General features: G+C 38.2%; 2 protein-coding genes across 2 annotated transcripts; both read left to right on the top strand.

Moving 5' to 3' along the window:
- The first annotated feature begins 46800 nt into the window (after positions 1-46800).
- On the top strand, positions 46801-48878 carry LOC104112207 (uncharacterized). The gene is made up of 2 exons (XM_070188153.1): positions 46801-47401; positions 47666-48878. The coding sequence occupies exon 2, from the start codon at positions 47799-47801 to the stop codon at positions 48693-48695; it is 897 nt and encodes a 298-aa protein (XP_070044254.1). The 5' UTR covers positions 46801-47401; positions 47666-47798; the 3' UTR covers positions 48696-48878.
- A 6196-nt stretch (positions 48879-55074) lies between these two features.
- Positions 55075-55620, top strand: LOC138902068 (uncharacterized). Its single transcript, XM_070189878.1, has one exon. It carries the CDS (start codon positions 55075-55077, stop codon positions 55618-55620), a length of 546 nt encoding a protein of 181 aa, XP_070045979.1.
- The last annotated feature ends 16469 nt before the right edge of the window (positions 55621-72089 follow it).

The following is a 72089-nucleotide window of genomic DNA, read 5'->3' as shown; positions in this document are numbered from 1 at the left end:
AACCCTACAAGGCATTGCCCGACATGCTGCTTACCACACTGAGCACATCGTGGCAAAGGTGGCCTCATCTGACTTGAATCACCCCTATATTGAGAACTAGAGGCCCTGGAACTTTGGCTGGGCCCTGAATATATGGAACGATCAAATCTCCTACCATCAAACTGAAGGGGTGCACTAGCCGATGGCTGGGTCGGATACTTCGGGTACTGCTATCGCTGACTACCTTGAAACTTACTAGAAGAACCTGAAGATCTAGATCTCTTACTCTGGCCCCTATCATGCTCACGATCATCCCTCTGCTTCTGCTTACGCTCCTCTACACCCTGAGCGTATGCCTGAATAGGAGAAATATTTATGCTTGGCTGAAGTGAGACCGACATACGAGAAATATCTATTCCTGGTTGAAGTTCGGTTCCAACCCTATCACGAACCGGTGAACCCGATCCTCCATCTAAGCTACAATAGTTGGAGCATACCTAACCAAAGAATCAAACTAAAGGTCGTACTCCCGAACACTCATATTACCCTGCCATAGGGTCAAGAACCTATCAACTCTGGCTCGTCTAAGCTCTGGTGGCAAATAATGATGTAAACTCTTGCCATACTGCTGGAGTGGCATCCTCACCCCTGGACAACTCCCAAGACTCGTACTAATTAACTGCAACATCCCGAAGTCTATAGGAAGCTAGCTCAAATGATTCAGTAGCAGTGGCCTTCATTACCCTTAAATTTCTCTACATCCTATCAATAAATACCGGAGGGTCCTCGTCTGGATCTGCTCCAATGAATACGGGAGGGTCCAAATTAATGAAATCGCGAACCCTCGCACTGATGGACCTATCTGTATGACCGATACCTACCTCCTTGCGTCGATCCAGTGCGGCTACTAATCGAGTCAATAGCTGAATAGCATCTCTTATCTTCAAACCCTGTGCACCTGGCTGAGGAACTGGGGGTACTGGGGCTGGCGCTGGCGCTGGAGCTGGCACCCCTCGGATCTCCTTTAGAGAGGGTAGGATATGTGAAATCGGAGATGGAATCTCACTATCTGACTCTCCCTAAGCCCTGGTAACTCGTGGCACTCGACTTGTAGTCTCATCATCCACAAATTTGCCATTCTGGGTGGCTGTAGCCTTCTTGAGCATCGCTGAAAACATAACATATCATTAGGAAAATGAATTCTTATATCACACGATCTAAGATAAGAAGGGAGAGTAATATCATATATGTCCTGCAGCCTCCTATTTATAAGTGTGGTGCAAAACACACTCATAAACAAGACTTTCTAGACACGGTCTATAGACAACCCTAGGATCGAATTTCTCTGATACCACTTTTGTCACGACTCAAACCGATGGGCTGTGACGAGTGCCCGAGTTCTACCTACCGAATACCCCTAAGCATACGTCTAAGATATAAACATGAAATAAGTGTAGGTCATGCATAACATCTGCCCCTAAACTGCTGAATCGTGTGAATAACATACGTGAAGAGACATACTCAAAAGAGATATATACATATACATGAAGAATACAGAAGGGCGAGCCGACAATGCCACATACTATCCAATTATACATGACTATCTATAGACCTCTAATAGAGTGTAAAACTATATAAAGGATGGGACTGGGCCCCGTCATACCCTTATATGTATACAAAAGTATCGTACCAAAACCCAATAGCAGCTCCGGATCAAATGAAGCACACCAAATCTTGCTGAGCTAGGATCCTAAGGAGGGGGGCCGTCAGCCTGTCTACCTGCACCTGCGGGTATGAAACACAGGCTCCCAGGCAATAGTGGCATCAGTACGAATAATATACCGAGCATGTAAGGCATAAAAATCAATATATAAAAGGCATGAAAGAAACATGGAGTAAAGAACTCAACCTGTAAGTCTGAATAGCTCTGTGAATCATGAAAATATTTATAATGTCACGCGTATGCGCATAAATGTCATATCATGCATAGTTATATGAGTACATAACATCATCAAGCCTCTGAGGTCTTCCCATCATATCATATCAACCTCTGTGGGCGAAATAATAATCGTATACCAGCTAATCAGGTGGTGGTGCGTATATAATGTCATAAGCTTTCCCCCATACCCTATATACATATACATATACGCCATCTGGTCATGAGTCAATATACATGTATAAATAAATGTAATGCATAATGAAATAAGTCAATAAGATCTATCGGAATGTCATGAGACTCATGAACAGGCGATATGATAGTAGGACATATGGGGAATCAAGAACATAGGTAACACTAGTATTTCTAGGAATAGAATCATTCGTGAAAGTGGTGTGCTTGCTCGTTTTATTGTATCATATGGATAATGCCAAAAGGAAAGAAGGGATAGCCTTAACATACCTATATGATCTCTTCCTTATTACTCAACCAAGCTCAACACAACTTCTTGCATCTACAACAAGTGAAATGATATTACCGTTAACATATAATGTCGTACCATCGTATTTGGCTAGTCGTAAGGCTTAAGGAAAATTGGGCAGCAACACCCCTATTTTTAATACCTACCAAAGACTACTAAGGGTCATCAAAAGTCAAACAACAACAACTATAACCAATAATAGCAACAACAACAATATAATCCAATATGAGTTTCTCCGATTATCTTAACAATTATATTGAGGGGAAAGCTTATTTTTTCTCATAACAAGATATAAATTGAATCCAACTTTTATGCCATAAATTAGTTTACAACCTTTAGAATATCATACTTACATGTACTATATTATTTCTAGTTCAAAACATCCACAAAATGCCTTCCAAAACAGCCTCATACGTCTAGCACCTTAATGTTTATCGCCAATCACTTTTCTTTTTTTTTATCTTTCTTCTTAAATCAACTTAATTAACACCTAGAAAATCTTAAAAACAGCAGCCAAAATATTATCAAATTATTTATCACAATTTTCATCCACCACAAACCATATATTTAGCCACAAAACAGTCCAACCAAAAAGACAACCATATCTCATGTTCTTTCAAGTGCTATCTTATGGTTTTTCACTCAAACAATACAACCAACACAAGATTAATATTAGGCACAATCAAGAAGATGTTATACATACCTTGAGCATCATCTACAACTCGAAACCCTATCTCAGCTTAGCTCATAATAGCCCTCAATCACACCATAACATCATAGAAGTATTCTCTTATAGGCTTTAACACCTTTGATGATGATTTGAGTTGATTTCCCTTGAGTTTGGTTCTTAGGATCTTGGGATATGTTAGGGAGGGTTTTGGAGAGCTTTTGGATGAAAATTGGGTGATAAATGACCCGAAATGAGGCTGAAACATCTTTTAAAAGACGTAAGGTCGGTGGCCATCTCAAGTGGGTCCCAATCGAGCTGCTTGCGCAGTCTCACAAAAATACAGATATCTCTCTACTCCGATATCGTATTGATGACTGGTTTAATGATTTAAAAACGAGACTCATAGATGTTCAATTTGGTATATAATATGTACCAAAAAGACCCCATATAGAACACAAAATTTATTGCTAAATACGATCTGTTACAAGGCAAATCCTTAGTCAGTTTTTCCGCAACTTTAATCCGATTTTTTTCCAAACTTTATATTTTCATCCAAACATCATATATAGCCATATTATGACTTTAAAATTATTTAAATAATAATTAACAAGTCTCATATACATTATGTCACCTTGGAACGCACAAGGTATAACGTGTGGCTTGGGTGTTGTAATTTCCTCCCAGCTCAAAAGGTGCAATTCCTCTTATGGGTTGTGGTACCTGGTCCACGTCCAATCCAAACTCAATAGTGAGTGGAAGCAGTCGTTGAAAGAATAGTACCCAACAAGAGTCGGGGTCAATTTTCATAGGGAATTTAATATGGGTGTTAGGGTGTACACTTGATGAAAGTAAATGAAATAAATAAATTGTTCTTCCAAATAAGGGATTTTGTTTTCTACTTCTAAATTAATACTAATGAGAAGAAACTAGAAAGCGAGTGATTATTTTTGTTGTTTTTATCAAATAGAAAAAGCTCTAGGGATGTGACCTTTACCTAGGTGTTCGCCTAATGGGTTAAGTACGTTAACACTTGTTTCATTGATCGGGGTGTATTATAGCTCTCAACTCTAAGTTATCCACTCAATGTCACTCTATCATAGAGTGATTTTGCCCAATTTGGCTTTCTCAAGCCCAAATGGGTATCATGCTAGATAGGCTAGTCAAATCCTCAATTAGTCCAATTTCTTGTTAGCCAAGTTTTCCTAGACTAGGTCTCTTTTTCTCAACTAAAGACCAAGTCAAAAAAGTATGAATCAATGTTTGCAACCATTAATTATAAAATTAAAGCATAAATAAGAATAAATAATCAATACTCAATCATAAACAAGCATTAAATTAAATACCCATAAGGTTGGGTCACAACCCTAGTAACTGTCTACCTACTCATAGTAAAAAATGAAGAAAGTAAAGAAGAAATACTAATTAAATCCATAATATAAAATTAAAATGATAAACTATGATGTTTTTATCCCAAAATGATCACAAATTTCCTAAAGAGAAAACTTACAATGGTTACAGCTGCTAGAACTTCCAAACTTGACCTAAAATGGGATTCTCGTCTATTTATAATGGCCCAAAATTCACTGACAAAAATACCACTTGGGAGATTCTGCGGCCGCACAATTCCATGTGTGGTCCGCACATTGCTTGAGTCTGCAAAAAACTGGATTCTGCAGCCGCACAATTTGGTATGCGACTGTAATTCAGCTTCTGCGGCCGCACAATTCTTGTATGGTCCGCACTTCAATCAAGGCTTCAGTCTTGATCATTTGCACATACTCTAAACTTTTTGAATTCTTGTCAGTGCGGACTATGTTATGCGGCCGCACAATTCATGTGCGATCCGCACTTCTGCTTAAAGTACTGTTGGGCTTCTTCATCAGTTCTGCGGTCGCAAAGGGAATTCTGCGGTCCGCACTTGCTTCTGCGGACCACATTTTTTGTGTGTTGCGCCCCTTCTTGCCTTGTAAGTCAGAACACTCCCTTTTTAGCCGAATATCTTCATAAGAGCCCAAATTTCCAACATTTCTGTAATTTGCACACTTCAATTAGTTTTGAGAACATAAATCAATACTTTCAGACTAAAATAAAAGTTAAAAGGTACTAATAAGTGGTCAAAATCCACACTTATCAGTATCCCAAATGAAGCCCCTTTGTATTTTATTGATCCTTTTACAAGTGATCATAGGTAACTTAATATATTGCTTCACGTGGCTAGTAATGGTAGCTAAGCTGGCTTTTGTTAGAGTGGTGCGCCATGCCATGTTCAAAAACCTGGTTTTTCTGCCTGCTAGTTTGGAGTGCATGTTATCAATGATGAACTAGAAGTTAGCATTAGTGGGTCCCTTATGAAAGATGGGAAATCCCAGGTATTTGCCAAAGGGGGGAAATGGTTTGATGCCAAGAATACTGGTATATAGATCAATGTGTTTAGTGGATGTGTTTTTGGAATAGATTACCTTGGATTTGGTCAAATTAACTTTCTGGCCAGAGTTCAAGTTGAAGGAATCAAGAAATCTAATAATTATATGGTAGTTCTTTAGATTAGCTTTTGTAAATAGTGTGAGATCATCATCAAAGAAGAGGTGAGAGATCCTAGGGCTAGTTCTACTGATAGATATGGGGTCACAATTCAGGGTGTCTACTTCATGATCAATATGTCTAGATATCATCCTGTCTGATACCTCTAGAAGGTAGGAAAAGGTCAGTCTTGTTACCATTTATGAGGATGGAGATTGAAGCTGATATGATGCAGGACATAATGAGGTTGACAAGGCTTCCTGGAAGATTGTAAAAGAGGAGGGTGCTTCTAATGAAGGACCATTCAAGCTTGTCAAAGGCTTTCTCCGGGTCCACTTTGAGGATCATATTGCTGACCTTCCCTTTTATTTTCTTGGAATGGGAGATGTATTCTTGTACAATGATTTCATTATCAGAGGCTCTCCTGTTTGAGAGGAAGCTAGCCTGGGTGGGGCCAATAGTGGAGTTTAGATGGGGATTTAGCCTGTTGACAATGATTTTGGTGACCAGCTTATACATGGTGTTACATAGGCTAATAGGTCTAAAGTTCCTAAGCATGGCAGCATTGGCACATTTGGGTATAAGGCATAAGTAGGTTGAATTGACTTCAGGAGGAATTTCATTAGTAGAGAATACTTTAAAGCAGAAGCTGGTGACATGGTAGGAAACAATGTGCCAGTAATTCTGGTAGAAGATAGGATGGAGCCCATCAGGACCATGAGCTTTTGTTGCTTTGAAGGAATAGAGAGCATTGGTGATCTCACTTGGTCTCAGTTGCTGGCTGAGACTTAGTGATGCTTCCTTAGTGAGGGATTTGAAGCCAAGAGGTGTTTGAGTACTAATGATGGTGGTGTGAGTGTGGTCAGTGGTGTCGATATTTTAAAAATACACTTGCATCATGTCCTTAATACCCTATTGGTTATGGGTCCAATTGTCTACCTCATCCTTAAGGGATACGATCTTATTCTTTCTTTTTCTGTTAATGATGGATGTGTGAAAGAACCTAGTGTTTACATTACCATCACAAAGCCACTTAATTTTGGCTTTCAGCCTCCAGAAGTCCTCCTCATATCTGAGAATGTGTGAGTATTCTTTCTGGCCAGGATATGTTTTTTCCTATGAAAGATATTGCCAAAGGTCTCCTTGTTCTAAATCAAGGCCTTCAGTTGAAAGTCTATGGTTGCGTGGGTCAGAATCTCATTATTGGAGAAAATCTGGTGGATTATTTGTGGTAGGTCAGGTTGCCCACACCCCATTGTTTCAAACCTAGAAGGTCTAATATGATTAGGGTGCGCAATATACAGAGAGAGAAGAAAAGGGCAATGATCTGAGTGGGTCCTGGGTAGGTGGGTGATACTAGCATTTGGGTATAGGTCAATCCAGTCACTAGTGACTATGCACATGTCTAACCTTTCTAAGATAAGGCTCTGTCTGTTGGAGTACCTCTTATTACTCCAAGTGTATTTGCTGCTTTTAAATCCTAGGTCAATAAGGTTACATTTGTTAATGCAGTTCCAAAAGTGGTTAGTCCTAGTAGTGTTAATGCAATTACCTCCAAACTTGTCCCTGTCGTTTAGGACTTCATTGAAGTCCCCCCTACTAACCAACTGCCCTTAAAAACAGATGATGTATCCACCAAATGGTCCCATAGTTTAATCATATCAAAAAGAGTATTACTAGTATAAATAGCACTAAAGAGGAAGAAGTTTGGGGGGGGGGGGGAGTGCCTTGGCCATGACATGGATACCCTGAGGGGTCATGGAAACCTCTTCAAGTTTGATAAGTTCATCTTTCCACATGACCACAATGCAACTAGATTGGCCATTGGCCGGGAACTAGAACCGGGCACTAAACTGTAGCTCAAAGGTTAAGTGATTGTGATCATCCATGCGGGTTTCAAGTTGGACAAGCACTGCAGGGTTGTGGAGTTTAACCATAGAGGAGCAGTGCCTCCTAAACTCCGCGCTATTGGCCCCCCTGACATTCCATATGATGAAGTTCATCGGGAGTATCTGTTGGTATGATATCTTCCTCTTGACACCCTTTCCCTTCCCATTGGTCAATGCACCCTGACCCTCACTCCCTAGAGATGGTCAGAGTAGACCTATGGAGTGTCCTAAGTTTGGTAATGAGAGAACTTGGAGATCGAGACTGCAACTTGACATTTTTCTTGGACATAGCGCAATAAGTATTTCGCTGAGCCGCTCTTTGAACTCTATCACCTGGCTCTTTTCTAACAGTATTATTGTTGCTTTTGACACTCCTAGGTTTGCTAGGGTTTCCTCCAGCTCTAGATTGGACTCCTTGAGGAAGTCCAATGTCTGGTGGAGCACACAACTTTGGTCCTTTGTTGATGCTTTTGGAACTGGAGCAACTGAGGGTGAGGTCACCGGTCCTATATTTGGGATCGATGTGGGTGGCCAAAGTAGAAAGGATGGAGCTTCCGAGGGGTATTGAGCATTAATTTTGGGAAAGAAGGGCATCGTCTAACACACTTGGCTCATCAGGAGGTTGAACTCCTACGTTGATAAGGTCCTTGCCCCCATGAGAGTACTGAGATTGGAGAAGGGTGGTTAACCACAGTTGGTGACCAAAGCTTGTCATGCCATGTTTGAGCCCTATTGTTATTGATTGGTCTAGGAAGAGAGGGTCTTGCACATGAATCGACACTGGGACCGATTCGATATTCATGTTGAAGACTTGGCTTTGGCCCTGCATGGCCATCTCTAGCTACGATCTTGGGGTGTGATTCGGCGGAAGGGGAGCAGAGACTAGTGTTAATGGAGGAAATTGTTCTTCCTCCATCGTTGCTTGAGTGGTTGACTGGTGTTAGGACATTTCTATGGTCGATATGTTTTTGGGGGGAGGAGGGTATTACAGTGGGAATTTGATTACCCAAAGTGGTAAAAACTGGTACAAAATCCTTGCTTCTATTAGTGTTAATAGTAGAATTGGGGAGTGAGGGTTTGCTTGGCGAGACAACGAGTTTCACTTCGCCCTCTGCATGGTGATGATTATTTGTTGCATATAATGGATTTGGTAAATATTTGGGGTTAATCTCGCAACTGGATTTGGGAGAGAAAAGGTTGTGAGGTGTGTGGGCGTGTGCGAGGAGGGAGTAGAACGCGTGTGTGTGCGTGTGTTAGATTGGGCATAATTTCGGGGTCTATTTTTGGGCCACATGCCAGAAGTGGGCTCCATTTTTGAATTTTGTGTTTGGGGAGTAGGGGAATCTTCTTTTAGTTGGGTAATAAAAGTTTGGGGCTGTGTTTGTTTTAAAGGCATGTTGGGTTGGGTCTGTGTCAGTAGGTCTGGGGAAAGGTTAGAGGGGGGTGGGTGGACGCTGATTGTAAATCTCACTAGTTCTGGGGTGAGACAACTTGCTATCTGAAAAATTTGAGGGGGCGGGGGTTGTTCAAAATGTCAACTTTTAGATTACCTGGTTAATGGTTTATCCCCTTGTCCGTTGTGTTTATCGATTTCCCTTGGTCATGAAAAGTTTGAGTATTTAGGAACTTACATGTAGCAACATCAAATATTTTTACCTGGATCCTTTTTTCCCCTAGATTTGATTCCTGTCATGTGGGGTTTTTGAGCTTTTGATTCCCTTTTCTGTTCTTGTTGAATCTAACAGTTTGCCACTCCTCTTCATCTCCTGTAGGTTTATTCAGTGATGGCTCAGCCGTTTGGTGGTGGTTGGTTGGAATTGTTTGGTAATTGCATCTGTTGTTAGTATGAACAATTCTCACACATCCAATATACATAATACCTTCGCCCTCATAGATAATTGGTTGGGTGTGCGATCCGATTGTAATGGATTTTGTGACTGTGGATTCTAGGGGGACTTATATGCATAACCTAGCATATCTACCTCTTAAGGTTGATGATGTGAAAGAGTCTACTTTCAGAAGCCTACCGGCTCTTGATCCTATTCGTTCTAGGATATCACGGTCATAAAACTTGTTGGCAACTGAGGAAGACGGATCCAAATAGTTGTATAAGTGAGGAGGGTTTCACCAAGGACGAAGTTGGGTTCCCATTTTCGCATTGTTAGGAAGTGTCCAAAGATGAACCATGGCCCACCATGGGGAGCTTTGATCATGCTCTCCTCTATATTGAATTTGACAGTGAATAAATCACATCCTAGGTCAATTAGGATGAGATTTTTCTCCGGCTTCCACAACTCATTTAGTTTAGTTTTGAGCGTTAGATGTAGGATTCTTCTTGCGAACAGTTTCACAGTGACAAAGAAGCGCCAGGGGTGGTACAATCTTACCTTGTCCTCTTGAGAGAGAGGGATGTGTTCATTCACCATTGGAGACGTTGGTCGTGTGTCTTCTGTGAAGAATTCTGTGTTGTAACTGTTTGTGCTCGATAATCTCTTGTCCTCTAGTGCCTCTTTGAAGGTTTGTTTGGGGGGGCGGGGGGCTTGGTCTTCCATCATTGGATCTTCCGTGGTGGGAGGGTCTGGTGGTTCCGGTGGATTGAGGTGCAAAGGTTCCATTGCATTGGGTGGTGATGAGGTCATACTATTGCGTATGTGTTGGTTAGATCTAATTGTAGAGAGTGGTCAGAGTTTCTCTCTCTACACGAATTCATGAATTCTCTGATTCTTCTTTCCAATAGTAAATAAAAGAGTCTTCGAGCTTAATCTTGAATTTTATTTTATTTTATCCAAGTGATTGAGGTCTGATCTTAATCTTGACGTATTTTTAATTCAAGGGCTTGCAACTTAATCCTTAGAACACTTAAATGCTTGTAACTTTTAGAGAAATCTGCAGCGTTTGATCCACGTGCTCTCTCTTGATTCTTGTTATAACTTTCGGTGTCTTTTATGGGTTATGAAGACCCCTATTTATAGTTGTGGGAAGGAAGAGTTATGATAAGAATAAATTATTTCCGACCAATCAAATTGAAGTGTGACAATGCCGCATTTGATTGGCTAGAACATGTCACCGACACACGTGGTGCTTTTTTATTAGTCTTTTAATTTGACTTGGCATGCCTTGTCATTTGACACGTGTCACGATCCTATTGGCTCTTCCGTTTGATTTGGCGTGCCACGTCATTTGACACATGTCACCAAACTGAGCCTTTAGGAATATGACGCATTGGGCCTAATGAAATGGACTCATCATTTACAGCCCAACAAAATGGGTTATCCTAGTCAATATTTATTGGACTTAAGTAATTAATCCAATTATATTAGCCCTTAATATTTATTTGGACCAAAATATAATTGATTGAGATCAAATCCAAATTTCTTATGGATTTAAATTCAATAAAATTTTAATTTCCTAAAAATGCCCCTACTTCAAGAGTTATCTAATTTTAAAGATGATCCTTGAAGTACAATTGATGCAACAATTTTGTTTTTTGACATCGCATGACAAAGCCCGAAAAGATTTAATCCTTCATAGCCTAAAAATTCCCAAAAGCCTTAAACATTGAACTTTTCAAAACTTTAATCACGTAAAATGTCCAATTGCTTTCTTTTGTTCCTTCGACATTCACTTTTTTTTTTTTTGCATTTCATGGCATATGTTTTGGCAAACTTCCACAAGTAAGCCCAATATTAAATTTTATTATCAACTAAAATGATGGCCCATTCGGTGATGATAAATCATATTATATCCCTTCTAGACCTCTAGCCCATATTAGATATCTATATCAGCTAAGCTCATCACATACATAAGTTTGAATCCTTCGAGGAAACAAAGCAAACAAACTGACTTCACGTGGAAGTCTAATATGATCACCGCCTCACGGTGATCCTTTTCCGATTAGAAGAATAATTCTTACAATATGAATTCTTTTTGGAGTTCGATTACAACCATCCTACATTGGTATTTATTTTCCCACAGCCACCTTGTGACATCTATAAATACCATACACCCTTCATTTCATTAGTACCAATTTCAGTATCAACTTCAGCGTTTACAAAATCCTTTGAGTCTACTTTTGATGACTTGAAGGCATTCACGCGAAGGTAATTTATTTTTATTTTCTTGTGTTTTTTTCCCTTTTTACTCTGTTTTTTTTAGAAGTAACTTTTTCAAACTACGAAGTACTTTAAAAGTTTGAGACGGAGATCTTTAAAAGTTCGCGATGAAGATCTTTAAAATTTGTGGCGAAGACCCATAAAAGTTTGCACAAAGATCCTTAAAAGCTCGTGTTCAAGATTTTTAAAAGTTCACAGTGAAGACCTTTAAAAGTTCGCGGTGAAAACCTTTAAAAGCACGCGATGAAGACCTTTAGAAATTCGTAGAGAAGACCCTTAAAAACTCGTGGTAGAAATCTTTAAAAGTCGGAAGTGAGCACCTTTTAAAGTTTGCCACGAGCACCTTTAAAAGTTCGAAACATTTAACTTTTAAAAGTTCGAAACGAAAACCTTAAAAATTCGAGACGAACATCTTCAAAAGTTAGCGACGAAAACCTTTAAAAAAAGGTATGACCCGAACATACTTTTTTTTTAGCATCTAAGGCAAAATTTTTACTTATCCATGCTCTCTTCCAAGATCATGATTGTTACTATGCCCTTTTGACTTAGGTACTAACAAATATATATATTTTTTCATGCAGCTTGAACATGGTTTACTTCAGAGACTTAGCTTCCTCTTCCTCCACATCCAAGTATCTTGTAATTTCAGAGTACAAGAATAATAAAACGGAAGCTAGATTTCTAGTTGATAACTACGGCCAAAGTAATTCAACTACGGTAATTCCGTAGTTTGCTAGCAGTACTTCGTTCATATTCTCATTTGCTGCCTTGGATTTAATTTTTTTAATATATTATCGTGATGTTACTTGTTATCGGTACCTCTTTCATATTCTCTGTTGCTATCTTCGATTTAGTTTTCTAATTATTTATCTTGCTATTACTTGCTATCGGGGCTTCTTTCACCTTTTTTAGCTGAGGGTCTATCGGAAACAGTCTCTCTGCCCTTCTAGGGTAGGGGTAAGTGTCACGACCCAAACTCACCTATAGGTCGTGATGACGCCCAACATCCCAGCTAGGCAAGCCAACTAATGATTTAAACATATATTCATTTTTTAAAAAATTATCCGAGTAATAAAACTCGGAGTAGTTGTAAAAATTAAGACAATGTGAGAAATAAGATAAATTAAAACTCAAGTAAAATAATTAAATCCAAAAATTCTACTAGTGTGTGCCAAGACCCGGTGTCACAAGCGTATGATCATCTAGTAGATTATATAAAATTATAATATTTTCTGAAATAAAATAGACAGTATACAAATACAAGATGAGACACTAGTTGTTGCAGAACGACAACTCACCACTAAGCCTCTGGATAATGTGGGTACGTGCAGATAGGTCCTCCGATAGTACCTGTCTGAGGTTCAGCACAAAAAAGTGCAGCAAGCATAGCATGAGTACGTAAACAACATGTATCCTGTAAGTATCAACCTAATCTCGAAGAAGTAGTGACGAGAGATCGACTTTGACACTCACTATAGGTCAATAATATTACAATAGAAATATTTAATTAAACATGATTTTTAGGTGAACAACAACAATTTTCTAAACAAGCAGAAATAATTAATTCCTTACATTCCATTAATTTTTAATTTATCAATTAACTTTACAAGCAACAATTAAAATATCAGAGTATCGTGTAATTATTATTATTAGACACGATTTCTGCCGAGGTCGTACAGCCTGATCCAGAGTGTCGTGTACACTATCGAGGGACGTGCGGCGTGATCCATAGATGCATCTATACTACCGAGGCGCTCGGCCCGCTCCACAAGAAAGGAGGGCATTTTCTTATGAACATGCGGAATGAGACGTTATTAATATTAACATATAGGATGTTTAATTTTGGTTAACAATTAAATAATTTACACAAAAATTCAAGTATATGAGGTTTCGATCTTTTACTATTTCTTCAAATAATTTACAATATAATTCCAGTAATTTAGTTAAATAAAAGGAGCAATTATCACAAGTAATTCATGATTTAAGTCCTAAAACTACCGGGACATAGCATAATTAGTAGCTACGCACGGACTCTCGTCACCTCATATGTACGTAGCCCCCACAATTAGCAACAATTATTAATGTAAATTACATATAGGGTAAATTCCCTCTTACAAGGTTAGACAAGAGACTTACCTTGTCTCAAAATCCACTTCCCGATCATAATATCGTATAAAAATCCTAATTCGGTGCCGAAAAATCCGAAACTATCCAAATGTTATATAAAATAATTAATACATGCTCAATAATTCGAAATTAGGCTATTAAATTAATTACCCAACCTGTAATGACCCAACCGGTCATTCTGACTTTTAAAAACCCGTTCCCCTAAATAAAACTTCCAGTATGTGCTTTTATTAATTTATAACTTGCGGGGATGGTTGGTTCGGGATATGAAAGTGTTCGGGTTCAAAGCGGAACACTTGGTTCTTTAAGTTGGCTTTAAAAGGTCAAGTTTGACTTCGGTCAACATTTTGAGACGACGACCCCGGAATCGGGATTTGACGGTTCCAATAGGGTCGTATGATGATTTTGGATATGGGTGTATGTACGAATCGGGTTTTGGACAACTCGGGAGCGTTTCGGCGCTTAATAGTGAAAATCAACTATTTGAAGGTTTAATGTTCTTTAAATTTGGTTTGGACTAGGTTTTGGAGTAATTGAAGTCCGTTTGGAACTCTAAGCCTGAAAATAGTTCTGTATGGTGATTTAAGACTTGCACATATGGTGTCATTACGATAGTATAAGTATATTTCGGCACGTTCGGAGTAAGTTTGAAGAATTCGAAAATTTATAAGTTGAATCAATTTGGTTTGAGGTATGATTCATAGTTTTGATGTTGTTTTACATGTTCTGAGGGTTCGAGCGAGTCCGTTTTATGATTTTCAACTTATTGGTGTGTTCGGGCGGGGCCCCGGGGGCCTCGGAGGTTAACCGGACGAGGCTCGGATCAATTTTAGAAGTTGGAGCAACAGTTAAAGCTTCTAGCTTCTGTAGCAACCGCACCTGCGCTTGGCCAGCCATAGGTGCGAGCCGCAGGTGCGTGAAAAGCACCGTAGAAGCGGACTAGACGCAGATGCGCAGGTACAACCACAGAAGCACATCGCAGATGCGATGTACAAGCCGCAGAAGCGGTCGGGGCCGGCTTAGGGGGAAGCCGCATCTGCGACGCATTTTCTGCAGATACGACTTGCGAGTCGCAGAAGCAAAAGGCATGTTTGGCAGAACGCTTTAAGAACGGGAAAACAGCCCTTTTTGCCCATTTCTCTCCATTCTTGGGCGATTTTGGAGCTTTTTGAGAGGAGATTTTAACTAGCAACTTGAAGGTAAGTTAATTCTACACACTTTGAGTTAAATACATAAATTATGGGTAGATTATAACTTGTAAGTTTAGGAAATCAAGGGTTTAGATGAAAAACTTAGATTTTTATAAAAATGAGATTTTAACCACGAAAATGGTTATGAAATTGGATGGAAATTGTATATTTGAGTTCTTGAGATTATGGGTAACGATTTTCTTCGAAAGTTTCCAGAATCCGGATACGTAGGCCCGGGGTAAATTTTAGGAATTTACCATTTTGGATAGGGTAATTTATTTAATAATCTAATTTTGAATTATTGAGCATGTATTAATTATTTTATATAATTTTTGGATAGTTTCAGATTTTTTGGCACCAAATTGGGATTTTTACACGACATTGTGATCGGGAAGTGGACTTTGAGACGAGGTAAGTCTCTTGTCTAACATTGTAAGAGAGAATTTACCCCATAGGTGATCTAAATAAATAATTGTTGCTAATTATGGGGGCTACGTACGCACGAGGTGACGAGAGTCCGTGTGTAGCTACTATTTATGTTATGTACGAGTAGTTTAGGACTCAAATCATGAATTACTTGTGATAATTGCATCTTTTATTTAATTAAATTATAAAATTATATTGTAAATGGTTAGTGGAAATAGTAAAAGATCAAAACTTCATATACTTGAATTTTGTGTAAATTATTTAATTGTTAATAGAAATTGAACATCCTATGCGTTAATATTATAATAACTTCTTATTCGGAGGTTCATAAGAAAATGTCATCATTTCTTGTGGAGCGGGCCGAACGCCTCGACAGTATAGATGCATCTATGGATCGCGCCGCACGTCCCTCGGCAGTGTACACAATACTCTGGATCGGGTCATACGACCTCGGCAGAAATTGTGCCTAATAATAATAATTACACGATACTTTGATATTTTAAATTGCAGCTTGTGAAACTAATTGATAAATTATAAATTATTGAATTTAATGAATTAATTATTTCTGCTTGTTAAGAAAATTATTGTTGTTCGCCTAAAAATCATGTTTAATTAAATAATTCTATTGTAATATTATTGACCCTTTGTGAGTGTCAAAGTCGACCTCTCGCCACTACTTCTTCGAGATTAGGCTTGATACTTACTGGGTACACGTTGTTTACGTACTAATGCTACGCTTGCTGCACTTTTTGTGCAGGACCTGAGACAGGTGCTATCAGAGGACCTATCGGCGCGCACCCACGATATCCAGAAGCTTAGTGGTGAGCTGCATTTCTGTGCCGTTTTGCAGCAACTAGTGCCACTTCTTGTATTTATATTTTGTCTATTTTATTTCAGTCAGCAATTAAAATTTTGTATAATCTACTAGATGCTCATACACTTGTGACACCAGGTCTTGGCACACACTAGTAGAATTTTTGGATTTAATTATTTTACTTGGGTTTTAATTTATCTTATTTCTCACATTGTCTTAAATTTTGCAAGTACGACGAGTTTATTATTACTCGGATAATATTTAAAGAAATGAATATATGTTTAAATCATTAGTTGGATTGCCTATCTAGGATGTTGGGCGTCATCATGACCTATAAGTAAATTTGGGTCATGACAATATGGTATCAGAGCACTAGGTTCACGTAGATCTCACAAGTTATGAGCAGGCCTAATAGAGCCTTGCTGATCGGTACAGAGACGTTTGTACTTATCTTCGAGAGGCTATAAGGTGTTAGGAAAACTACCTTTCTTCATCTCCTATCGTGCAAATAATGTAGTACTAAATATCTTTCTCTTATTCTCTCACAGATGGTGAGAACGCGCTCTAAAGAGGTTCCGGACAAGGGAAGAGCTACTCCCCGTGTTGTTAGAGGCCGAGGCAGAGGCCGAGGGAGAGCTCCAGCCCATGGTAGGGGAAGAGGACATCCTAGAATTGTTCTAGTTATGCCACTAGTGGGTCCAGCAGAGGATCCTATTATTGAGGAACAAGGTGAGGTGCCCGTAGCCGAGCCAGCTCCGGTGGATTTCACGTCTGCACCGGGATTCCAGGAGATCATGGGCCGTATGCTGCGGTTCATGGACACTATGTGTAACACCCCGGAAAATTTTTAAGTGTTTTAAGACCATTAAGAAGATTGACGGGTTCTAATTATATCAATTCGGGTATGAACAAGACTGATAATTTGAATGATATAAATTGATCATGATAATATATGTATGAGGTTCATTAAGAATGGTTTATGGTCTAAGAAGAGCCCTAAGGCTAATTCAAGTTGAAAATTATATGATGGGATAAAGTTTCAAGTGAGTTTGTACAAGATCTAACTTCAAACAAGCATAACTCTCAAGATATAAAGAATTATATGGTGTATAACCTATCAAATTAAAGCCCTTTGAGTGTAGTTTCCAACGCATTAAACTGTTTATAATTTGAATATGTATACAGAAAGTTATGGCCATTTTACATGACATGTGTCATATATGCGCCCAGATGCGCAGCCGCGCATATTTGAGACTTTCTGCCTCAGGTGCGTGGACGGATGCATGGCCACTTGCCCAGGTGTGCGGCCACGCACGTAGGAACCCATTAAATACCCCCCAACGCCTGGTACAGAGAGAGATAAGTCATTTCTTTGAGCTTGGGCTTGCATATCAAGGGAAATCCATCCAACACCTCCCTCCCATGAACCAAGGTAATGTTTTTGGATTTGAGTTGATTACTACTCCTATACACTTGTATTAACAAGGATTAATCTTGAAGATCCATAGATTTCCATTTAAATTCCCAAATTGGTCAACAACACTACAAGTTGGGATTCTCAAGAGTTTCACTATAAGAGGTATGTCTACCATCTCTAACTAATTTATGGTGATTATTTATGTATGAAATATGTGTTAAAACTTATGATATGGTGATTGGAAGCCATAAGTTCCCGATTTAAATACATAACCATTGTAGAGATTGAAAGGTAATTATTTGATGGAATTTTATTGGTTGGGTGAGAATGGTAGGTCACACATGTGATGTTAGGATTATAAGTTGTTAAAGAATGATGGTGAGATGAATTGTTGGTAAATGATGGTAATTGGAAGAACTAATTCTATGGTTAAGAAATGTATAAATGTATGCCCACTAGGTGTTTGGTAAATTGTCTAAATGGCCTAAACTATGGAATTGGTTACTAATGTTGGTCCCATTGGATGTTGATATTGTAGATTGAAGTTGCTTAGTATAGTAGATCGTTGTAGTATCATTAAGGGGTGAATTTCAATTTTGGATCGTTGGCATTGAATTGAGGAGACAAGAAAGCATTCAGAGGTGGATACGCGCGGAAGGGGATTTCCTGAGTATTGATTAGCTTGCTCAACGCTGGGTTCGTCTTGTTGAAGTAAGTAACTCTTATAATCTTGGAGCTGAGGGTGTGAACCTTGAATTATACGTGTTATGTATTTGGTGTTGAGGTGACGCACATGCTAGGTGGCGGGCGTGTGGGCGTGCACCGTGCGAACTGTGACTCCGTTATTCTTGTGGTACTATGTAGTTACCTGAACTTATCTGAAATCATGAAAATCTCTACGTACTAGAGCTATTGAGTTGAGAATCATATTAAAAATTATGTTGAGGCTATGTGCCAGTATTATTGGGACCCACAGAGGTCATATTGCTGTGAATTATTTGTTTTAAATTAAAAATTCATGCTCAGTCATATTCATGTCATTACATATCATATCTCAGTCTCTGTTGTTATTTATTGATACATAATATCATCATTTTTGGGCTATTTTCATGACATTGTGAGCCCATGAGGGAGAGACTGGAAAGATTGATGACTGAATGAGGCTGAGGGCCTAATTATGAGGATAATTATGGGATCGGACTGCACGCCGCAGCAGGCCATATTGGCTTTATATACTTTATTATTATGGGATCGAGATGCACGTCGTAGCAGACCATATTGGCTTATTATAGCACGTGAGTTGTCCGTGCGGATACAGATATTAATACTATAGCACGTGAGTTATCCGTGCAGATTATAGCGCTTGGGCTGAAGGAGCCCCTCCGGAGTCTGTACACACCCCCAGTAAGCGCAGGTATCTACTGAGTGCGAGTGCTGAGTGCCGAGCGATTGGGAGGATTGAGTGAATGTGAGGATTGAGTGAATGTAAGGACTGAGTGATGGGGAGGATTGAGTGAATTGATACTCTGAGAGTATGCATATGAGTTCATCTCTGAGATACATTGCATTGACATGCACACATGACATACATGCATAGGGATGTATTTTTCCTCATGTTGTACGATATTACATCATTCATGATTTCTCACACATATCGGCAGATGGGCATAGTGGTGCATTTGTTTTACACAGGTTATCTGGAAAGAAAAATTAAACATCTTATTATTATTTAAATGATTTTGGAAAAATTATTGTTTTCAAACTTATTCATATTTTTGGCAACTCCGGCAAACAATTTGGGGTTTTATTGATGTACTTGAAAGGCAGAACTATTTTCAGAAATCATGTTTTTACTGAGCATTTTATTATTGAGTTACTTCTGGTATTACTTGTTTAAGTTGTTATGAATTATTGTTGGTTATTGAAGTTGGGACCCGACCTTGGTACAAGCTCGTCACTACTTTCAACTTAAGGTTAGGTTTGTTACGTATTGAGTACATGGGGTCGGTTGTACTCATACTACGCTTCTGCACCTTGCGTGCAGATGTTGGCTGCTGATGTTGCTACGTTCGTTAGGAGTTGGATCTGAAGATGTACTTGCGTTCCGATTGTAGCTGCCTCTTGTTCATGATAGCCTTAGATTCATGAAACTCTATTTATGTAATTTTCAAACAGATGATGTATTATTTCATACTAGCTTTGTAAACTCTATTCTTAGAAGCTCATGATTTGTACTACTAGTTCTTGGGGAAAAGTATTGGTTTTAGATATTTTCTTTTAATTAATTGCCTTATTAATTTCATTGGAATTGGATAGTTGGTAACTGGCTTACCTAGCGGGTTGGGTTAGGTGCCCTCATGACTAGTTGGATTTTGGGTTGTGACACTATGACTCAGGCCGATTTATTTCTAGCACTACCCGTGGGTGGAGTCCATCCAGTGGCAGCAGCTACACCTGAGCCCAGACCAGCTGCGACCACCGAACCGTAGAAGCTATTAGATAGATGGACTAGACTACATCCTCCTATCTTTGGGGGAGAGCGACATGGGGATCCTCAGGATTTCATTGATCGGTGCAGGGACAGACTGCACAATATGAGGATATTGGAGTCTCGTGGGGTAGATTTTGCCACTTTTCAGTTGGAAGGAAGAGCCCGTAGATGGTGGAAGTCTTATCTTCTTGGCAGACCTGCAGATTCTCCTCCCATGACTTGGGACAGGTTCACCTGTATTTTACTGGACAAGTACATTCCACCCTCCCAGAGGGAAGAGTTGTGGTTCAAGTTTGAGTAGCTCCAGCAAGGTCAGATGCCAGTGACCGATTATGAGGCGAGGTTCTCGGAGTTATCTCGCCATGCAATTATGATACTCCCTACTGAGGCGGAGAGAGTACTGAGGTTTATTGCGGGTTTACATACTAGCATTCAGGTCACTATGGCCCTAGAGGTTGAGATGAGGACTTCTTATGAGTTGGTTGTGGAGATAGCCCGAAACACTGAGGGTGTGCACCAGCGTAGTCGAGAGCAGGTTATGAGGGATAAGCGGTTTAGATATTTTGGAGAGTTCAGAGGTGTTCCGTCTGGGGGTAGAGGTTAGTTCGTGAGAGGGCAGTCCAGCAGGCCCCTATATCCAGCACCACCGCCTCCTCGGGGTGCCCCAGTGCGACCTTATTTCAGTGATATGACAGAGAATTCTTATCGCCCACCAGCTATTCAGGGTTCTTCCAGCGGATATTCAGGTCCCTAGGGTCAAACTTCTAGTTAGCAGCCTATCGTACCTAAAATTGTTACGAGTGCGGGGATCCCAGTCACATGCGGAGATTCTTCCCCAGGCTTCGGGGTAGACCAGTGCAGCAGGGTCAGCAGTCTATGATTACCGCACTAGTTGCTCTACTAGCTATCCGACTACCTAGAGGTGGAGGGCAGGTGGGTAGGGGTTGTCCTAGAGGTGGAGGCCAGCCAGTTGGCACTCCAGCTCGGTTCTATGCTTTTCCGATCAGACTAGATGCAGAGGCCTCAGATGCAGTGATTACATATATTATTTCTATTTGCGGCAAAGATGCCTCCGTACTATTTGATCCAGGATTTACATATTCATATGTGCCATCTCTATTTGCTTGTTTCCTGGGTGTTTCTCGTGAGTCTTTGAGTACTCATGTTTATGCGTCCACTCCTGTGGGCGATTTTGTAGTTGTGGATCAGATCTATCGGTCCTGTGTTGTTACATTTGGTGGTTATGAGACTAGAGCAAATCTTCTCCTGCTTGATATGACCGACTTTGAGATTATCCTAGGCATGGACTGGCTATCCCCATATCATGCTGTCCCAAATTGCCATGCTAAGATTGTTACTTTGGCAATGCCGGAATTTTCTAGGTTAGAATGGAAGGGTTCGTCTGTCAGCGCATCTAATCATGTTATTTCCTTTCAAAAAGCTCGACACATGGCCGAGAAGGATTATTTGGCCTATCTAGACTATGTTCGGGATACTACTACAGAGACTTTGACTATTGATTCAGTGCTTGTAGTTCGGGAGTTCTCCGATGTATTTCCTTCAGATCTTCCAGGCTTGCCACCAAATCATGATATTGATTTTTGTATTGACTTGGCTCCAGATACCCAGCCTATATTTATCCCACCGTATTGCATGGCTCTGAAAGAATTGAAGGAATTAAAAGAACAGCTTGAGGAATTTCTAGCCAAAGGGTTTATCAGACCGAGTGTATCGCCTTGGGGTACACCGGTATTATTCGTAAAGAAGAAGGATGGAACAATGCGAATGTGTATTGATTATCGCTAATTGAACAAAGTTACTATTAAGAACAAGAACCCGTTACCACGTATTGATGATCTATTTGACCAGTTGCAGGGTGCTAGGGTGTTCTCTAAGATCGACTTGAGGCCGGGGTACCATCAGTTGAAGATTCGGATGTTTCGAAGACTGCTTTCCGGACTAGATATGGTCATTATGAATTTCTGGTGATGTCTTTCAGTTTGACTAACGCTCCGACGACATTTATGGATTTGATGAACAGGGTATTCACGCCATATATTGATTCGTTTGTCATTGTCTTCATTGATGATATTTTGATTTACTCGGCGCAGTAAGGAAGAGCACGAGTAACATATGAGAGTGGTGCTTCATATGTTGCGGGAACAAAGGCTATATGCTAAGTTCTCCAAATGTGAGTTTTGGCTAAATTCCATAGCATTGTTGGGGCATATTGTATCGGGCGAAGGCATTAAAGTTGATCCTAAAAAGATCGAGGCAGTTCAGAATTGGCATCGTTCCACTTCGGCGACTGAGATCAGGAGTTACCTAGGTTTAGCAGGTTATTATCATCGGTTCGTGGATGGATTTTCATCTATTACAGCACCTTTGACCAAATTAACCCAGAAGGGTGCTACGTTCTGATGGTCTAATGATTGTGAGGTGAGCTTTCAGAAGCTCAAGACAGCACTGACTACAACACTAGTGTTAGTGTTGCCTTCCGATTCGGGGATGTATACAGTGTATTGTGTTGCTTCACGCGTTTGTTTGTATTGTGTATTAATGCAGGAGGGGCGAGTTATTGCATATGCCTCATGTCAGTTGAAACCCCATGAGAAGAATTACCCGGTACATGATTTGGAGTTAGCTGTAATTGTTCACGTTCTCAAGATTTGGAGGCATTATCTTTATGGGGTGTCTTGTGAAGTTTACACTGATCATCGAAGTTTGAAGCAATTGTTCAAGCAGAGTGACCTAAATTTGAGGCAGAGCAGATGGCTTGAGTTACTAAAAGATTATGATATTACTATCCTGTATTATCCGGGCAAAGCGAATGTGGTTGCCGACGCCTTGAGTAGAAAGGCGGAGAGTATGGGTAGTCTGGCTTTCATTTCAGCAGAGGAGAGACCATTAGCTTTGGATATTTAATCCTTGGCTAACAGACTTGTGAGGCTGGACATTTCAGAGCCTAGCCGAGTCCACTATTTGAGTAGATCAAGGCTAGCCAGTTTGATGACCCACACTTAATGGTCCTTCGAGAAACGGTACTACGGGGTAGTACCAAGGAAGTTACTATTGGCACGGATGGTGTTCTGCGACTCCAGGATCGTCTATGTGTTCCTAATGTGGATGGACCGAGGAGAAAAATTCTAGATGAGGCACACAGTTCTCGGAATTCTATTCACCCAGGTGCTACGATGTATCGTGACCTAAGGCAACATTATTGGTGGCGGAGGATGAAGAAGGACATAGTTGAGTATGTAGCTAGGTGTCTAAATTACCAGCAAGTTAAATATAAGCACCAGAGGCCAGGTGGCCTACTTCAGCAGATGACTATACCAGAGTAGAAATGGGAACGCATTATTATGGACTTTGTAGTTGGGTTGCCGTGAACCTTGCGGAAGTTTGATGCAATTTGGGTCATTATCTACAGGTTGACCAAGTCGGCACACTTTATTCCGGTTATGACTACGTATACTTCAGAGAGGTTGGCCCAGATTTATATGCAGGAGATAGTTCGGTTGCACGGTGTGCCAATTTCCATCATATCAGATAGAGGCCCTCAGTTTACTTCAAATTTCTGGAGAGTAGTACAGAGTGAATTGGGGACCCCTGTAGAGCTTAGCAAAACCTTTCATCTGCAGACTGACGGGCAGTCAGCGCAGACAATTCATATTTTGGAGGATATGCTCAGGGCATGTGTGATTGACTTTGGAGGTCAGTGGGATCGTTTCTTGCCTTTGGCCGAGTTTGCTTATAACAACAGTTACCAATCCAGTATCGAGATGACTCAATTTGAGGCTTTATATGATCGGCGATGTCGTTTGCCTATCGGATGGTTTGAGCCTAGTGAGACTAATTTATATGGTACTGATTGGTGAAGGATGCCTTGGAAAAGGTAAAATTAATTCAGGAGCGACTTCGTACAACACAGTCCAGACAGAAAAGTTACGCGGATCAGAAAACGCATGATTTATTGTTTATGGTGGGTGAAAAAGTTCTCTTGAAGGTTCCCTCGATGAAGGGAATCATGAGATTTAGGAAGTTGAGCCCAAGGTTTATAGGCACATTTGAGGTGTTGAGACGAGTTGGAGAGGTTGCTTACGAGCTTGCTTTGCCTCCCAGTCTATCAGGAGTTCATCCGGTTTTCCATGTATCTATGCTCCGGAAGTATCATGCCGACCTATCACATGTGCTAGACTTCAGCACGGATCAGCTAGATAAGAGTTTGGGTTATGAAGAGGAGCCAGTTGTCATTGTTGATAAACATGTTCGCCAGTTGAGGTCCAAGAAGATTACTACAGTAAAAGTCCAGTGGAGGGGCCAACCAGTCACGGAAGCGACTTGGGAGGCCGATGAGGACATGCAGAGCAGATATCCACACATATTAAGCACTCCACGTATAATTCTAAACCCGTTCGAGGACAAACGTTTGTTTAAGAGGTGGAGAATGTAATGACCCAACCGATCATTTTGACTTTTAGAACACCGTTCCCCTAAATAAAACTCCCCGTATGTGATTTTATTAATTTATGACTTGCGGGGATGGTTGATTCGGGATTTGGAAGTGTTCGGATTAAAATCGGAACACTTGGTTCTTTAAGTTGGCTTTAAAAGGTCAAGTTTGACTTTGGTTAACATTTTGAGAAAACGACCCTGGAATCAGGATTTGACGGTTCCAATAGGTTTGTATGATGATTATGGACTTAGGAGTATGTTCGAATCGGCTTTTGGACAAACCGGGAGCGTTTTGGCGCTTAACAGTGAAAATTAACTATTTGAATGTTTAATGTTCTTTAAATTTGGTTTGGAGTCGTTTTGGAGTAATTGAAGTTCGTTTGGAATTCTGAGCCTGAGAATAGTTCTAGATGGTGATTTAAGACTTGTACGCAAAATTTGGTATCATTCCGAGTAGTATAAGTATATTTCAGCACGTTCGGAGTAAGTTTGAAGAATTTGAAAATTTTTAAGTTGAATCAATTTGGTTTGAGGTATGATTCATAGTTTTGATGTTGTTTTACATGTTCTGAGGGTTCGAGCGAGTCCGTTTTATGATTTCCAACTTGTTGGTATGATCGGGTGGGGCCCAGGGGGCCTCGGGGGTTAACCGAACGAGGCTCAGATCAATTTTGGAAGTTGGAGCAATAGCTGAAGCTTCCAACTTCTGCTGCAACCGCACCTGCGCTTGGCGAGCCGCATGTGCGTGAAAAGCACCGCAGAAGCGGACTGGGCGCATATGCGCAGGTACAACCGCAGAAGCGCATCACAGATGCGATGTACAAGCAGCAAAAGCGATCGTGGGCGGCTTAGGGGGAAGCCGGATTTGCGCCGCATTTTCTGCAGATGCAGCTTGCGAGCCGCAGAAGCAAAAGGCCTGTTTGGCAGAACGCTTTAAGAACGGGAAAACAGCCTTTTTGCCCATTTCTCTCCATTCTTGGGCAATTTTGGAGCTTTTTGAGAGGGGATTTCAATTAGCAACTTGAAGGTAAGTTAATTCTACATTCTTTGAGTTAAATACATAGATTATGGGTAGATTATAACCTGTAAATTTAGGAAATCAAGGATTTAGATGAAAAATCTAGATTTTTATAAAAATGAGATTTTAACCACGAAAATGGTTATGGTATTGGATGGAAATTGTATATTTGAGTTCTTGATATTATGGGTAACGATTTCCTCCGAAAATTTTCGGAATCCCGGCACGTGGGCCCGGGGTGAATTTTAGAAATTTACCATTTTGGATAGAGTAACTTATTTAATAGTCTAATTTCGAATTATTGAGCATGTATTAATTATTTTATATAACTTTTGGATAGTTTCGGATTTTTCGGTACCGAATTGGGATTTTTACACGACATTGTGATCGGGAAGTGGACTTTGAGACAAGGTAAGTCTTTTGTCTCACCTTGTAAGAGGGAATTTACCTCATAGGTGATCTAAATAAATAATTATTGCTCATTATGGGGGCTACGTACGTACGAGGTGACGAGAATCCGTGCGTAGCTACTATTTATGCTATGTCCGGGTAGTTTAGGACTCAAATTATGAATTACTTATGATAATTGCATCTTTTATTTAATTAAATTACAAAAATTATATTGTAAATGGTTAGAGAAAATAGTAAAAGATCTAAACTTCATATACTTGAATTTTGTGTAAATTATTTAATTGTTAATAGAAATTGAACATCCTATGCGTTAATATTATAATAACTTCATCGGATGTTCATGAGAAAATGTCCTCCTTTCTTGTGGAGCGGGACGAGTGCCTCGGCAGTATAGATGCATCTATGGATCGTGTCGCACGTCCCTCGGCAGTGTACACAACAATCTGGATCGGGCCGTATTATTTCTAGTTCTCATTATCTTGTCATTCTGTTCCGGTATCGATAAAAGCATTTCTGACTCGAGCGTGACTAATCTTCAAGGCTAAGATTGTTTAACTTGTGTGGTTTGTATTTATTTTTTCATTGCTTATTTCAATATTAATCTGATTTCCCATTTTGTATCAATTCTACTTTTGATCCTCCTTATGCATATTATAGAGGAAGCCGCCCATTGCAAAATTATCAAAATATTCTCCGAGAGCGAGTTATGTGCACCAACTCAATCTTATGTGTGGAATGTGTGTGATATGTGTGGTAGTCAAGATGGTCACTTTCATGGTTGTGCTTATACTTCTCATCTTCCCCCAACCCCTTACTATGATGGTTCTTCTTTTTCTTGTGAAGTTAATAGGAACAAAGAACCTAGAGATGATGACCTGAAAGAGATTAAGGATATGCTAAAGTACCTTGTGGAGCAAAATAATGAGAAACAACTTCACATAAAAGGCAAGATGCTGCTATTCGCAACCTGGAGGCATAAGTGCGTCAATTAATTGAAGCATTTAATGCTCAACCAACTGATATTGTGGATAGTAGCCAAAAGGAGCTTGTATTAGATGCAAAAATTGAGGTGCTAAGGGAGGAGAACACCAACAATAGATTGAACTAGATTTTGAGGATGTCGATATTGTAGAAGAGATACTAGAGTCAACCAAGGTAGTTGAGGATATAAATTTAGTTGACTCTAGCGTGATTGGTGTTGAGGATGTCGAAAATCTTGAAGTCCATGTATTTGAGCGCGTTGGACCTCATTCCAAACACTTCTCTACATTATGTTCAGACGGTGAAATGGTAATGGATCTTTACGAGCATAACAAGCAGTCCACGGAAGAGGTAGATGAGCCTTATATTTTGAAAATTTTAAGTCCGTCTAGGCAAGGTGACACTCCTCGGTGGAGAGCCAAAAATTGGATGAGAATTCATTTAATTTTTGGCTCGCAACAATTTGTATCGCCCCAAGAGCATGAACATAGAATCAAAACTTAGGGTCCAATTCATAAGTTCAAGGTGGAGACAAAAAGTAGTTTTCGTCGTGCCGCGACGTTAAATCAAGCTCTTGTTGGGAGGCAACCCAGCTTTATTTTTTTATTTTTTTTTTATTTTTGTAGTGTCGATTTTTGATTTTTTAGGAGCATGGAACGCAAAGCCATTGGAAGAATGCAACAACAAACCAGATGATTGGAACTAAGTGTGTGGTACCCGCACGAAGGACCAGGCCTGGGAGAAGTCTGAGTACCCCATGAGATGCTAGTGCGTCGGCCTTTGGCCTTCCAGGGAGTTTCTTTTACCCTATTATATGTATGGGTGTGCATTGGGGACAATGCACAATTTTAAGTGTGGGGTGAGGAGATTGTTTGGGTGACTTTCCATGCTATTTTAGTTGTGCTAGTTTAATTGAATAATTTTTTTTTTACAAAAATAGAAAAGATTGGACTTTTCCCGACGATGGATCTATTAGATATTTTTCTTGAGGGATTTAATTCGAAAGGAAAAAGACAAAAATATTTTTTTTGTAGGTAGTGTAGTAATTCCTCCTTAGTTTTTTTTTGTGTCGCGGTTCTTTACCAAGGGTTTTGTTTGAATCGGGTGTAGCTAGTTTTATATTTTTAGGAATAGGAGCTATTGTGTTGTGTTTTGAATTGAAGTAATATCTCTTGCCTTTGTTATGCCTTGAGAATAGTGAGTACTTTGGTTGTGACGCTTAGGCTTAGTTCTTGACTTTTGTATAAGTCCCTTAAATTGTATGATTTTAAATTTGCTTAACTGCTTTAACTAGAGTGTCTTGATGAATCCAATCCTGAGTGAGTTATGTGCCATGTGTGTGTGAGGTTTGGATGTTATTCTGTGCATTACATTTGATGCCTAGAACTTGCCCTGTGTGTTTGCAAAGCGAAATAGTAGTTTTGTTCAGTCTTGGAAGTGATATAGGCGTTTCTTTGTTGAGCTATATATATATATTACCCGCCTAATTGTTATGTATCGTAGTTAACCCCTTTGAGCCTGTAATCTTGTTTCTTTAGCAACCACATTACAAGCCTTACACATTTGTTTGAATTAACCATATATTTGAACCTTCTGACCTCTCATGAGCACTTGAATTATTATGAACTGTGTAAAAGTTAAAGTGTGGGGTGGATGGTTTGGCTTTTGGATGGAACTAATGAAATAAGGAGAAAGATGCACTGTTGTAAAAAAGTAAGAGTCACTTGAATTGGAAAAAAGAAAGAAAAGGAAAAAATAGTTGTATTGATGTGAAAAAAAATATTCCTTGATAAGTGGTGACTCTTGATGTAATTGTGCTTAAAGAAGTATGGGGTAATATACATTGATGTGAAGGTGGAGTTTGGTTTGACATAAGTATGGGGTTTGAATGTTAAAGTATATGTATTAAAATGCTTAGGGAGGTGTAGTCACTCTTATATCTAAATGTATCCTACCCATCCCACAGCCTATATTACAACCAAATAAAGTCCTACTTGATCCTAGACTGAATGAGCTCGATTAGTAGAGTAGTACATTATGGGCAAGCCTATGGTACATCTTTTGTGGCATATGAATGTTATTTCTGAGAGTGAGCAAATTCTTTCTATCTTGAGTTCCTAAGTGTTCTTAAATTTTATTGTGTGGAACTACTCTCTTTTGTTACGTGAGGGCACTTGATTCATGAAGGAAGGGTAATGTCAATGACCCCTATGTTAGAGTAAGTGGGTGAGTTGTGAATAATGCGTGGTACTTGTAAGTCAAATCTTGAGGTGAAGATGTTACGCTTTTATGCTTTATCTATTTTAAGTATTCTTGGTGTGATGAGTTAGGAGAATTGTTTAAAAGGGTCGTGTCTATATAAAGTGTAATTTGATTGTTCGAGGACGAACAATGGTTTAAGTGTGGGGTGTTGATGATAGGTTATAATTACGTATTTTAGTCGCTTATTACACTCTAATTTACTGCACTTTAATTGAGTTTGAGCTTTAATTGCTAGTATTTTGCACTAATTGTGTGTTTTATGCCTTGTAGGAGTGATTTCGAGCTATGTAGATGTTATGGAATGAATTAAAGTGATTTGGAGCTTTGAAGTCTGAGTAAAAGCCCAAAAAATTAAGCCGGGATCGTGTTCGGGGATCAACGGATGATAGTTAAGAACGAATGAAGAATCGAGTAGGCATATTGCGTACTGTCTAGTAAAATGCACATAACGTTTCGCTCAGAACTCCATTTGAGTTTCACAATATATGGTTGGAAATCTAATTCAAAGGACTACAATTTTCATGTTTTAAGTTTTTCCAAATTCCAAACATAACAGGGTGAAAACTGTGGTCGAATCCGCAGCCGCGGATCTGGCCGCGGATGTGAGGCAGAATACTGGGTAAAATCCGCGGCCAAATCCGCGGCCGCGGACGTCCTGACCTGGAAAAGTGTCCTTTTTCGCGTATGAGAAGGTATAATTGTTTGGACCCGACTCTACTTGGTATATATACATAGAAAAACGGTATTTTGAGTACCTTGGACATACTTTTGACATAATTTAGACCTAAGGAGGCTAAGAAGACTGGGGATTCGACCTAAGGAGGCAAGAATACGCGAGAAGCAAGGAGGAAGATTCAACCTCGAGTTTTTCCCTTCTTCTTCCTACTTTTCATTATTGGTTATGACTTTTAGTATTGTAGTTTTTACATACTATTATGAGTAACTAATTTGTTATCTAGGGTTTTGATGGAACCTCTTGGAGGATGAATTCTTGTTATGTTTTAATATAATTTAACCTTTGAATTTGTCTATTTGTTCAACTACGTACTTATTTCAGTTGATTGAATGACCATCGATTGACTGTGCCTATTTATTATGTGTTTCTTGAGAAAGGATACATATTTAGGTGGTTGTTGAATAACGTCACTCCTAACGTATGTGAGAAATCAATACAGCAGGTTTAAAGGTAGGTTTAGAAATAACAAAGCCTTGACGTGATCATAATGAGCGGTTAGATATAGCCAACTAGCGTAGTTCGAGAGAATATGTCTAGTAAATTGTTGTAGTTGCTCGAGAGAGAATTACGGCACCTAAAGTGCTCACGATCAATAGAGAATACATAGGCGAAATTGTAGGGAACATAGCGGGAAAGATTCCAACATTTGGGAAAATCATAACTCTAGACCTCCTAAATTTAATCTCCAACCCTTAGTATCTTTAATTGTTAATTTATTGCTTTAGTTTCTTAGTTAATTAGTTAGATATAAGAATCTTAATCTTTATAACTTAGAAATTTATTCGAGCTTGTCTTCTTAGCGATATTGAACAATTATGGCGAAATCTTAGTTCTCTGTGGGATTCGACTCCGAACTTTTAGACCGGATTATATTTGCAGCGACCGCTTATCCTTTTTAGGACTAGAGTTGGGCGTGATCACCACTAAACAATAATGGTTTCTGAAAATTCCTATCTGATTTATTTAGTATCTACGAGTGTGAATGCATTTCAACGATAACGCACTCAGTTTTGTACATATATAAAGTTTAACGAGATTATGAAGAAATGAGAAAATAGTGATTAGTTGTCACAATTACTGACAAAAAAATTAATAAATCCAGTAAAATACCAAATAATAAAATCATATTATGGGAAAGCAAGCTGGAAGATTTAACCTTACTTGTCATACGATTGACTCAATCAATCATTTGCTACAAGTCTGCAACATTTAGGGGTCTTCTGATTAACATTAAAATTATGCACATATTATAATAAGTACATAAATAATTTATGCAGTGATGAATATAATAACGAGATAATTATTATAAGGTGAATAATAATATCTTACTATTAAAATTAATCAAGGGAAAGTCAGTTATTGTTATGGCTAGGGGTATACATAGGTCGGGTTGGTTCAGATTTTTCAATTATCAAACCAAACTAATGGTGTCGGGTTTTTAAATTTATAAATCAAACCAAACCAAACTAACAAAGTCGGATTTTTCAATCTCGGTTTTTTCGGATTTTTTTGGGTTTTTTGGTTTTTTCCGGTAAAGTTTTCATAGCATAAAATATGTAACTTGTGCTCCAAATATTTCTTAAGTCCTAATAAAATACAACTATATAATGTGTTTTCCAAGAAACTAACACAATAATATAAGATAAGTCATAGTATTATACTAAAATATTCAATAACAAAGATAAAATAATAAAATTACATAAAATAAATATTGCTAATTAATAAGCCATAATAAAAATTAACATAATCTAAAAATACTATATAGGTCATGCTAAAATAAGTATAGCTAATAAGTATTAATATTAATTACATAACTAAGCACTTAAGAAAAAGATAAACTAAGTTATGCATTTTCATTATAAACCAATGTAAAACTAAAATAATTATCCAACACTTTCGTCATTCCTAGTATTGAATTAAATTTTTTTTGTTAGCATTAGTATTGATTTGAACTTTGTTTGAGTTACTACATTTATGGGCTATAAAATTTACTTACCATTCAAGAATGTTAAGTCTAAACTTGAAATAATACGTTAAAAGATAAAACTGAGAAAAAGTTTAAGAAATATTTATAAATTATATTACAATAAATATTTATATGTATACAATATTTTTAAAAATTATATAAATATATTATCGGGTTGGTTTGGTTTCGTTTTGATTTTTTTTAAGTTAAAACCAAACCAAACCAATTATGGTCGAGTTTTATTTTTCAATACCAAACCAAATCACATCGGATTTTTTCTTCCGGTTTGACTCGTATTATCGATTTGGTGCGGTTTATCGGTTGTTTTTGTACGGCCCTAGTTATGGCATCCTTCTCTATTGAGTGAGAGCACGTCAATAATTAAGTTACGTTATATAGGCTAATAATAACACATAAGTATAAGCAATATAATCTAAGGACTGATAATGATCTTGGGTCTTGGCGAAAAAGAAATATAATGACAAAAATAATGCACGAGATTGTATTTTCAAATAAATAAATAAAACATACGCGGTCCAGCTAGATTTTCGCCGTAGAATGGTGTCGTTTCATAATCAGTGCAAAACATAACGTGGATGCTTAAACATGGCTGATGCAAACACTCTATTTTTCTTAAATATTATAAGTAATTGAAACTAGGTTATTTTCACTGACGTACAAAACCTTTTTACAGAATAAATATAATTTAATCTTTTATAACATATAGTTAGTATTATTTTATTATATTACTAGTTGATGCTATTATAAAAACTTACAGTTACTAACTTTGTACGTAATTTGATTTTTTTATAGTACCGTTAGTGCATATAATTTAAATTTTATCCTAACATCCTCTTTGGCTAGAGCTACAGACGTACTAGTATTTTTTACTTACTGATTTCCCTTTATTTTATTTTAAATTTTCAAGAGAACACACAAGACAGCTGTGGGCATATACGATGTATGTGTGTTTTGTTGTCATTTGACAAATCACAACCAAAGTTTAAAAATTGAGAGGTCCCATTTTGCATGTTCTAATGTGGATAAATGTAGTCTCTCTGTACTTTGTTTGTTATTAATATTCCCTTCGAATTGCCCCACGGACACCCTCGAGCAGAACATTAAGACACAGTTATATGTATATATAATTCTAGTTTATGATAAATGTTAGTACTATATTTATTACTTATTAGTATGAATACTGATTTTCATCACTAAGTTCATAGAGAGATCTTTCACGAGAGAATAATTCAAATGTTTTTCTTCCTACTTTTAATTATCCGGAGTCCCAAAACCACTAGCTCGATTAACTCGGGTTCATGCCTAATAAAGTCCATTATGAGAGATTTTAGCACTCCCCTAAAAGGGTTGGACTCTATTTTCAAGATTCAAACCTCAAATCTATCGTTACTGATGTTTAGGAGACAAAGAACTTTCACTAAAAATATTTGATAAAGAAAACTTTAAAATTTCACCATACCCCTTGATGGTTCAATCGTTCAAACGTATATTCTCTGGGTGTATAAGAGACGAAGAAATCAAAGAAATATCGAGGTGTCCATAGATTTATGTCCTTTTCTCCGAAAGATTTTTCAAAAGCGTATTTGTCCATGAAAACTAATAAATTTTTGATGATTTTCTGTACTCACAAAACTTCAATATTTTTTCAAGTGAAATACACGTGCAAACATAATTTTAAATTTCGAATACTATTTTTAAACTTAACTTCAAATGCTGATTATTTTTAAAAATTATAATTTTTATGTCAGAAACGCCTACCTATAGCCTTGAGGCACTAAGAAAAGTATCACAAAATAGGTGTAGGTTCAACACTCACCTTCTCATTCTTCTTCTATCCCAATCCTCATTGTTTACGTGCTCAAACATTAAGTAAGTACTGAAAAGAGGATTAGGAAAAGGGAAAAAGAGTTAGATAAAAGTTTATGAACTAGTATTAAAATCCATAACCAAAAAAATGAGATCAATTAAGTACTGTATCTTCTTATTTGATATCTTAAACTTTGTAAGTTCACCGACTTTACTTCGATAGTCTCTTTTAAGGGGGCGGAGCGAGTGTCAGGCATTATTCTTTCAGTAAATTAAAGCAACCATCTAATATGAAGAATATCATTCAATAAATTCACATTAATGTAAATCCAGAGATGCTGTTGCGCGGTCAAAAGAAAGAGAAAAGTTCAAAATATTAAAAATTTATAATTTTCAAACTCTTCAAGTTGCCATTAACGTTTGAAGTAGACATTGTTAGAATCGCATATTGGTCGAGTAAATGGAATTTAGTAAAATTGACAATCATAGGATTTTATACGGGTAAAATCGAATTCAGAATTTGACCGAGCATCCAATACGATAATTTGGGATCGAGAGATGGTGATAAAATCCCGAAGATCGGTTCCAGGCTTACCGAATTAGTCATCGGAACCACCAGACTTGCCTTCGAGTTTATCGAGGTCATAACCGGTCCCGGTCATAACGGTCTCAAGGAATATATTGCCAGCTTATCCGACAGGGGTCAAAAATTCATGTAACTAATTGGGCATTACAGCGAAAATCACGAAACATACCAAAAAAGGGACCAACAGTCAACAAATCTAGGACCTTTTTTTACCTTTTATGAAATAATAATAGAATAATACCTTAAAAAGTAAGTTCCCCTAATATACAAAAGGGGTCCTCACAATTCATGGAAGACATTGTAACATACACTCATAAGCAATGTATTACTGTTATCCTCTAGATTCTTATTCTTTGTTATCTTGATGTCAATCAAAGTATATTCAGCTCAAGGGTGGTGAGCTTTCCTAGGCCGAAATTACCCAATCCGTGTGGTTTGCAGTTAATTTACTGTTATTTATTTCAATTGCAATCTAATTTATCATTTAGTATCAAGTTAATCCGCATATCCTTTAAACCACTAACAAATTCAATTGTTATCCGATTTCGAGGGTAAACAGTTTGGCGCCCACCGTGGGGCTAAGGACAATAACGGCAATTTGATACGAATCATCATAACACACCCCATTTTATACTTGTTCTTTGAAGTGTTTCTCATTTCAGGTCAGGATCGAAATGTCAAACCCACAGTCAATCCCTCTAAACATAGACACGGAATCCGGCCACCACGGTAGGAACAACAATGTAGCGCTTGGTAACGAGGAAACACCGGTCTATCTTGGTAGAATCCCGGTGGTGGTTCCCATCGACGCCTGTTCGCATATGGCCATCGACACAAACCAGTTCACCAACCCCGAAAACAACATGCGTAGGGAAGTACATTCGATTGCCCAAAACACTTACTACGGAGAAAATGATGGGATCAGCCTGCGTATGATCTTCGAAATACTACAGGTTCAATAGACGGCGATAACTCAATTGCAGAATCAAGGTCGAACACTGAGCAGGAATGAACCCGAACTCCCCCATGAAGCCATCCGTAGAAACGAACCAATCTAAAAAAAAACGAGCGAGAGTGAATTGGGGACTAACCTCAAAATTACTCGAAGAATTGACGGAACATGTAGAAACAGGGGAAAAGAAAATCGAAGTCGGTGATAAAAAGGTGAAAACCTACAATTCCAGGGTCGACCAAATCCCAGGAGCACCCCGATATTTAAGGGCATGGATTCCAAGAAATTTATTCAAAGGCCTTTTCCCCCGAGCACGGCTCCGAAGCAGGAGCACCCCCGATATTGAAGGGCATGGATTCCAAGAAATTTATTCAAAGGCCTTTTCCCCCGAGCGCGGCTCTGAAGCTGATCCCCAAAAAGTTTCGCACGCCCTAAATTCCTAAGCACAACGGAACGACCGACCCAAGCGAGTATGTAACCTCTTATACATGCGCCATCAAAGGGAACGATTTGGAAGACGATGAGATCGAGTCTGTCTTGTTGAAAAAATTCGGAGAGACCCTGTCAAAGTGAGCTATGGTATGGTAGCACAACCTTCCTCCTAATTCTGTTGACTCGTTTGCTATGCTTGTAGATTCCTTCGTAAAAGCACACACCGGTGCTATAAAGGTCGAGACCAGGAAGTCAGACATTTTCAAAGTAAAGCAGAGGGATAACGAGATGCTTAGAGAGTTCGTTTCTCAATTCCAGATGGAACAGATGGATTTTCCCCCGGTCACGGGAAATTGGTTCATTCAGGCTTTCACCCAAGGACTCAACATTCGAAGCTCATTGGCTTCACAACAGTTGAAACATAACTTGGTAGAATATCCAGCCATCACCTAGAACGATGTCCATAACCGTTATCAATCAAAAATAAGGGTCGATGATGACCAACTCGGGACCCCTTCCGGATCCGTACATCCCGTCAGGATCACCGACCAAGTCAAGAGAGGCACCGATCACGAACCTAGATCAAACCGGGATCGGTATCAACCGTACAATAGGGACCGGAGAAGCAATGGATCCGGGCGAAACCCTATGAGAAATTAAAGAAGGAATGGCCGAGGGCTAATGGGCAAAAACAGCTTCGACAGGCCCATCAGGCTTAAAGAAGACCGAGGCTATCAGAGTATAATTTCGGCGTCAATGCCTATGCTATCGTGTCAACCATCGGACACATAAAAAATACCAAATGGCCTCGGCCTTTGCAATTCGATCCAGCACAAAGGGATCCTAACCTTATATGAAAATATCACGGCACGCACGGTCACAGAACAGAAGACTGTTGACAATTAAGGGAAGAGGTAGCCCGGTTGTTCAACAACGGGCATCTCCGAGAATTCCTAAGTGATCGGGCCAAGAACCATTTCAGGAATAGAGTTTCGAATAAACGAACCGGACCAGAAGAACCTCAACACGTCATAAACATGATCATCAGTGGGGTAGACGTTCCCCAGGGACCGATGTTGAAGCGCACCAAACTTCCCATCACAAGGGAAAAACGGACTCGATATTACCTACCGGAATGGAATTTGTTGTACAATGACAAAGATACAGAGGGGATCACACAGCCCCACAATGATGCACTGGTAATATCGATATTGATAAATAAATATGGAATTAAACGTGTGTTGATTGATCCAGGTAGCTCAATCAACATCATCAGATCGAGGGTCGTGGAACAACTCGGCCTACAAGGTCAGATCGTACCTGCAGTCTGAATCCTAAACGGGTTCAATATGGACTGTGAGACTACTAAAGGGGAAATAACATTATCAGTAAACGTCACCAGAACCATTCAGGAAACCAAGTTCAATGGAAGGCCATGGATTCACAACATGAGAGCAATACCCTCGACATTACACCAGGTGTTGAAATTTCCGACACCCGAAGGAACTAAAATAGTGTACAGGGAACAAACGGCAGCAAGAAAGATGTTCGCAGTCAATGATGTGATCTCAACATCCACTCTCAATATATCTCAAGGTACGGATCCAGTGATAAAAAATAGTGCCAAATAGAAATTACTGATACCAACCTCGACTGAATTGGAGGAGCAGGGAATATACGAGGGTGACGACTACAGAGTCCTCAGGTCTTTCATAACCCCCGATGATTTCGACACTACAAAATCAACGGTCGAGGAACTGGAGCAAGTCGTACTAAGTGAACACTTGCCCGATCGAAAGGTATACCTAGGCACGGGGTTACACCCCGAGCTCAGAAAAATTCTTATTCAATTTCTTATAGCTAACAAAGATTATTTTGCTTGGTCCCACCTCGAAATGAAAGGGATACCACCGAAAATAACCACTCACAAGCTAAGCTTGGATCCAAAGTTCTACCCGGTCAAGCAGAAAAGGAGGCCCCAGTCCGAGGTCAAACATGCTTTCATCAAGGATAAGGTATCTAAACTCCTTAAAATAGGGTCCGTTCGGAAAGTTAAATACCCAAATTGGTTAGCAAACGTAGTGGTAGTTCCGAAAAAGGGAATAAATTAAGAATGTGTATAGACTATAAGGATTTGAATAGAGCATGTCCCAAGGACTCCTTTCCATTGCCCAACATCGATCGCATGATCGATGCCACGGTCGGCCACGAGATCCTCAGTATTCCCAATGCCTACTCCGGGTACAACCAAATACGGATGAACCCGAATGATCAAGAAAAAACCTCCTTTATCACTAAATACAGAACATACTGCTATAACGTAATGCCATTTGGGTTAAAAATAGTCGGTGCCACTTACCAACGCCTAGTAAACCGGATGTTCGAAGAACAAATAGGAAAATCAATGGAAGCTTATATTGACGATATGTTGGTTAAGTCCCTGCGAGTAGAGTACCATTTAAAACACTTGCCGGAAACCTTCAACGTATTGAAAAAATACAACATGAAGCTGAACCCGAAAAAATGTGCGTTTGGAGTTGGATCGTGTAAATTCCTCGAATTCATGGTATCCATCCGGGGAATCGAGATTAACCCGGATAAGATCAAAGCCATCGAATATATCACAGTTGTAGATAACGTAAAGGTCGTGCAGAGGCTAACCGGACGCATAGCCGCTCTAGGGCGATTCATCTCGAGGTCCTCCGATAAAAGTCACTGATTCTTCTCATTATTAAAGAAAAAGAGTAACTTCTCATGGACTCCGGAATGCCAACGGGCCTTGGAAGAGCTCAAGCAATATCTATCGAGCCCGCCGCTGCTTCATATGCCGAAGATAGACTAACAACTATACCTATATTTGGCGGTCTCGAAAATAGCAGTAAGTGGCGTCTTGGTCCGGGAAGAAAAAGGTACGCAATTCCCAATTTACTATGTTAGCAGAACTTTAAGTGGGGCCGAAACTAGATATCCTCACCTGGAGAAATTGGCGCTTGCCTTGCTAAGTGCCTCTAGGAAGTTGCAACCGTATTTTCAGTGCCACCCCATACGTGTTATGACTACTTACCCATTGAGAAATATAATGCATAAACCCGAACTCTTGGGATGATTAGCCAAGTGGGTCGTTGAGGTCAGCAGGTACGACATTGAATATCGACCCCGAACCACTATTAAATCCCAAATTCTGGCAAACTTTGTGGACGATTTTATGCCGGCGCTGGTACCCGAAGTCAAAAGAGAGTTATTGTTAAACTTGGGGACTTCTTCGGAGATCTGGGCCCTCTTTACAGATGGGGCCTCGAACGTGAAGGGTCCGGGCTTGGAATCATTTTAAAACTACCAAATGTCAATGTAGTTAGACAATCTATTAGAACTATAAGATCGACTAACAATTAGGCCGAATATGAGGCCATGACTGCAGGTCTCGAACTAGCTAAAAGTTTAGGGGTAGAGGTGATCGAAGCTAAGTGCGATTCACTCCTTGTGGTAAACCAAGTTAATGGGACCTTCGAAGTAAGAGAAGAACGAATGCAGAGATACCTAGATAAATTACAGGTAACACTACACCGGTTCAAGTAATGGACTCTACAACACGTGCCGCGAGATCAAAACATCGAGGCTGATGCCCTCGCTAATTTGGTGTCGTCGGTAGAAGACAATGAGTTCAATTCAGGGGCAGTCATACGGCTAATAAAATCGGTAGTCGAATAGGTCCATGCCGAAATAAACACAACAATCCTAACATTGGATTGGAGAAACAAATGCATAGAATATCTGAAATCCAGAAAATTAAACTCTAATCCAAAGGAATCGAGGGCCCTACGTACGAAGGCGGTCCAGTTTAGTTTGTCCGAGGATGGAACCTTAGTCAGAAGAATGTTCTATGGACTGATCGTGATATGTTTAGGACTAGGAGATACCGAATACGTTTTGAGGAAAATTCACGAAGGCACCTGCGAAAATCATTCAGGTACCGAAGCACTGGTCCGAAAAATAATCAGGGCCGATTACTACTGGGTCGACATGGAAAAAGATGCAAAGGAATTCGTACGAAGATGTGATAAATGCCAAAGGAATGCTCCGATGATTCATCGAGCCGGAGAGCTACTACATTCAGTCTTATCACCATGGTCATTCATAAAATAGGGGATGGACATCGTTGGCCCGCTTCCACAAGCACCCGGTAAGGCCCAATTTATTTTGTTTATGACTGACTATTTTTCTAAATGGGTGGAGGCCCAGGAATATGAGAAGGTCAGGGAAAAGGAGGTCATTGATTTTATTTGGGACCATATCATATGTCGGTTCAGAATACCGGCCGAAATCGTATGCGATAATGGGAAACAGTATATTGGCAGCAAAGTAAGCAAGTTTATCGAAGACCATAAGATCAAAAGGATCTTATCAACTCCCTACCACACTAGTGGGAACGAACAAGCAGAATCAACCAATAAAACCATAATCCAAAACCTCAAAAATAGGTTGGTCGACACCAAAGAAAAATGGAAGGAAATCCTGCCCGAAGTCTTTTGGGCATATCGTACAACTTCTAAGTCTTGTATCGGGACCACCCCGTTCTCACTGATTTATGGTGCCGAAGGTCTGATACCGATCGAAGTCGGAGAACCGAGTCTCAGGTTTCGATATGCTACCGAAGAAGCAAATAACGAGATCCTGAACATAAGTCTGGAACTACTAGATGAAAGACATGATGCCGCCCTCATTCGAATGGCGGCCAAGAAACAACGAATCGAGAGATATTACAATCAAAGAGCCAACCTTCGACACTTCAATGTATGAGACTTGGTATTGAAGAAGGTCACATTAAACAGTCAAAATCCTAACGAAGGAAAACTGGGACCGAATTAGGAAGGCCCGTACCAGATTATTGAGATCACCGAAAAGGGTCGTACAAACTCAGAACAATGAACGTTGGACAATTACCGAATAACTAGAACATAATCCACTTGAAGCGATATTATTACTAAGGTACGACCCCGACCATCTTGTTTTACTAAGCTACATTTTTAACTAACACCTTCAGGTACCCAACATAATTCTTTAGGCCTGAAAGCATGCGTTGCACTCTTTTTCCCCTTGATCCGATTTTGTCCCAAATGGATTTTTCGGCAAGGTTTTTAACGAGGCAACAATGAAATCGTGCTAACTTAGAGTCGAAGTCAACAATATTCGAGGCTTATCTACGACAAACCCCGAACACTAAGGGGCATAATTCGGGGGGAATGATTTTTGATTCTTGTGCTCGAACAATCTAGGGTCACTCAATAATAAGATTTTCTGTAGAGGCCAAATGATCGATTGGACTGTGCCCACATAGATCACTCGAGCCCGGACACAAAATACAAGTTTAACTTTTTATACTACGCACAAAATTGAAAGGAAGTTTATACCTTTTGAATAAAAATTCATGTCCTCTCAAAGATTGTTTCATTTGGTTCCCCGAAGACATCGAGCCCAAGAGCCACTTCACTCGGGGACTGCCACTTAGGCATTGCCAAAATTAAAAGGCTAAAGCCATTCCGGGTTAACGAAGCCCGATGGCACAAAGCTTATTTAGCAATGCCCGAATTAAAAGGCTACGGCCATTCTGGGTTAACAAAACCCGAAGGCACGAAGCTTATTTAGCATTACCCGAATTAAAAGGCTACGGCCATTCCGGGTTAACAAAACCCGAGGGCACAAAAGCTTATTTGGCATTTTCCAAATTAAAAGGCTACGGATATTCCGGGATATAATAACCCAAGGGCACAAAAGGTTATTTGAAATTGCCCGAATTAAAAGGCTACGGCCATCCCAGATATAAACACCTGAGGGCACGAAGCTTATTTAGCATTGCCCGAATTAAAAGGCTACGGCCATTCCGGGTTAACGAAACCCGAGGGCACGAAGCTTATTTAGCATTGCTCGAATTAAAAGGCTACGACCATTCCAGGTTAACGAAACCCGAGGGCACGAAACTTGTTTAGCATTGCCCGAATTAAAAGACTACGACCATTCTGGGTTAACAAGACCCGAGGACACGAAGCTTATTTGGCATTTTCCGAATTAAAAGGTTACGGACATCCCAGATATAAAAGCCCGAAGGCACGAAGCTTATTTAGCATTGCCCGAATTAAAAGGCTACGGCCATTCCGGGTTAACGAAACCCGAGGGCACGAAGCATATTTAGCATTGCCCGAATAATAAAGGCTACGGCCATTTCGGGTTAACGAAACCCGAGGGCACAGAGCTTATTTTGCATTTCCCGAATTAAAAGGCTACGGCCATCCCGGGATATAAAACTCGAGGGCACAAAGGTTATTTAGCATTGCCCGAATTAAAAGGCTACGACCATTCCGGGTTAACGAAACCCGAGGACATAAAATTTATTTGGTATTGCCCGAATTAAAAGGCTACGGCCATCCTGGGATATAAAAACCTGAGGGAATGAAACTTATTTGATATTGCCCGAACTAAAGGTTAAGGCCATTTCGGAGTTAACAAAACCCGAGGTTACAGGATTTAACGAAAACCTGAGAAAAACATACTTTCGGCAAGTCATATACTAAAAAGTATAAGTATTTCGGGAAATGTTCCCAAACATTCCGGATCCCGCGATGCCTTAAGAGATTATGAAATCGAAGGCAAAGCCTATTCGGAATACCGAACATGACTATTTAATGCTAAGGAATTCTAATCTTTGCAAAAACATAAAAAAGAAAAGCAAAGGAAGAACTCGGGAAATATAAAAAAGAAATTGAAAGTTTGTATTTATGATGTATGTCTTTACAAAGGCCGAGCAGCCTTAACACAAAGTACTAAGTACAAAAAGAAATAAAATCAAACAGAAGCAGCCTGATCTTGGTCGGAGCCTACCTCGTCACCGGGATCCCCGGGGGTCTTCTCCATCATCGAACCCGCTTGAGTCCTCGGAATCCTCCTCCTCCTCAGGATAGGCCAGCTTCATGTCCTCGACTTCGAGCACCTTGGCATCCTTGATCTCGACCGATAAGTCAAAACCCCAAGCGTGAACTTCCTCGAAGGCCTGTCTTCGAGATTGCCACTTCATATGCTCGGCTATATTTTTTTATTGTTCTTGAGCAACCTCGGCATCAGCCTTATACTGGGCCACCATTTCAGCAGCTTCGTACTTGGCCACGTCGACCTCTGACTTGGTCGTTTTAAGCTCCTCGACCAGATTATCTCGATCTCAGACTATCGAACCGAGGCGAGATTGGAGCACTTCAAACTTTTTTGTCTGAACCTCGGCCCTTTCCTTTGCCACTCTTAGTTGGATTTCAGTTAAGTTAGTTGTGCCCGAATAGCCTCTTTTTTCGAAGCCAAATGATCCATTTTGTCTCTCCATTCATTAGTCTGAGCTTTGACTACATCCATTTCAGCTCGGAGCTGAGCAATCCGATCGAGTTTTTACTGCACCTGCGGATTCTGACCATCAGTCAGTGATTCAAATTCATCATCACTTACTTCGAAAACTTTTACCTTATTGACCAAGTCAGCATGATCCTTCCGAGCCTCTTCCAGCTCAGCACAGAGGTTCTTAGTCTCCCCTTCGAGCTGCTCACTAAGAAGTTTAAAGGCGTCTCTCTTCTCAGTAAGCTCTCGAACTCCAGCTTCGAGTTGTTTCAGGTCATCCCGGTACCTAAAAAAGCTTCACAATGAAGCACCGAAGCTTACGAACAAGAAAATAAACGCTAAGTCATCTGCGAAATAATCTAAGTGTAAATTAAAAATTCACTTAGGAAAGTAGAAAGTTACCCAATTCAGCACCTGTTACGCTTCGTTAAAAAGGCAGGGTGCATCCATCTCGTTCATCTTAGTTTGATCATCTGGCACCGAAGATAGCTGGCCACCCCCTATGGGGGTGGAAAGAACTGATGCATTTCCAATCAAGATATGCACTCGGGGCAGGAAATCGATCGACCAATTTCTGGCTCGATGAAGGCCCGCTTGCCTTAGAGGGCGAGCTCTTCCTCAGTATCTCTAAATCACCAAATCCAATGGCGTCCTCCGTGGTCGTCGAATCCATACCGTCGAAAAACCCACGGAAGGGGTCGTTCGATCTATGGGCCCCCTCGATGGGGCATTCTTTTGCTACTTGGTCCTTGTTAAATATCGATTCTGTGAATGAGGGCGACTCGACAAACTCTATCAGGTCGATTGCTTCCTGCGGGGCTTTTCCCGCATCTCGGGAAGCCTTAGCTCCTGCCTCCACCTCGTCCTCCCCGATATGATGAAAATTGGCCTCACCTCCACCTGGTTCGGAGGCCCCTTGCCTTTCGAGATGTGACGACATATTGGCCAACAGGTCAAAGGCTTCTCCTTCCCCCTCGGACTCATCCCTCAATAAATAGAGTAAGTCCGAGGACAGTGCTCGACCACTGGTGCTTCCCTTGGGTTTACGTGCCAATATTTTCTTTGGCTTCTTCTTCTCAGGGCCCGGAGAACTCGGAGCCTTTTTCCCTTTCTTCTCTTTATCTTGCCCTAAGGTAGGGGGCTCGGTGAAGATATCGATATCATCGGATGGAGGCCTCATCTCGACATCTTTTGGTAAACCTACAAAAAAGAAGTAAAAGCAAGTCAGAAATCGATAACGCGAAAGGGAAATCAAAGTCACTTGAGAAAACTCTTACAATGGGAACGAGCCTCCCATCGGCCCTTCGAGAGCTCGCGCCACGAACACTCAGAATAAATCTTTATTTCACGATGCCCTCGACCCATTCCTTAAGTCGAGGAATCGCATCCGGCATCCGAGCAACAGCTGCACCACCACAAAATATAGATGGGAGAGAAGGAAAAGAGAAGAGCAACGAACGAAATCTTAAAAGCGAGCTTATACTTACGTTTCATATTCTATTTCTCAGGAAATGACATATGCTCGGCTGGGATCAAATCCGAGGTCTTCACTCGGACAAAATGACCTAACCAGCTTCGGTCCCGATCTTCATCGATGCTGAAAAACGGAGCCTTACTGGCCCAACGGGCCAGCTTAATCAGTCCACCTCGATAAAGTCGGGGGCTATACAAACACATAAAATGATCGATGGTAAATGGACACCCCTCGGTCTTGCTCGCGAAGAAGCGGAGGAGGATTACTATCCTCTAGAACGAAGAATGAATCTGACCGAGGGTCACCTCGTACCTCTTACATAAGGTGATGATGACCGGATCTAAGGTGCCCAACGTGAAGGGGTAAGTATAAACACTTAAAAAACCCTCCACATGGGTAGTAATCGCTTCCTCGGGCGTAGGGATCACTACGTGCTTATCAACCCAGTTACAGTCTTCCTTGACCTTGGCAAGGACACTGTCGGTGATCGAGCATATATATCTCGAGACCAGCTCACACCGGCCCGGTACCGAGGAGGTTTTCTCGACCTTAAAATCAACTCCAGTTGGGCACCCCGTAGGGACAAACATTTGCAGAGGAGGTTCCGGTGTCGGTTCCTCGGCAGCGGCAAACGGAATATTTTTCTCAACAACCGGTCGCGAAGTAGAGGGAGTTTCTTTTTGGGGAACAAATTTTGAAGTCTTTTCCATTGCTTTTAAATAGTAAAAAAGTGGAAAAAGGAGGATGATAATGAAATAGAAGGTATGGTTGGCAGATGAGCAACTTTTACGGAAGTTTTCAGAAAACTAGAAGGGAAGAAGTTTGAATGTAAGCTAGAAAACCAGAAAGTGAGAGTGATGAAGTTTCTTAAAGCACAAGAATAAAGAGTTTGAATGTATAGTTCAAATGAATAATTGAGAGGGTATTTATAGTTTTCCAAACGACGGTTCACATCTTGGAGTGGCCGATCGTTAACTAACACACATTTAATACCTAGAAGACTGGGCCGATGGGAAGTTTTAACTGTTTTTATCGCTTACGTCATGATTTTGCTGTTTACGTCATGATTTATCGAAGAAGAAATCGGGAGCTCACATCATTTCTAGTCATTTACTCTCCGAAAAATAATGAGACTATCTGTATACGGGTAAAATCGAATTCAGGATTTGACCGAGCATCCAACACGACAATTTGGGATCGAGAGATGGTGATAAAATCCCGAAGATCGGTTCCTGCCTTACCGAATTAGCCATCAGAACCACCAACTTGCCTTTGAGTTTATCGAGGTCACAACCAGTCCCGGTCATAACAGTTTCAAAGAATATATTGCCAGCTTATCCGGCAGGAGTCCGAAATTCTCGTAACTAACAGGGCATTACGGCGAAAATCACGAAACATACCAAAAAAGGGACCAACGATCAACAAATCAAAGACCTTTTTACCTTTTATGAAATAATAATAGAATAATACCTTAAAAAGTAAGTTCCCCTAATATACAAATGGGGTGCTCACAATTCACGGAAGACATTGTAACATACACTTATAAGCAATATATTACTGTTATCCTCTAGATTCTTATTCTTTGTTATCTTGACGTCAATCAAAGTATATTCAACTCAAGGGTGGTGAGCTTTCCTAGGCCGAAATTACCCAATCCGTGTGGTTTGCAGTTAATTTACCGTTATTTATTTCAATTGCAATCTAATATATCGTTCAGTATCAAGTTTATCCGCATATCCTTTAAACCACTAACAAATTCAATTGTTATCCGATTTCGAAGGTAAACAAGGATTAATACCAAACAGTCAATAAAATATAATACTAAAATAACTAATCTGAATATAATTATTCTTAATATAACTAATCCATCATAATTTATCTTCAACTACCAAACGGCCCCTTAGAGATAGATTAATCCTTGATATTAGACTACTCCTTGTTTGGCCACTCAAATTATACTACTCCAAGCTCTAAAATCTAGATGTCCATTCCTAAGCATCGATTAAGTGGGCGAGTTTTAACATTCTTATACGATTTTAAATAACCCTCAAAGATGTAGCTACTTTTTGAGATTAAGTTAAGCTTAAGATCTTATTTTCAACTTACTTCATAGGTTTTTCTTGTCAAAGAAAATTCAAATTTTTACGTTCAGATTAAGGTTTGGACATATTGTATAAAAAGAGTTTACAGATACAAATGTTATTGTTATTTCTAAGATGTTTTTTTATAGTTACCTACTTCCACAAAAAAAACTATAACCAAAAAAACTTTTTTAAAACCCCTTTTGAAATCCTGTTCAAACAAATATTATCTAATGCATGCTTTTTCCCAGCCCATGTGAGGAGCTATATCCCCAGAAGAGACTGACTCATATAACCAACCATTTTTTGCACTAAAATACAGAAAACACCATCTTTGCCAGTCAATATACACCCTCTACACTCTACTCTCCATGTCCTCATAATATTATGATATTCAAATTATACAATATCAGTTTATACTTTACGCCACTTTCCTTATATATAGTGCTTATTAGTGAGTTCAGTTTCTTTCCCTTTCTGCAATTTCCTTTTTTTCCTATGTTGTTTAATTCCGCCGGCCTTAAAGGTAATAGTATCTTTCTTTACTCCTTACAGCCGCAGTAAATTTCCAGACAGGCGCAGCTTTTTTCTTAGCGTGTGTTTCAGGCAAATATATATTAATGTTCCAAAAAAGGGGGTCTTTTTTCCTTTAAGGTATCATGAGTGGTTTTTTTCAGGATCTGAGTTTCAGAGGAAAAACTTTAAATGGGGTGTCTTTAAATTTTTTTCTTGATTTTGTGGAATTAGTAGGAACAAATTGCATTGGTTTTTCAATCTGAAATTTTTGTCAATTTTCAGTGTCACTTGCTTAGTTTTAGATTGAAAAGGTACTGGCTTTTTAGCCTCTTTTCGCTCATTAGTGAAAATCTATAAAAGGGTTGTTTGAAAGATTGTAGTTTGTTGATTTGGATGCGAGTTTTCCTCGAAAAAATGGCATCATTTTGTGGTTTAGGTATTAGTTTGAGTTTTGTTTTTGGATGTATTCTCATGGGGAGTCTTTAAAGATTTTCTTGATTTTGTGGAATTAGTAGCAAAATTTGAAGTTTTTTGTCAATTGTCAGTGTCACTTGCTTAGTATTAGGTTGGAAAGGTACTGGCTTTTCAGCTTCTTTTTGCTCACTAAGGAAAATCCAGAAAAGGGTTGTTTTCAAGATTGTAGCTTTTTGATTTGGATGTGAGATTTCCTCTAAAAAGATGGCATCTTTTAGTGGTTTAGGAATTGGTTTGAGTTTTGTTTTTGGATGTATACTCATGGGACTAGTAGCAGAGTTGTATTACTTGTTATGGGTAAAGAAAAGAATCCCAAAGAGTGAATCAGAGGATGAATACAGCAGCAGCAGCAGTTATGGGACTGAACTTTTTCATCTTTTATGTTGGAAGAAGCCTAATTCAGTAAATGTAAGCAGTCAAGAACTAAACAGCACATTGAGAAATCCAGAAATGAATGGTCAAGATCAAGATTTGGAGTTAGGCAATAGCAAAGATTTGCTACTAAAAGGGTATGGTGAAGATAGTGTGGAGTCAGAATTAATGAGGTTACACAATCTTTGTGGACCTCCAAGATTTTTATTCACAATTAAAGAGGAAACAAAAGAAGATTTGGAATCTGAAGATGGTAAATCAAGAGGTGATAGAAGTAGAACTTGTTCAAGAACTAGAAGTTTAAGTGACTTAATTCTTACTCCTTTGTCTTCACCTCCTATTAAAGGTCACAATCTTGATTCTTACAATTGCCAAGGATTCAATCCTCTCTTTGAATCTTCAACAGAATCTGAACTAAACAGATTAAGATCTTCTCCCCCTCCAAAATTTAAGTTCCTAAGAGATGCTGAGGAGAAACTTATAAGAAGATTGATTGAAGAAGCTGAGAAAAGGGGTCTTAAAAATGAGGTTTCTTTTCAAGATTCTGCAATTAATAAACCATTTGCTAATGAGGAGAAAGGGTCATTTATTTCTTTTCTTGGTAAGAGCAAATTGAGGGAGCCACTTCAGCAATTACAAGTTCACAATTCTACTTCTGTAAAGGTAATTCCATTGGCTTCTTCACCTTCAACTTACAAGCCAGTTGATAATGAATCTGTTATGGTTTAAATCCCTTTCAAATTTAGATGAAGAGGTTTAAATTTCTTTATTTTTTTCACCTCTTTCCATCTATTAACCAAACGTACAGCAATTACCTCCCCTCTTGTATTAATTTTAGTTTTCAGATAGAAAATAGAGATTTGATTGTAAGTTCTCTGGATTCTTAATCTGTTTTTAATATTTCAGTAGTCATTTGATGGTTTTTGCTTAGCTGAAAGGAAAAGACTCTCTTTTTACTCAACAATAGTATCTCTGAGATTTGCTGAGAATTGTTTTTTTAAGATAATAACAATAGTGTACGAATCATTTTTTTTTTACATCGATTATTTCACTGGATATCATTGGTCGTAATATTTTGAATGATTTTGTCATGGCTAATGGTACATATATCCAGCAAATCAAAAGTTTTTTTAAAAAAATTTTTATCCGTAGTAACTGGTGCACATGCACTCTAATTATGCCACATTATGATGTTCCAATTATTTGCCTTTGTTATGTTATTGATATATTTCAGGGGTATAGTTGATTTTGCTAGATCTAATTTTTTTTTTTTTGATACTATAATATTAGCCATGTTTTTTTAAAAGATATTGTATCATATTATGTTGCATAGAGAACACCTTAACACACTACATTTGTGCATATTTGACAGTTCTACACTTTGCAGTTTTATTGGTAAATATTACTTACTACTTTAGAGTAACTATTTATCCAAAAGAAGGTAAAATAATTTGGACAGAACAAATGGCTTGCATTTCATTCTCAATTGATTCCTTATAGAAGGAAGCTCACTTTCTTTTCAGAGAACACTTGCACCATTTAAAAGAGGAATTTTCTCTTGTTTATTAAAAGTGTATTTAAGGAAAACGAAGTATGCATCTAAGAGGTTCGTCTAGCGTTCAATAAAATGGGTGAAAACTATAAAAGATCAAAGTTCAAATCCTAGTAGAGCGAAAAAACATTAGGCAATTTTTCTTTCATTTGCCTAAATCTTGGTAGGTAGAATTATTTCGTACTCGTGCAGCCATGCTAATGAGAGGTAATATCCAGTAAAATAGTGAAGGTATAGACAAGCCGGTTCGGGTATCACCCTTATAAAAATGAAAGCAAAAGGAAATATATGGTGACTATTGAAAAGAGGCGCATGTGGGAAGCATAGGTAAATTTTACATTGGGTTTGCCCTAAGAATCAGTCATGTTCAAACCACAGAAAAAAGAGAGTCCTGAAGTTGAAAACCATTGATGTTCTGTGATCTGTCACTGGTTTTGTTGAACTTTTGCCAAAAAACAAGAAATGTCATTGTCCTCACGAGATTTGGCCAAAAAAGTGGTCAGGTCTTGAAAACAAAGTTCAATGTCAAAATTTGTACTTATTATCTCTTTGCAGATGGAAAAGAACAAGAATTGAGGCTCAGTTCTGATCCTATTTCTTGAATGAATGGCCAAAATTCAAGAGTAGTTGTGCATCATTTTAGTTTAGGGTATATGATTTTTATTTTGAGACTAGGACTTGAATTAACAGAAGTGGTCCATTGGTGGTTGGCTAAATTTTTAATAACTCTTGCCGTATTAGAATAGCAATTAAAATTGGGACCACATTCCAAACCCTTTTTGGCCCTTTCACAAGCTGCAATTTTGCTTCATTCAAATTTTGAATTCCTAATGTGTAGTGCCAAAAGGCTAGACAATGACACGGTTTTATCTGTTGGGATTATGACAAAAGCTTTGCTATTTTATTTCTATCACTAAATTCAATGAGCAGGATTCGTCCTTAAACTAGTATTAGAAGAGACCTGCCATAATTCTTAAGCAGATGATACCAAGCAACACAACACATTTTCTGTTACCGAGAAATTCTCGTAGGCCAGTTGGAGCATTATTCAAAATTCGGTGGATGATGAGTTTATATTCTATCTTTTTTCTTACTTAAATATCTGACTTTAACTTTTATTCACAGCATAATTCAAACTCGTAATATGACAGCCCTAGGCAAATTACACATGGGCAAAACACCTAGATATACTAATGTATATAAGGCAACAAGCCTTATAGCTTATTTGGCCAAGTTTCTAAAATTGTTTATTTTGAGAAGTGTTTTTCTCAAAAAAGTATTTTTGGTGAGAAGCATTTTGTATTTGGCTAATTAATTTGAAAAATACTTTTGAGCAGTAATTAGTGTTTGGTCAAACTTTTGAAAACTAAAAACTGCTTCTAAGTGTATTTTTCTCAAAAGCGCTTCTCAGAAAAGTGCTTTTGGAGAGAAGCTATTTTTTTCTGCTTCTCCAAAACTACTTCTATTTCTCCTCAAAAGCACTTTTTTTCCTTCTAAAAGCTTGGCCAAACACCTCAATTTTTGAAAAAAGAAGCACTTTTGGCCCCCAAAAAAACTTGGCTAAACAGCTCTAGGCCCAAAACGGACAATATTACTAGTGACTTTTACGGTTACACATGATACCAAAGCTGGTTCACATGAGTTTAGATGAATTATATAATGCGACAAGCTTTAGACTTTAATGACTATATCACTAGTCACTAGGCTGTTACACGTAACTTGCACCTAACCTACGCAGTGACGGACCCAGGATTTTGTGCAAGCGAGTTCAATCTTAGAAATATATAAATTTAGTGGTAAAATAGTAGTTGTCAAGTGGGTTCAAATAAAATATTTATGCAAAATTTACACAGCTTTAATCCTAATTTATACATATACACAATATTATTTTTTTGTGAAGCGGTTCAGTTGAACCCGCTAGCCACCACTTGGGTCCGCCACCGAACCTACGTGTTATATGTTAGCACTCTTACAACCAAAGCCTTTAGAGAAACCATACAATGTGGTCTTTGAAAATGATATTTACCAACTCGAGTTTATTCTTCTTGTTGTGGGGATTGTACTTTTATATGAAGTTGTTTTAATCTTGCAAGGCAATGTTAGTGAGCTTTGCTTCAAAATTAGGCAATAGCTGCATTTAGGTATTTGGAGTTGGAAAGGCACAAAAATTCAAACAGTTTATGTGCACGAATACTCATATTAAATCATAGTAGGAAAATTCAGCAGCTTAGGATTCTGTTGGCTAGTTGTACAATTTTGTTCCCACACAATTATAAGCATAGCTGCTGAAATTGAGGATGTGGTACAGATTCCAGGGAGCCCACAGCCAACACTGAACATGAAATAAAGATGAAAAACCCAAGTTGTGCATAATTCATTGCAAGAAATTGGGACCAAGTAACATGACAAACTGGAATTCTTGGATTGGCTAAAACATTGGCAATGAAATAAAGATGAAGACAAATGTCCAAGAATCTGAATGTTGCTCACGAATATATATTATAAAGCTAAAAGAGCCTTGAGAATAGAGGAATCAATCAGGAAGTGACCTTTTTCTCTGTTCAGCACAGTAAAGTTCGGAAGCGGAGCCTTGGAGCAATACTAAAGTTGTCTCCGTGTAATCTATAAGTCATAGATTTGAGTTGTGGAATCAGCCAATGATAGTTGGATTAGCGTAAGCTATCTACATCATACGCTTTTGGGATGCGCCCCTTCCCTGAACTTTATGTGAACTTGGAATTCAGCACCGGACTGCCTTGTATATCCAACACAGTAAAGTCTCTTATCATCATTGGTGCATTTTATATTTCAAGTCAATGAGTATGGAGTACTACTCCGTCTATTATAATTGTGAGACATAGATGTTAACATAACATAAGTAGAATTTTCATAAAGTAGAGATGTCAAACGGGGCAAATTGAGTCCTATTAGGCGGGGCAAATCGATAAATAGGTCATGACTCAACCTTCACAAAGTTTGTTTGGGTCAAGTTATATTAAAATAGATAAAATAATGGGTCATAACCAATCTATCCCACATGGCTATCTCTTCTCTCTCTTTTCTCGCTTTTTGAGAAAACATATGTGAATGTTTTTCACAGATTTTAAATAGGGATATCCAAACCGAATCGTAAAATCGTACAAAATTAAAAAGTCAGATCAAATCAATTAAAAAATTCGATTAGGTTTAGCTTGATTTGGTTTGGTATTGAGTAAAAAAATTCGATCCAAACCGACATATAATAATTTTTATATATACTTTTAAGACTTTATATTGAATTTTTCTTTTAAAAGATATCTAGAAATATTTGGGATCCTCTCATAGGATGTAATATTTAATAGAACTATAAAGTGCATTTATTTTTATTTATTTTAAATAATAGTTGTATCGCCTTACTTATCAAGTGTTATTGAAATGCGTCAATCATCTCTTTGTTCTTCCATATTCATATGTCAAGTTTCTTATATCTCTTTCAAATTTGAAGTGGTATTTTGATAATTTAAAATTAAATAGAACATATCATTATTTAGGTATTATATTGATTTTTATGTTTAATTATTAAATTCGGTTAACCTTGAAAGCGTACATCAACAAAAAATTATTGTTAGACAACTAAGAAAATAACTATCATAGTTACTAAAAATAATTTTCACAAGAATATTTTAATAGATTATATGTTTGTCAATTTTTTAAATTTTTAGAAATATATATTCACTTATCAAAATTTTATCTATAACTTTCACAAAGTAAGATTAAAATAATATTCATGTAACAAAAAAAATCCGACAAAATCGAACCAATCCAAACCAATATAGTTGGTTTGGTTTGGTTTTGATAAAATCCAATCCAACCCGGTTTATATACACCACTAATTTTAAGTTCTTTCAAATTTATATAACTCCCAATCTAGCATTTGACTCGCATCCCTTATACTATTTATGCATGTTCTGACCCAATAGATTGATGGAACATTTCGAGTTCAACCCGCGGAGTCGAGCAAATAAACGAATCATAATTCATAACCCAACTTGTTTAAATTTGAGCAAATTTGACGGATTACTAAAAAATGGATTGATTTTGTTACCTCCAATTTATAATTTTCAAATTTTTGTCCATATTTGTATATAAGTCGAGGCAAAGATAATGAGTTGTCCACATGTAGCTACTGTCTATAAGCTATTATCCCGTTTCACCAAGCTTTTTTTTTGGGCCAAAAATATTTTTTTTTGTCAAAAAGTATTTTTTTTGTTTTGTCAAAAGTACTTTTGGCCAAAACTATGTCTGCCACTGTCTTCATCACGGTAGAGAAATGAAGGAACAGTTGCACTTATTTTTTTTAAAATAATTATTATATTTCAGCCAACTTCGACGAATTCCACAAACTATTTGTCACCTCCAGACAGCCAGCCAGTCGTTGCATTTGTTAATATAATATTATATTTCCGTTTCAATTTATGTAAACTCATTAGACTGGATACGGAGTTTAAAAAAAGAGAGAAGACTTTTTAACTTGTGGTGTAGAATGAAGCACATATATTTTGTGTGGCTATAAATCATTGCATAAAGATAAATTGTTTTCAAATAAGGAAAGAGACCATTCTTTTTTGCACGAACTAAAAAGGAAATAGATTCACGAAATTCTTGATTCTTTTTTCAAAGGTGAAGAGAATTGTAGGAAAAAGGAGGGTAGGACTCAATACAAATTAATGCTTGCCAGTTGGAAGTGGGTTAGAATTTGAATAAGTCTAGCCTTACTTATGCGAAAATAAGAATTTACAGCTTGCTTTGAATTGAAGAGTGGCGTTAAATTTCTTGCTACTTTTGACAAAACTTGGCTTAAAAGTATAGAAATATGTTTGCGTGCTATAAGGGGAATTTATAGTGACTAGGTTATTGCTATTAACATAAAATAAAAAAATAAAAAAAACAATGGGACAGCAAAGGAACTACCACTCTTTTTTCCTTTTTTGCAAACATTCACCTCTACAAGTCTCCATCACATGATTTATGGTTTATCTAATTCAAGTGTAAACAAATGGGATTGCTTGTAAATGGATGTAATAATTGAAGTTGTGGAATATTTGTGCCAAAACTAGAAGAATCCTTTCCCCACGCCCCCTCAAATGAATATATATACTGTATTAAAGATAAAAAGGTAAGACATCAACTTTGACGACATTTAGCTTCCAAAAGATTCATCAGCCGAAAAGAGTTCTAATTGCATCACTCGTGCAAATTGGAAAGATGATATTTTTCTAAGAAACATTTAAAAGAAAATATTATGGTTTATTATAAGGTATGAGACTTTTTTTTTAATTGAAGCCAGTTTCACCTCAAGCTATATTGACCTATAGGTGCTGGAAGGTTTATGCGGGGGCGTTCAACTACAGAAGGCATTCACCTTGTTAGGAGGTTGATGGAGCAGTATAAGGAGAAGAAGCGGGATTTACATAGTGTTCATCGACTCAGAGAAGGCTTATGATAGGGTGCCAAGGGAGGTGTTGTGGAGATGTTTGGAGGTAAGTGGTGTTCCTGTTGCATACATTAGGGCTATTCATGTACGGTGGAGCTAAGACTCGGATGAGAACAGTGGGAGGGGCCTCCGAACACTTTCCGGTTGTGATGAGATTGCATCAGGGGTTAGCCCTTAGCCGATTTCTATTTGCCCTGGCAATCAACGCTCTGACGCGTCACATTCAAGGGAAAATTCCGTGGTGCATGTTATTTACAGATGACATTATCCTGATTGACGAGACGCGAGGTGGTGTTAACGAAAGGTTAAAGGTTTGGAGGCACACCCTGGAGTCTAAAGGTTTCAAGTTGAGCAGGACCAAAATAGAATACTTGGAGTGCAAGTTCAGTAGCGCGACTCAGGTTATGGACGAAGACGTGCGGCTTGATTCACAAGTCATTCCTAGGAGAGAAAGTTTCAAGTACAAGAAACAGAGTGTGAAATCAACTTCTTTTCAAGATAAGCCGAGTGGAAAGTTGACTCTAAAAGAAGTGCAAGAAAAGGAGTATCCATTTCTAGATTCTGATGTGCCTACAAATTTTGAAGAACTTTTCGAGTTAAAGCTCATTGAGCTTTTGGAGATGAAATAGCCAAATGAAGATGGGAAAATTGATGACCCAAATTACTACAGATATCATCGACTTGTGAGTCATCCTCTTGAGAAGTGCTTTGTCTTTAAGGAAAAGGTTATGGACTTGGCTCGTGAAAAGAATTTCGTGCTTAAAGATGAGAAGGCAAGTGCGAACCAAGTCTTTATAACCTTTGGCTCATTCAGTCTAGATGAGCTATGCATTTGAAAAGAAATCAAAGATGAAGAATTATTGGAGAATAACAAAGTCGAAGTAGATCAACCTAATGATGAAGGTTGGACGTTGGTGACTCGTCGTAGGCGCCACAAAAAGAGCCCACGAAAAGGATCAATAGAATAACCAACAAGGAAAATGATGGTAAAAAGACCAAAGAAACGAAATCCAGTTAAGCATTTGAATAAGGCAAAAGCGGAAGTGCGCCACCCTAAAAAACACGACATCCAGTGTCCTTGGAGGAGTTCTTGCCAAGTTGGTTCTGCACGAAGATTTCCCATGATGGTAGTGAGGCCTTTTGTTGCCATGTTGGCAAAGGGGAAGAAAAGAGTGATGACCTACCATTGGCACTATCTTCGGAAAAGCTCATCGAGTCCATTCCTCAAGAAGTTAATATTTGTGAGGAAAAAGTCACGTTCATGAATGACGATCTTCTACTAGGTGACATTTCTCATGACCGCCCATTGTACTTGGTTGGCTATATGCGCGATGAAAGGGTAAATCAAATTTTGGTTGATAGAGGATCCTTAGTAAACATCTTTCCAATTCACACTGTGAAAGAACTTGATATTCCCATGAACGAACTCTCGAAAAGTCGTATGATGATTTAAGGATTCAACCAAGGGGGGAAAAGAGCCATAGGTGCTATCAAGTTGGGAATCACCATTGAAGATATGCAATCAAGTGCATGGTTGCATATGATTGATGCAAAGACTTTATACAACGTCTTGCTTTTAAGGCCTTGGATACATGAGAATAAAGTGGTTTCATCTACCTACCCTCAATGTTTGAAGTATTGTGAGGGTGAAGTCGAGAACAAGATAGTTGCTGATGACAAGTCATTCACTGAGGCTGAGTCACACTTCGCCGATGCAAAGTTCTACTTGAAGAATCGTATTGTGAATGAGTTAAAAGTTGATGATATCATGAAGGGCAAGAATGATGAGTCCACGACTGAAAGAGCTGAGGTGATTTCCGACAAAACCAAAGTTGTTGTTGAGGAGGTATACCCTAACTCAAATAAATCTCATAGAGGGAACGCCATGCCTTATGGCAAGAAAGTAACTCTTGCGCTCCGCTATGTCCCTAAAAAGAAGAAGGAGGAAAGTGAATCATCCAATCTCCAAACCAATTTGCTAAGAGGGTTAACTCTTCCAATCAAAGGAATTGAGGCAGTAAAAAGGCCCTCAACGCTACTTGTAGGGTTTGTGACCCAAAATCATTCGCAGAATATGGCACTCCCTACGAAACGTACAGATAAAGGCTTTGATCCTAATGCTTACAAGCTATTTGCAAAAGCTGGATATAATTCCAATAATCCATCAAATTAGGGAAGCTCCCGTCAGAAGCTGCTACAAGGCAACCACGTGAAGGTATAGGGTAGAAGAAACCACTACCTGTTCGCATCTCTATAAGAAGGGCAAGCAATAATCATATCACTACGAAAGATGAACCTGCCACTTCCAATAAGCCTTCTGTCTTCGATCGACTTGGAAAATCAACTGTGACGACTTCCGTATTTGAGAGATTGGGTAAATTAAAGAAGAGAACAAGTTCCAGAGAAATTATCAAAGCATAAGAACACCCGCTTCACCCAAAATCCAGAAGATCTATAAGGATTTCAAAAGTTTGGTTCCTTCTAGAATGAGGCGACAAACAAAACTTGTTGTTTCATATGAAGAGGTAATGAAGGTGACGACATATACTATGGTCTACACCAAGAAACGTGATGAAGATGAAGAAAGTGTGGGCTCTTCATATCACGTTACTGTAGAAGACGAGCAATATGTTTCATCTCTAATGAAGGTTGACGAAAAATTGGAGGATATTTCTTGGTGTTACCACATATCTTTCAATGATGGGGATCCTCAAGAAGATGAAGATACGAAAGATACTCCCCTTGAACTTGAAGAAGGGGTGAAGACGACGGTTGATGCCTTAAAAGAAGTTAACCTTGGCACTGATGAAGAACCAATGGCTACTTACCTAAGTACTTTACTAGCAGTCGATGAATAAAACACTTATATCAAGTTACTCAAGGAGTTGATGGCTGTCTTTACTTGGAGTTACAAGGAGATGTCTGATTTGGATCCCAAAGTAGCAGTCCATCACCATGCAGTCAAGAATGGTACTCGTCCTGTTAAGCAAGCTCAAAGGCATTTTAGGCTAGACTTGGTTCCCCTGATTGAAACTGAAGTTAACAAACTCATCGAAGCTGGATTTCTTCATGAAGTTAAATACCCAACATGGGTCTCAAGTATTGTCCATGTAAGGAAGAAGAATGGCCAGATTCGAGTGTGTGTTGACTTCAGGGATCTCAATAATGCGTGTCCCAAAGATAAATTCTCGCTTCCTATTCCAGAGCTGATGATCGGTGCTAATACTGGTTATAAGGCAATGTCTTTCATGGACAGTTCATTGGGCTATAACCATATTTGCATGGCACCAAAAGATAAAGAGCTTACTGCATTCCGTACCCCAAAGGGTAATTATTGCTACAAGGTAATGTCTTTTGGCTTGAAGAACACTGGTGCTATATAGAAAAGGGCTATGCAGAATATTTTTGATGATCTTATCCACAATAATATCGAATGTTATGTTGACGACTTGGTGGTAAAATCAAGAAAGAAGAGCGACCACTTGAAAGACTTGAGAATGGTGTTTGAGTTGCTCCAGAGGTACCAACTTAGGATGAATCCATTGAAATGTGCCTTTGGAATTACTTCTGGAAAGTTCCCAACATCGAGGGATCGAAATTGATCAAGCCAAAGTGGATGCCATTTTGAAAATGCCCGAGCCTCGGGATATTCATGAATTGATAAAATCTGTAAAGAAAGCTAGTATACCTTAGGAGATTCATCTCAAACCTAGATGGGAGGTCCCAACCATTCAGCCGCCTTATGAAAAAAGGTGTTCCTTTAAAGTGGGACCATGCTATGTTTGGCGCTAGTCTTTCCAATCCAAAAGTTAAAGCACTACTTTCAAGCTCATGTCATTCGTCTTGTTTCTTGAGCAAATCCCACCAAGTTCGTAATGTCAAACCCTGTCCTTAGTGATCGACTAGCAAGGTGGTACCTCTAGTTTCAACAATTTGAAATTGTGTACATCCCTCAAAAGGCTATAAAAGGACAAGCATTAGCGGACTTCTTGGCAGATCACCCTATACTTGATGATTAGGAGCTAACTGACGAACTACCTGATGAAGACGCACTTGTCATTGAAGTTCAACCTCCATGGAAGATGTACTTTGATGGTGCTGCACATCGCGGAGGAGCTGGTGCTGGCGTAGTATTTGTCACTTCTCAAGGTGAGGTCTTGATCTACTCTTTTACGTTGGTGTAACTCTGCTCCAACAACGTTGTTGAGTATCAAGCATTAATACTTGTGCTTGAAATGGCTGTCGAAATGAAGCAGTTACAATTGCAAGTCTTTGATGACTCTCAGTTAGCGATCAACCAGCTTTTAAATAGTTACGAAGTCAAGAAACTTGAACTATGCAAATATCATGATTATGCTAAAAAATTAATGGGGTGGTTCGGTGATGTGACTATTCAACATGTACCTAGGAAAGAAAACAAGAAGGTTGATTCTTTAGCTGCCCTAGATTTATCGTTAACCCTGCCTGATCAAGCGCAAGTAACTATCTGCCAAAAAGGGTTGTACCACTGCCAAATGAGGGTGAAAGTGAAGAAAATGAACTCAAGCATCTTGTCGTTGTTTATGAAGCTAAAAGGAAGAATGGAGATAACCCATCATTGATTATTAAGCTACGGGATACTTCTAGATAATCCGAGGAGAAGGATTGAAATCCGCCGTCGTTCACCTCGTTTCCTTTACTACAAAAATGCTCTATACAAAAGATCATTTGAGGGAGTACTCTTGCAATGCTTAGGGGAAGATGAAGCACTCCAAGCTTTGGAAGAAGCACATTCTAGGGTATGTGGGTCATACCAATCTCGACCAAAGCTCCAATTTCATATTAAAATTATGGGATATTATTGTCCAACGATGGTAAAAGATTTCTTGGACTACGCTTGAAGATGCAAGACTTGCCAATTACACGCAAATTTTATTCATCAGCCTCCCGAAGTGTTGCACCTAACTCTTGCATCCTGGACATTTGACGCTTGGGATTGGATGTTGTTGGACCACTGTCAAAGTCCTCTGGTAGGCACCTATACATCTTGGTTGCAACTAACTACTTCTCAAAATGGGCTGAAGTTGTTTCTCTTAAGGAAGTAAAGAAGGAAAATGTTGCAAGTTTCATCCGAGTAAACATAATCTATCACTTTGGCATTCCTCGTTACATAATAACGGATAATGGCAAGTCATTCGATAATAGGTTGATGAACAAGATTTGTGATTTCTTTGGTTCAAGCAACGTAACTCTCCGATGTACAATGTTGCCGCCAATGGTCTAGCTCAGGCATTCAACAAAACTCTATGCAACTTGTTAAAGAAAGTTGTCTCCAAATCCAGACAAGATTGGCATGACCGTAAGAAGCTCTGTGGGCATATAGAAGAACTCACCGCACGCCAACACAAGCGACCCTTTATTCACTCCTCTATGGAGTCGAAGCCATTTTTTCATTCGAGCGTCAAATACCTTTATTATGATTAGATATTCAAGAAGGGATCACTGATGAAGAAAATGCTCGACTTCTATTAGCAGAGTTGGAGGCTCTTGATGAGAAGAGGTTGGAAGATCAAAAGAGTCTTGAGTGTTATCAGGCTCGATTATCTCGCGCCTTTAATATAAAAGAGTACACCCAAGATCCTTTCAAGTAGGAGATCAAGTCCTTGACATAAGAAAATCCATTATTACTTCCCATAAACTCGTAGGGAAGTTCACTTCAAAATGGGATGGGCCATATATCGTGCAAGAAGCTTATTCAAGTGGTTGCCTACAAGCTGGTTGATGCAGATGGCATGAGAATCGACTCTATCAATGGAAAATTCTTAAAGAAGTATTATCCTTGAAGTTGCAATGCCCTTAATGCAAGATCATAAACAGCATATTACTCCTGACCCGCAAGAGTGTAAACTATGTACGGCTCAACAAAAAAAAAGGGTCTACTAGGTTGAAAACTTCAAAAGAAGCAGCCTAGGCAAAAGTTAGGACATTAAAAAAAACTCACCAATTCTGAACTACGGTATGAATTGATCATATTCACCAAGGTACGTAGGCATCTTAGAGTTTCATTCTAAGTTCAGTCGCATGAGTTAAAAAAATATATATCTCCCCTAACCCCGTTCAAGTAAGGCATGACGGAATAAAATTTACTTGTTGGCACCTAAAAATGGGGCTTACATGTATCTTTTAACTTATCAAAAGGTTGATGACTCATGTGGGCAAGTCTATAGGCTCGATAGTAGATTATTATCTTTGAGGGGATGGTTATAGTCATCTTGAAGGAGGAGAAATCTTAAAGTTAAAATTTTAAGGTCGCCATTTTTCGAGTGGAAGTCTTCAAAAGACCGCCAAGTACAGAAGTCGAATCCGTAAAATCCATAACGTCTCCAATTAAAATGGTTCTTGATTTAATGGTACTTCTATGTCAAGGTATTACCTTTTTGGGCAAAAGCGCTTAAAGCTAAAAATCACAACGTGGATAAATGCGAAGGTAAAACATAAAGTATTACCTAGAACTATCCTGGAGGAATTCAATTTTAAATTTTGATATGTCTTGAATTTTGAATTCTAATTTCTGATAAATCAAACAGTTCTTAATTTCGACATTTCAACATCAAGATATCAATTTTTTGGTGAAGCTACGCAAATCCGAAATTATCAACGTGCCGGAATCTAAAGTTGATTTCAAAATATTGTCGGGGACGATTCTGAAGGTGTTTGACTGGAAATTTTGGTGAAGTCTAGTTTTTAAAAAATTAAACGGGTTCGTAATTTCGACATTTCTACACCAAGATATGAATTTTTTTGTGAGACTGCACAAATCTGAAATTGTCAACATGGTGGAATGTAAAGTTGGATTCAAAATATTATCTGGGGAAATTCTGAAGATGTTTGATTCCGAATTTTGGATATATTCTAGATTTTGAAGTCTAGTTTTTAAGAAAGTAAACAGTTTATAATTTCGACATTTCTACACCAAGATATGAATTTTTTAGTGAGATTGCGCAAATCTGAAATTGTCAACGTGGTGGAATATAAAGTTGGTTTCAAAATATTACCCGGGGCGATTCTGAAGGTGTTTGATTTTGAATTTTGGATATGTCTTAGATTTTAAAGTTTAGTTTGTAAGAAATCAAATGGCTTATATTTTTGACGTTCTCACTTTGAGATATATACTTATTACCACAAAGGTACAAAGGTGATGAACAATATTATCTTCAAAGGAAAGGGAGGATGTATATTCAAATACAAAGAACTTCGAGACATGAACGACGACGATATTTAAAAGAAAGCCAAGTTCTATTTGTGGATGTCAATACATCATGCTAAGCAAGTAAATATTGATATTGAACTGCAAAGGGAAAAAAAGAGATATCAATGAAAACGTGTGATATAAAATAAATAAAAAAGAGTTTTTATTTCTAAGAATATCTGCTAGTTAAATCAAATGCAAGAAAAAAATATACAAATAAAATACTCTATGTAGGCTAATCTAAACATAACTTGTAATTGACTAAATCTTTAATGGAGGCCTCTAAATGTTATTTCTTCATCTCCACATCGTCCAAGTCATCAGCAGTCTCCAAGGAAAAATTAGAACATCTACGATACTCCTCTTCAGCAGATGAGACTCTAGATTCAATTTCTTCAACCTCTTTTTTGGTAGCATCTCGGAGAGCTCTTAACTATCTCACCTTCTCCTTAGCCTCTTTGAGAGACTGACTGGTGGCAGACAATTTCTTGACCTTCTCCCCTTTTCAGTCAAGACAAGATCAAGGTGTTCCTTGGATTTTAAAAATGACTTTGATTTTTCAACGTCCACAACCTTATCAGAAAGAGTTGATCGTGCTTGGTCATATGAAGTGTAGAGCTCAAAGAAAGACGTTAATAGGTCTTTTAGAGGGAAAATATCCTCACCCTTACCATCCATCTCCTCAAGAATCACTTGGATCTCGAATAGAAGAGCAAAAGCACTATCTGTAGCAAGGTCGGAGAGATTGGCATGAATTTTAGCCCACGCATTCAAGATGAAATTCTTGAGAAGAGTCAAGACAACCTTTCTTCCGTCAAAGATAGACATTAATGGTGCTGATCATTGGTGAAAATTAGGCCCAAATTCTGCTCCATGATTAGGAATGGAAGTCGCCTCTAGGTCTTACTTAGATGTTGGAAGTGATTTCCTCGAGTCTGGCTCCGCTACAGATTTACTACTACCTTGTGGCTTGCTTTGGTGTGACGTTATTGAAATATCGACACCGTTTGGATGCATAAAAAAAGATAGGCAGTTAGTGAAGTTACTTAGATATTATAAGGTAATATGAAAGTTTTAATCACTACCTCTTTAATAGCCGTCAAAGTCCTTGAAGCACTGCCAATGCTGTCAGTAATCTCGACTACACCCAAATCAGTGTCGCCTTGTTTGTTTGAATATGACTTCACCCACTTGAAGTTTTGATCGCCATGACTACTATCGTTCTCATTTTGGGATGGACATTTCTTGGAGGTAGGAATAACAATGCCTAATGGAAAGGAACCCTCATTGACTTGATGAGCCAGAGAAGGTCCCTTCTTTTTTGAAATTCTTTATATGGAAGTCCCTTGATGTTGCGTGGTACAACCAATTTAGATTTTAGAGTAGGAGGTTTGTCCTCCTTGTAATGCTCTTAAGGCATGACATCTAAAGTCATAGCAGTAATGTGGTATTCACTAAAGATTGCAAGTGGTTTTCAAGAAAGTTTTCATGCATTCTTTCCCACCAAGACTTATAATCGGATGAGGCATACTTCTTCATCTTGGGCATAATAAGGGAAAATGTGGCCTTTGACCTACTTTTAGACAACACACAAGTTCGTAAATGTTCCAATCCTTTTTCTAAAGAGACCTCATAAAAATCTTGATCCAAGCAACCGGGGATGCCTTGATAAAACTGAATTGACGACTGAAGCGATAAGGGCTATAAGGCTCCACGATGAAGGTTGATACATTTCTCAAAGGAATGTAATTCGAGCGAATACTCATAAAATAATTTGACTCGGACTCTTCCTCATTTCCAGCATCATGATAGTAATACGGTTGAGAATTACTTGGCATTGTGGAAGCCCTTGCGGCACTTTCTCCTCCATGAATGTGTTTTCTCGCGTCTTCATCTCCAAAGTATCTCGATATTCCCTCACCTGAATATATATGGACATCATACGAGTAGCTGGCCTATTTGTTAGAAAAAAATGAGTCTTGAAGTAACATGCCAACTAACCATACACATAATAAACTGGGAAGCAAACTCTAGAAGCATCGAGAGGTGAGCCGTTTGAAATTGTGTTTAAGCCCCTGTAGATGCTAGCTAAGACTGGAACAACAAGGTTAATTCTTTGCCCACATGCTAGAAGGCCTGCAATCTTGAAAGTCTCAAGCCGAATAAAATCGCCTTCTTTTGTAGGGAGCACAAAGACACATAACCAACATGATAGAAATTCATCCGAGTATACTTCGTCTTTCTTATTGCTTCTAATGCCTAATTTAATAAATAGTGCATCTTCAAATTCTGAACAATTAACCATTTTATTAATGGCTCTGGTAGGGTTTTGTGTTGATTTGGGACGAGCTGACTTCTTTTCTTTTCTCATTGGAGGTTGTTCATACTTTGCAATATTTTTGCACCAAAACTCTATCCATATTCTCACAGGGACATCAGGACTTTTAGTATTTCCCTCTAGGAGTTGGTGATATGCATCAAATAATTCCTGACAAGTTTGTAGAAGGAACTTTCTATCTTTGTCGTTAGAACCTGTAAGTTCTCGAGTATTTGGAATAACTTCCTCATAAGGAGACTCCATTAAAGGCAGACCCCCCAATAGTGTACAAGTCCCAAAGGGATATGGATAACTCTCCTACAGAGGTGAGCAACGTGTTCGTAAGAGGGCACCAAGCCTCACAAAATGCTTGTATGATACATGTAGAATGATCATAAGTAAACAATGAAGCATAGACAACATCATAAATATTGGTGGCCCTCAATATCCGATGGCTCCTACTAAGGATATCTTCGGTCCACTCCCAATAACCGGGAACATAATGAAATTCGCCACCAAAAGTTAGGGAATCACTCCAGTGTACTTCTCATTTAAGGATTCGTCGTCCTAAGCATGGGAGAGAACTTGCCACATTCTTAACTTTGTGATTATGGGAATGAAGAGTCCATGTCGTGAATTTACATGATCGGCTTATATGTATCTCCGTGGCCACCCTTGCAAAATTTATTTCGTTTGATAGATTGGACTTTTGAACTATGGCCAAAGTAATTTTAGGTGAACAACAATAATTTTCTTAACAAGCAGAAATAATTAATTCATTAAATTCAATAATTTACAATTTATCAATTAGCTTCACAATCTGCAATTTAAAATATTAAAGTATCGTGTACTTATTATTATTAGGCATGATTTCTGCCGAAGTTCATAATTCCAAGATGCCACGTCTCTCAAGTCAAAAATAAAAATTTAAAAATTAATAAGATACAAGAAAACAAAAATAAAAGTTCAAACTTGCAACCTAGAAATATGTACACCTACAGCTACACCGTTAGTTCCCCGGCAACAACGCCAAAATTTGATCACGCCCAACTCTAGTCTAAAAAAGGATAAGCGATCGCTGTAAATATAATCCGGTCTAAAAGTCCGGAGTCGAATCTCACAGAGAACTAAGGTTTCGCCATAATTATTCAATATCGCTAAGAAGACAAGCTCGAATAAATTTTTAAGTTATAAAGATTAAGATTCTTATATCTAACTAATTAACTAAGAAACTAAAGTAGTAAATTAGCAATTAAAGATACTAAGGGTTGGAGGTTAAATTTAGAAGGTCTAGAGTTATGATTTTCCCAAATGTTGGAATCTTTCCCGCTATGTTCCCTACAATTTTGCTTATGTATTCTCTACTGATCGTGAGCACTTTAGGTGTCGTAATTCTCTCTCGAGCAACTACAACAATTTACTAGACATATTCTCTCGAACTACGCTAGTTGGCTATATCTAACTGCTCATTATGATCACGTCAAGGCTTTATTATTTCTAAACCTACATTTAAACCCGTTGTATTGATTTCTCACATACGTTAGGTGTGACGTTGTTCAACAACCACCTAAATATGTATTCTTTCTCAAGAAACACATAATAAATAGGCACAGTCAATCGATGGCCATTCAATCAATTGAAATAAGCACGTAGTTTAACAAATAGACAAATTCAAAGGTTAAATTATATTAAAACATAACAAGAATTCATCCTCCAAGAGGTTCCATCAAAACCCTAGATAACAAATTAGTTACTCATAATAGTATGTAAAAACTACAGTACTAAAAGTCATAACCAATAATGAAAAGTAGAAAGAAGAAGGAAAAAACTCGAGGTTGAATCTTCCTCCTTGCTTCTCGCGTATTCTTACCTCCTTAGGTCGAATCCCCAGTCTCCTTAGCCTCTTTAGGTCTAAATTATGTCAAAAGTATGTCCAAGGTCCTCAAAAAACCGTTTTTCATGTATATATACCAAGTAGAGTCGGGCCCAAACAATTATACCTTCTCCTACGTAAAAAAGGACACCTTTTCAGGTCAGGACATCCGCGGCCGCGGATTTGGCCGCGGATTTTACCCAATATTCTGCCTCACATCAGCGGTCAGATCTGCGGATTCGACCACAGTTTTCACCCTGTTATGTTTGGAATTTGGAAAAACTTAAAACATGAAAGTTGTAGCCCTTTGAATTAGATTTTCAACCATATATTGTGGAGCTCAACTGAAATTCTGAGCGAAACGTTATGTGTATTTTACTAGACAGTGCGCAATATGCCTACTCGATTATTCGTTCGTTCTTAACTATCATCCGTTGATCCCCGAACACAATTCCGGCTTAAGTTTTTGGACTTTTACTCAGACTTCAAAGCTCCAAATCACTTGAATTCATTCCATAACATCTACATAGCTCAGAATCACTCCTACAAGGCATAAAACACACAATTAGTGCAAAATACTAGCGATTAAAGCTCAAACTCAATTAAAGTGCAGTAAATTAGAGTGTAATAAGCGACTAAAATACGTAATTATAACCTATCATCAACACCCCAGACTTAAACCATTGCTCGTTCTCGAGCAATCAAACTACACTTTATATGGACACGACCTTTTTAAACAATTCTCCTAACTCATCACACCAAGAATACTTAAAATAGACAAAGCATAAAAGCGTAACATCTTCACCTCAAGATTTGACTTACAAGTACCACGCATTATTCACAACTCACTCACTTACTCTAACAAGTACCACACATTATTCACAACTCACCCACTTATATATCTTTGCTATATGAGGTAAAATTTCCTAAATAAAAAGAGTACAATTTTTCATAAGCTATTTGGACAAAATAATTTTATTCAAAATAAAATGATAATTTTGGACAAAAACTTCTCGATTGATGACAAATGGATTTGGCATTTTAGTTTGTGTGTTCAAGTCCATTCCGAAGAGAAAAGATATGGACGGAAAAAGATTTAAACAAAACAGAAACAAGAGAGAAAGTATGGACCTTATTAAAAGGCCCATATAATGTGGTAAGACCCATCATTCTGATCATGAACATGGCCCGTTGGAAAGACACTTTAACTAATAGGGATCTTTACATAAATAGCCGGTTATATTTATTATTTATTTTTTCTAGCCATATACATAGATTATACATTCATTATACATATATAATACATAAATTATGCATACATTATACTTCCACTGGTTATTTTTAGTTTAAGCGATTGGGTGAGCGGCTATTTAGGTTAATTCTTCTAACTAATATTACACAGCCCCTTAAACTTGATCGTTTTTTATTTAGACACTTTACCTTAGACTATTTCCTATTAGACACTTAATGTATGTTAAAAGTGTATCTATTGAGTGACTCACTAACAATCAGTCAAAAAAAATGATGTGGCTGTTTGATAAATGAAACAAACCCATGTGTATTTTGGGCCCAAAAACTTATTTAAAAAGGAGTTTTGTGAAGAAAAAAGGAAAATAGAAAGTAATCACCCCCTCCCGTGGTAAAGGGATTGTGAAAGATGGTGTAATTGGCCATGAAAAGTTTGTCAGAGATCATCGTATACATGGTTTCAGAAGACAAGGAACATAGAAGAGAATAAAAAGAAAAAGTTTATATTTACTTTAGTATTGAATGCACTCAAAGAAAGTGAAGAATATACACTTTGCCTGTCTAATAGCTATACTTTTGGACGAGTTAAAGTGTTCAATAAAAACTGATTTGAGTTGAAGCGATCAAATGAAAATAAGGGACTAATTTCGAGGCTGCATATGTATTTGGCCACATAACTTAATAGATCCTAATTTAACAGGACAATATTTGAATTGAAGTTGAAAGAAAAAATAATAGTTAATCCTATTTAAGATTGAAGTTAAAAAGGGTTTGTAAAAAGTCGAAGATATGTTTGAACATAAAATTCATTTGAGAAAAGAAGTTTGCAAAATATTTGTAAGTGAAAATCAATTCTATTCGTAATATACATTTAAAATAATAATTCATAAGATTCAAATAATAAATTCAGTATATTCATTTTTTCCTTACAAAAATTCAGTATACTCATAACTAACCAAGTACTTATGTTGTCGTATTGTAAAGAAAAATATTATTTCATCGATTAGAACTAAAAGCATCGTCGTTAAGACGGAACAAAGATTCAATTGTTCTCGTGTTCCAATTGCAGGTCAAAATAGTGTAGTAGGCCTAAAGTAACTTATTTTTAACAAGTCAAAATAATAAAAGGTCAAAAGAGAGATATATATTAAAATTTAATTCTGGAACAGTACGATTTATGTCTTGTTTATATTGGAGCTTTTCCACTAGAATATTTGTTCGATGAGTATGAATTAGTCTTGTATAAATAATTAAATATTCTCTTATCGTTTTAAAACGAAAGAGTAAAAGGATTATGCAAAACAGTTTCATGTGCACGTTGAAGTTTATTTATTCGAAACTCCATAAGCTATTTTAATAATTTATTATAAACTCGACACAATTAGCAGAATAAGTGTGGATAAATTGTACTATATCATTTTCTTAGACATGAAGAATATTGATATATATATGTTTTTAAATTTTTATTATATTTCTTATAATGATACTCTCATATTTCGTCGCAAAAGTTGGCATGAGAAGTTTATACAAAGGAACTAAAGAAGAAGAAAAGATTGAACTGATGACGATAATGATGTTTTCAACATAAGAACAAGACAGATACAAAAGCAAAACTAAATTAATAAGTTATGTTAAGATAAAATTCTGGACCATTTTCTTATTTCTCTTTCTTGTTGGTGGGTTTTATGGCAAATGGCGACTCTTTTGGTAATATAAGAGTCATAAAACTACGAAAATATAGGTCTACAATAAACAAAATCTACACTATACGAGCCTATTAAGTGTTACTTTCTAGACTTTGTTATGATATTTAATGACCTCAATGTATACTGATTATTATGTTTATTGTATAGGTTAAAATATGTGATGCTACGTGGTCGCCCAAAAGAGGGACACGTGAAATCTAAGACGGTGATAGTTAAAATCGAAGGCAACGGTCCCGTCTATCACCAGAAAGAATAACACTAATAAGGATACAATAAATACTGTTCGCCCGGTAGCATTTAATGGAGAATATTCCACATCATTAAGTACGTTGCCCGTTATAAGGAATTTGGCATTTATGCTCAGCGTTACATATTCATCAATGACCCTCATAATTGACATTAAAGAAAGGCACGATCCAAAGACTTCTTTTCCTAGACATAGCTATAAATAGTGAGCTATGTTATCATTGTAAAAGAGGAATTTTTTGGCAAACTAATACTACAATCTACTCAAAGCTCTAATCAATTTTATCTTCTTATTTTCTGTTCTTGTTCTTATTACTATTGCGCCCGGAGTCTTCACTACCAGAATCTTTATTTCTGTCATTTCGTCTTCCTATCAAGGCTAAGTGATATATATTTCTTCAATTATCTTGCTATGTCAGAATCGAATCAATTCACTTGTTTAGAAACCACGTATAAATTCAACTGTACCGTTTTACGGATAACAATTATGGCAATTAAATAAAAAACTTATATGTACCCGATTCTTGCACCAACTTAATGGATGTGTAATTTGTGTCTCTATATTCACGATTAAGCAAATTATAGTAAATTAATAATAAATATTTTTGTTTAAATTATCAACATCAACGCTAATAACAAACTCAGTGTAATACCACGAGTGGAATATGGAAAATATAATGTATACGCAGACTTTATCCAGATATTGTAAAGATAGAGAGGTTGATTTCGGTAGACCCTCGGGTCAAAGAACAATAAAAACAAAGCGATAAACAATAGCAACGACAAGGTAATAAGATAACGGAAGCGAATGGCACAACATGTGATAATAACGAAGTAGGAATAAGAAAATAGAAGAATAAACCTAGTACTACTGGTAAGCCTATGAGAAACTCACGACTATCACTTTATCACTTAATATAATTTAAATGATTTGTGTTGGTGTTAGTGCATTTTAATATTAAAATTATAATATTAAAGTGCATTATTTCTTGTGAGGTAGAGGTTATAAATTAGCAAGAAAGTGGTCATAACTTTGGTGTAACTCATGAAATCACTAATGCCATAATCTACCATTAATTACCCACTAAAAATTAAATTGTATCACCACTAATCATGTTCTACAATATTATTATTCCACTACTTTATTATTTATTTTATGGAAGAAATTTTACACCTATAAATAGTGGTGTTTCTTTCTTGTGTTGTAGATGGGAAAAATATTGTAGTGTGTATGAAAAAAGTGAAAATTTGTGTAGTGAAGAGGATAGTTAAAGTGAAGGAGAAAATCTAAGTCTCCAACTTATTATTTATAAAAAAGAATATTATTTTTGTTAAAGGAAGGTGTTCATTTTTGTCACGACCCAATTTTTTTTTCCGTTTGGTATCGTGATGGCACCTAGTCTTAGGGACTAGGAAAGCCTAACATTAATTGAAACAATATTTTTTTTAAATAACATCTAACAAGTTAAATAGAAATCTCTTACAATTTCCAAAACCGGTAGTACAAGTCATAAGCTCTACAAAGTATTTGCTAGAAAACTTCTAAATACAACTGTCCAGAAATAAGAATATATAATGCAAAATAAAAACTTGAAGGTGACTCCGAAGCCTGCGAACGCAGCGGCAGATTTACCTCGAATCTCCGCAGCAACAGTCCACACAGCTAGCTAACAAACAAATACCTGGATCTGCACAAAAAATATGCAGAAAGAGTAGCATGAGCATACCACAACGGTGCCCAGTAAGTATCAAGACTAACCTCGGTGGAGTAGTGACGAGGAACAGTCAAGACATCCACTGGTCTAATAAACTAAACGGGTACAGTATATGAACAACAGGAGTATGATGTCTACATAAGGACTATGCAATATGGCTCAAAATACAGTAATGGCATTAAAGAAAGAAACAACAAGTATCAGCAGAATATCATGAAAATGACACAGACAAAGTGAATGGAACACAACCTAAATCCGGAATTACAAATACAGCAAGGACAAGTAATAACTCAACAACTAGAACCGCTTTTACATCAGGTTTTAGCCAACAACTCCAGAGGTACCGAACCTCGGACAAATCACAGCTCACGGGTCTCAATACCTGAACCCTAACACTTGGCATCCTGTGCCCTCATAATACCTCATAACCGCACTGACAACTCACGTGCCAATAGAGTCATTCTCACATAGAAGGCAAGTAAACAAGGGTAAGCATCTATGCTCAATAATATCAAGAACACCTCTTATCCGATAAGAGTGCTTAACTACGTGTATGCTTGTGCAAGTGTCCTACCATAGTCCATATAAGCAAATAAGCATAAGGAAAAAGAACGGACAACACGTAGAATATTGTCTCATAGCTTTCACAAGATAAAGCTCACATAGGTACGCATACCACTACACAAATATCAACAACAAGAATTCCCCCAGGCCATAAGTCATCACAAATCAATCCCTGACACAACCCACCTTGTCTCGCTACGT

This window comes from Nicotiana tomentosiformis, chromosome 11, assembly GCF_000390325.3.
Source record: "Nicotiana tomentosiformis chromosome 11, ASM39032v3, whole genome shotgun sequence".
NCBI classification, from domain to species: Eukaryota; Viridiplantae; Streptophyta; class Magnoliopsida; order Solanales; family Solanaceae; genus Nicotiana; species Nicotiana tomentosiformis.
This window is presented reverse-complemented; position numbering and strand designations above follow the sequence as displayed.

Excerpts from the sequence above, each read along its gene's own strand:
- LOC104112207 (XM_070188153.1), top strand. The coding sequence starts at position 47,799 with ATGGCATCTTTTAGTGGTTTAGGAATTGGTTTGAGTTTTGTTTTTGGA.
- LOC138902068 (XM_070189878.1), top strand. The coding sequence starts at position 55,075 with ATGTACGGTGGAGCTAAGACTCGGATGAGAACAGTGGGAGGGGCCTCC.